The 70,894-nt window shown below is 48.3% G+C and overlaps 3 protein-coding genes across 6 annotated transcripts; 2 read left to right on the top strand and 1 right to left on the bottom strand.

Annotated features, from left to right (window-relative positions):
- Window positions 1-13,803: 13,803 nt before the first annotated feature.
- On the top strand, window positions 13,804-18,430 carry LOC100217065 (4Fe-4S ferredoxin, iron-sulfur binding protein). The gene is made up of 11 exons (NM_001143436.1): window positions 13,804-14,059; window positions 14,493-14,541; window positions 15,732-15,884; window positions 16,042-16,178; window positions 16,272-16,341; window positions 16,545-16,635; window positions 16,735-16,804; window positions 16,932-17,027; window positions 17,367-17,466; window positions 17,565-17,731; window positions 18,009-18,430. Exons 1-11 carry the CDS (start codon window positions 13,886-13,888, stop codon window positions 18,180-18,182), a joined length of 1,281 nt encoding a protein of 426 aa, NP_001136908.1. The 5' UTR covers window positions 13,804-13,885; the 3' UTR covers window positions 18,183-18,430.
- Window positions 18,431-20,063: 1,633 nt separating this feature from the next.
- Window positions 20,064-22,723, top strand: LOC100282352 (uncharacterized). Its single transcript, NM_001155264.3, has 4 exons — window positions 20,064-20,383; window positions 22,033-22,142; window positions 22,241-22,359; window positions 22,440-22,723. Exons 1-4 carry the CDS (start codon window positions 20,197-20,199, stop codon window positions 22,525-22,527), a joined length of 504 nt encoding a protein of 167 aa, NP_001148736.1. The 5' UTR covers window positions 20,064-20,196; the 3' UTR covers window positions 22,528-22,723.
- Window positions 22,533-24,646, bottom strand: LOC100276326 (uncharacterized). 4 transcript variants are annotated; one of them, XM_020541997.3, is made up of 3 exons: window positions 24,018-24,582; window positions 23,301-23,686; window positions 22,533-22,850 (listed from the first exon to the last, which is right to left on the bottom strand). In XM_020541997.3, the coding sequence occupies exons 1-2, from the start codon at window positions 24,058-24,060 to the stop codon at window positions 23,340-23,342; spliced, it is 390 nt and encodes a 129-aa protein (XP_020397586.1). In that variant the 5' UTR covers window positions 24,061-24,582; the 3' UTR covers window positions 22,533-22,850; window positions 23,301-23,339. The 4 variants fall into 4 exon arrangements, with proteins under 4 accessions (XP_020397586.1, XP_035817269.1, XP_008654708.1 ...); XM_035961376.1 differs by having other exon boundaries at window positions 22,535-22,850; window positions 23,301-23,671; window positions 24,018-24,646; XM_008656486.4 differs by lacking the exon at window positions 22,533-22,850 and having other exon boundaries at window positions 23,054-23,671; window positions 24,018-24,640.
- Between the last annotated feature and the right edge of the window lie 46,248 nt (window positions 24,647-70,894).

Consider the following 70,894-nt stretch of genomic DNA (forward strand, 5'->3'; position numbering starts at 1 on the left):
TGCAGTTTCATCACCTACAACAACATGGGTTCGAAAACCCTAACTACGGAGTGTGCTTTCACAAGTCTTACCCGACTAAAAGAAAACACTCTCGAGGATATGTTGGCCTTTAGGAGTCAAGGTAAGGTTTAGCCCAATGACTCAATTTGCACAAAGCTTACTAAAGTTGGTCCTTATGGATTCATTTTACTTGTCAGGTTAAGTAGTTACCTGAACCTAGATTTCTTTCCTAATCTAGATCAAGCACTTGGCCTACACTAGCCATCTTTTAACACATCCCGAGTTTACTTGTCACTACGGTGTAGGTCAGTGACCAAGTCTTCATATCCGAGAATTAACAACGATCTGAATCGATTAATACCCAACTAGGGATCTCCAAGCACACGACATATGTAGCACTTAAACCTTGCATATGTCAACATGCACCCGGGTTTCTCAAGACCAGAACGGGTTCTCGCTACCTGAGAGCACAATTACTCCACCATCCAGCCTCTTGCCACGTAGGGTACATGCTACTGTCACCATCTCCCACGCCCAGTGCGGGCGAGCTGTTCTGGTATTGGTCCGTCCGAGGGAAAGCTACCCATGATGAGGCATGTGGCCAGTTAAAAGGTCCTCGATCATCAAGCCTACATTGGCTCGGTCCTTAAACGACTCTGACAGAGACACTACACTGAGACTTTCTTCTCGTGCAAGTCACCCGTCCGGTCTCATCTTTATCGTTTACAACCCAAAGTTTGGTACCTGATAGAGGTACTCTTTTTAGACGTTGAATCCATCACAGCCGTGATGGATTTACCAGCATAGGTCTTTCCTTTGTAAAATATCCCATCCAGTGTGAAGCATCACCTTTTTAAAAAAACAAAACATTCTGTTTTCTAAAGCAAGGCTAAGCATCATTTAACTTGTTTGAATAAATCAGGTAACAAGGAATTGTATTCAATTTCTCAAGGAAGGAAATGCATCAATAGTTTAGCACACAATTCCTATCACCTAATGCAACATTCTAGGTTGGTAAAACTTTAAAACATAAGGAAAGGTAAATGCACCGGGGCTTGCCTTGTGTTGTAGGAGTTTTTGCTTCCTCACCACAAATGTCGAAGTAAAAGTTGTTCTCCACGAGAGGATTCTCAGTCGGAGGAACAACCTCTTCTTCTACTATATATTCTTCTTCGTGTTCTATACACAATAATATATGTATATGAATGCTTATGCTATGTCATAGATATGCAAATGTATAACAAGAAGATAGTAAGTTGTGTCTTGAATACAACTTTCCTACATGGTGCTTATCAGCCATTAAGACTTCCTAGTTAGATACCCTTTTAAGATTAACTTACTAACCTTCCTAGGCTAACAAGTGAAGGTAACTTTACTAAGTTCAATTTTATTTACAAAACTACCTCTAATTCACTTGGTATTAAAATGGTTAATCCATTGGACTATTTACTGGTTTTCTGGTCAAACAGTGTCCAAACAAATTCAAACTTTACTCAATGTCTATAGCCAACATTTAAGTCTACCCAAAAAGTTTTATGATTTTTGGGATTACTAAACTATTTCTAAAATTCTGAAAGGCCTTACTTAAGTACCTAATGCTACATAATTCAAAGTTTGAAATAAAAACCATTGAATTATTTTAATTAAATACTACCTGATTTTAGGAGTCTATTGAAATTGGTCCCATATTTTTTTTATCATTTTCAATCATTTTCTACTAATTTTGCAAGCTACTAGGAAAAAGAAAAGAAGAAATGTTGAATAAGGTTGGGTTGAATGTGGCCCGAACCGGCCGATGGACAGAGAAAACGAGCACGTGTCCGCGTCCTCACATGCGACTTTGTGCAAGCCCCGGTGTTCTAAACATCCAGTAAAGAGCCCATGGCACTGTTTACTCATCTCACTGACAATTTCACATAGGTCCTCCTATTTATATTTCTTCACACCTTCAAGCCGCCAACCGCGCGTCGGTCAAACACCTGGCCGGAATTGCGTGTACGCGTTGCCGGTGACCCTCTCCAGCGGAAGCAAGTACACGAGGTCCATCCCCAAGGCTACCCGAGTAATTCTCTCAAGTTAACTCGGATGGCTCGACTCTAATGGCTAGTTGCTCACGACCGTGGCGAAATCCGAGCTCCGGCGAGCTTGTTCTAGGCTACACAAGCCGGTAGAGTTCAATCAAGTGACCTAGAAGGGATCAGTGACTCTCAAGGACTACGGTGCTCACGTGAATTTGGACAGAGACAACCCGAAAGAGCCAATCGATGTGAGGGGTGTCCATGGCGATGTTCTAGGGCGACAACACGGTGTTCCCAGGGCTATAGCGCGGTAGCATTCAATTGGTCGAGACCGCAAGCACCTAGAGGTCAGAGAGGTACTAAAACAGGGACCAGAGGGACATGAACTAACCTGAGAAGGGCTAGCCATGGTGAGGTGTTTCACGGCGGTGTTCCGGTCGATTCTGGGGAAATTCGGAATTCTCGGACTATGGTCGATGATCTAAAGTGAGGGGTGGTGTATAGGGTGCGTAACAAGAGGGTGGAGAAGGGAGGGCACTCAATTTAAAGGAACTGGCATCACATGCCATAACACAACCCAATTCTTGACGAAAATAGCCATGAACGATCATTTTCAATATTACCAAAGGCTAACACCTATAGATTTTTGACAAAGATCTGGTCTCCACCAGAAATCCAATAATGTCACCTATTGCAAGGAAACATATGTGGGGTGAGGTGTACGATCCTCTGGTCCAAGATGAATGGTCATTCAACCCCCATTTTTGTCAAAAATAGCCATGAATGACCATTTTCAACAATACCGAAGGCTAACACCTACAAATTTTTGACCAAGAAATGGTCTCCAGACAAAATCCAAGAATGTAACCTATTGCAAGGAAACATATGTCGGGTGATGTGAACGAGCCTCTAATCAATGATTAATAGCCACACAATCCCCATTTTTGTCGAAAAAGCCATGAACGACCATTTTGAATAATACCGAAGGCTAACACCTATGGATTTTTTTACCAAGAAATGGTCTCCAACCAAAATCCAAGAATGTGACCTATGATAAGGAAATATATGTGGGGTGAAGTGTACGAGCCTTTGGTTATTGATCAATGGCAACACAACGCCATTTTTGTCAAAAATAGCCATGAGCGATCATTTTCAATAATACCGAAGGCTAACACCTACATATTTTTGACAAAGAAATGGTCTCCGCTAGAAATCCAAAAATGTGACCTATGGTAAAGAAACATATGTGGTGTGAGGTGTATGAGCCTCTGGTCCATGATGAATGGTCATTCAACCCCCATTTTTGTCGAAAATAGCCATGAATGACCATTTTCAACAATACCAAAGGCTAACACCTACGAATTTTTGACCAAAAAATGGTATCCACCAAAAATCCAAGAATGTGACCTATGTCAAGGACACATATGTGGGGTGACAGGTACAAGTCTCTGGTCCATGATCAATGGCCACACAACCTCCATTCTTGTCAAAAATACCCATGAATGATAGTTTTTAATAATACTGAAGGCTAACCCCTACGGATTTTGACCAATAAATGGTCTCTGCCAGAAATCTAAGAATGTGACCTATGGCAATGAAACATATGTGGGGTGAGTTGTACGAGCTCTGGTCCAAGAAAAATGGTCATTCATCCCCCATTTTTGTCAAAAATAGACATGAACGACGTTATTCGTAGGTCACATTCTTGGATTTTGGCTGGAGACCATTTCTTGGACAAAAATTCGTAGGTGTTAGTCTTCTGTATTTTTGAAAATGGCCACTCATGGCTATTTTCGACAAAAATGGGGGTTGAATGGCCATTTATCATGGACCAGAGAATCGTACACCTCACCCACACATGTTTCCTTACCATATGTCACATTATTGGATTTCTGGTGGAGACCAGTTCTTTGTCAAAAACTCTATAGTTGTTAGCCTTCGGTAATATTGAAAACGACGTTCATGGCTATTTTTAACAAAAATTGGGTTGTGTTGCCATTGATCATCGACAAGAGGCTCGTACACCTCACCCCACATATGTTTCCTTGCCATAGGTCACTTTCTTGGATCTTTGGTGGAGACCATTTTTTGGTCAAAAATCTATAGATGTTAGCCTTCATTATTATTGAAAATGGTCATTCATGGAAATTTTCGTTAAAAATGGGGGTTGTGTGGCCATTGATCATCGACCAGAGGCACGTACATCTCACCCCAGATATGTTTCCTTGCCATAAGTCATATTATTGGATTTCTAGTGGAGATCGATTCTTCATAAAAAAAATCCATAGATATTTGTCTTCAGTATTATTGAAAATAGTCATTCATGGCTATTACTGACAAAAATGTGGTTGTCTGGCCATTGATCATCGACCAGAGGCTCGTACACCTCACCCCTACATATATTTCTTTACCATATGTCACATTCTTGGATTTTGTTTGGAGACCAAATCTTGGCCAAATTCCGTAGGTGTTTGCCTTCGATAATATTGAAAATGGTTGTTCATGGCTATTTTCGACAAAAATGGGGGTTGAATGGCCATTCATCATGGACCAGAGGCTCGTACACCTCACCCCACATATGTTTCCTTGCCATAGGTCACATTATTGGATTTCTGGTGGAGACCATTTCTTGGTAAAAAATCTGTATGTGTTAGCCTTCGATATTATTGAAGATTGTCGTTCATGGCTATTTTCGACAAGAATGGGGTTGTGTGGCCAATGATCATCGACCAGAGACTCGTACACGTCACCCACATATGTTTCCTTGCAATAGGTCACATTCTTAGATTTCTTGTGGAGACCATTTTTTGGTCAAAAATCTGTAGGTGTTAGCATTTGGTATTATGGAAATAGTCATTCATGGCTATTTTAGACAAAAATGGGGGTTAAATGGCCATTCATCATGGACTAGAGGCTCGCACTAATCAAAATAGTCAGACAGCCCCAGTGCAAGGGGGAGGCCAAGGATGTTTCCATTATGGAGAGAAGGGCCACTGGACGATGCAGAGCCCGAAGAAGATGGCTTAGCAGTAGTCAGCTCCTAATGCCCCAACAAGACAAAATGCACCTCATTAAGGAGCAAGCAATTGTGGTCAACTGTGTACTCAGTATGGAAAGGTGAACCACCTGGAGGACGACACAGTTTAGGAGACCCGAGGAGTGGCAGTAGGTACGTTCTCAGTCGAATTTGATTCTGCAAATGTGTTGTTTGATACTGGAGCCACACATTCTTTTGTGACTGCATCATGGGTAGAAACACACAACATAGTAGTAGCACCCATGTTCTCGCCTATGAGGGTTAGTTCAGTTGGTGGGAGGACCCAAACATATATTTTTTCCCAAATGCAAAAGTCAAAATAAGGGGGATAGAGTTCCCCGCTGATCTGGTAGTTATTGGTACTCGGGATGTAGACATAGATGTCATCCTTGGGATGAATTGGTTGACCAAGTACCAAGAAGGCCTTAGCTGTGATAAGAGGACCGAGGTTGGTGTCCTTGTCAGGAGAAGAAGTGTTGTTGGAGTTGATGTCGTCTGAACCAAGGAAAGGACGCTGTCACCAAATATCTATCCATAGTGAGGAAGTTAATCCGCTCAAAGTCATCAAAGTGGTATCAGAATTTCCAGATGTGTTCCTCGAGGAGTTATCAGGCATGCCACCTAAGAGAAAAGTTGAATTTGCCATAGAGCTTATCCCAGGCACCACCCCCATTTCTAAAAGAGCCTATAGAGTGTCTGGACCGGAGTTGGTGGAACTAAAGAAGTAGATAGACGAGTTGTTGGAGAAGGGCTACAACAGACCCAGCACCTCGACTTGGGGCGCTCCAGTGTTGTTTGTAGAAAATAAGGATGGTACGAAGAGGATGCGCATAGACTACAAGGCTCTGAATGAAGTCACCATCAAGAATAAGTACCCCTGCCTAGGATAGAAGATCTGTTCGACCAGCTGAGATGAGCCAGTGTGTTCTTAAAGATAGATCTGAGGTTAGGTTACAATCAGCTCAGAATCCAACCTTCCAATGTACTAAAGACAACATTTACCATCAAGTATGGTTGTATGAGTTCACAGTGATGTCGTTTGGTCTGACCAAGGCGCCAGCTTTCTTTATGTATCTGATGAACAGTGTGTTCATGGATCATCTAGACAAGTTTGTTGTGGTGTTCGTTGATGATATTATCGTATATTTTCAGAGTGGGGAGGAGCATGCAGATCACTTGAGAAAGGTGTTGCGAAGGCTATGAGAGCACTAGTTGTATGCCAAGCTGAGTAAACATGAGTTCTAGATTCATGAAGTCCTGTTCTTGGGTCACGTCATAAAAGGAGATGGATTAGTTGTGGATCCAAAGAAGGTAGCGGACATTCTGAACTGGAAAACAACGAAAGATGTTCGTGGAATTAAGAGTTTCATTGCTATGACTGGATACTATCGGCGTTTCATTGAAGGTTTTTCAAAGATTGCGAGACCCATGACAACCTTGCTAACAAACAAAGTTGAATTTAAGTTGACCTAGAAGTGCTAAGAGGCCTTCGAAGCGCTGAAGGAGAAGTCAACTACAACGCCTGTCTTGGTTCTGCTTGATGTTCACAAGCCATTATCAGTGTATTGTGATGCTTCCTACATCGGGTTGGGATGTGTGCTAATGCAAGAAGGTAAAGTCATTATGTATTCATCCTGACAATTGAAGGTTCATGAGAGGAATTATCCCACACATGACCTGGAATTAATAGAAGTGGTTCATGCATTGAAAACATGGAGGCACTACCTGTATGGGCAGAAGTGTGATGTTTACATAGACCACAAGAGTCTAAAGTATATATTCACCCAGACAGAGCTAAATATGAGGCAACAAAGATGGCTATAGTTGATAAAAGACTATGAATTGGAGATACATTATCATCTGGGCAAAGCGAATGTGGTTGTAGATGCACTAAGCAGAAAGAGTCAAGTCAATATGATGGATGCTCACCTGATGCCGTATGAGTTAGTCAAAGAGTTTGACAGACTGAGCCTCGGATTTATGAACAACACTCAGGCAATGACAGTTGAGCTGGAACCCACCCTAGAGTGGGATATCAGAGAACGACAGAAAGATGATGAGAAGATCAGCAAGATCTGTCGGCTAATCTCAGAAGGGAAAGGGAAAGACTTTCAGGAAGATGTAGAAGGTGTGATATGGTTCAAAGACCAGCTATGTGTTCCCGATATCAAGTCCATTTGGGAGCTAATTCTCAAAGAAGCTCATGAGACAACATATTCCATACACCCCGGAAGCAAGAAGATGTATCAGGATCTGAAAAGGAGGTTTTGGTGGTATGGGATGAAATGGGAGATTGCAGAGCATGTTGCCATTTGTGATAGTTGCTAGAGAACCTAAGCAGAGCATCAAAAACTAGCTGGACTTGTGTAGCCGTTGCAGGTTCCTCAGTGGAAATGGGATGAGATCGGAATGGATTTCATAGTTGGCCTACCTCGAACCCGGGTCGGCTACGATTCCATTTGGGTGATTGTGGACCGCTTAACAAAGGTGATCCATTTTATACCAGTGAAGACAACATATAATGGAGCAACGCTAGCTGAGTTATACATGTCTCAGATTATTTGTTTGCATGGTGTTCCGAAGAAGATAGTGTCAGATCGAGAAACACAGTTCGCCTCTCATTTTTTGCAGCAACTACATGAAGCTTTGGGCACGCATTTGAAGTTCAATTCATCTTACCACCTGCAGATCTAGGGCCAGACTGAAAGAACTAATCAGATTCTGGAAGACATGTTGAGACCCTGTGCATTGCAAGATAAGTCAGGCTGGCATAAGAAGTTGCCTTATGCAGATTTCTCTTATAACAACAGCCATCAGGCCAGTTTGAAGATGTCACCGTTTCAGGCATTGTATGGTAGGAGTTGTAGAACTCCACTGCTCTGGGATCAACCTAGAGAAAGGCAGGTGTTCGGCCTAGACGTTTTGCTCGAAGCCAAAGAGAACATCAAGAAGGTTCGAGAGAATCTAAAGATAGAACAGTCAAGACAACGCAGTTATGCTGACACAAGGAGGGAATTGAGTTTCTAAGTTGGAGATCAAGATGGTTTTGAAGTTGGAGATCACCTATCAGAGGAGTTAGAAGGTTCGAAGTCAAGGGCAAGTTAGCACTGCGATATATCGGACCGTACTAGATTCTGGCAAGGCATAGAGAAGTGGCATATCGGCTCAGCTTACCAGAAGACCTGTCAGCGGTGCATGATGTGTTCCATATGTCTCAGCTGAAGAAGTGCTTGCGAGTACCAGAGGAGCAGTTGCAGTGGAAGGACTTGAAGTCGAAGAAGACCTGACATATCAAGAGAAACCAACGCAGATTCGGGATACAACATACAGAGTCACCTGGAGAAATACTATCAGAATGTGCAAAGTCAGATGGGGTCACCACTCGGAAGAAGAAGCAACCTAGGAACGCGAAGATGATCTAAAAGCCAAGTATCCTAAACTCTTTGCTAGCTAGCCTTGAATTTCGGGGCGAGATTCTTTTAAGGGGGATAGGTCTGTAACACCATGAATTTTGGGGTATAAAAATTTCTTTGCTATGTACTCAAAATTCAGGTGTTACTCTTTCCTTTCTTCGCTTTTCTTTTCCCTTTATCAAAACAATAGACAATTATTTTGTTCTATGTTGGCATGAGCCCTAGAAGTGTCATGATTGTTGCATTCATGCCGCCTCATAGTGCTTCTAAGTGCAAGAAGTGTTTGAAACATGTTAATATGTCTTGTAGAAGTCTCCCGTAAAATTTCATTTTTTCTGAATATTTTTCTATTTTCTAAAATTCAAAATCTATTTATTTGAGGTACTTAAAAAGATTTTCAAAATTTCTAAATATGTTTTTAAGTTCATTGGATGCCAAATCATGTATAGGAGTTTTTCTAGAATTTTTGGAGTCTTTGAGATATTTTTCGGATATTAAAAACGATTTCAGCCTTTTCTGAAATTAATTTTAATTTTAAAAATTAGATAATTATGGAAAATAAAATATCATAAAACCCTAGCAATATATATATGACTGGAATCCTCTCGTCAAGCCCTTTCCGAAATTCGAAACCCCATCCCCAGGCTAGTCCGAAACTCCCGGAATTGCTCGCCGAAGTTCGGGACGGTTCCAACTCCGCGTGAGCAATTGCTTTTGATCCGTGCGTCGTCGTCGGAATCCGAGGGCACCGTTGCGTGTGTCTCGCCAAGAGCTTCGTCCTGGTGCCTTCGATTCATCGATCCGATCGACGGTTCATCCTCAATCGACGAATTTGTGCTCGGCTCTGGCGAGGTCGTCTTCTCCAGTGAGCCTCCACCATTGTTGCACCTAGGGTTTCTTCGTGTTTTCTATTTTCCCGTCCGTGCAGGGCCCCATCTCCCTTCTCTCACTACTCCCTAGCGGCGGCGCCCCTCCCCTCTCTTTCCCCTTGCCCGGCGCGGCCCCTCCCCCTCCCCGGCGGTGGCGGTCGACACGCTCGCCTGAGCCGCACGCGTGCCCGGCCACCCCCCCCCCCCCCCCCGCACGCGTCGGCCTCTCCTTTCTAAGGTGAGAGGAAGGAGACAAAGGGAGGAAGCAGACAATATTTTTGTGAATACCCCCCGGGAATTTTAAATATGTGCGCAGAAATTTGTTCCATTTTAAAATCGCAATAACTTTTGCGTTTTAAATCCGATTCACTCCGTTCAAGTTGCGTTAGATTCGTATTAAAATTGTCTATATGTTAGAAGTATTATTATATGTTGTTGCAAATTTCATTTAATTAATTTAAATGTTTGTTTGACCGATGGTTACTAGAACGATGTTTCAATTTAAATCTGATCTAGGATTTTGATTTGTACATTTATAAATCAACATTAGTGTGGTTAAACTTAACTGAACTATTCTTTATTAAATAATTGTTTAGTTTAATCATGTTATCTATTAATTAACTCTCGCGTGTTATGTCAGCCGCGCGCTGTATGCGTGCTGTGCGCGTGCTGCCGTGCTGTTTTGTGCGTTGCGTTTTTCGTCTCACGCCGTTATTTTGTCTCGCTTATAGTCGCTAACGTTATTTGAATTATTTGTCTAACTGAAAGATGTTAGCGTAGCAAATTAATTAAAACTAGACGATAGCTCTAGTTGCATTTAATAAATGTTGATTAACACGGGTATGTCGAATTAAATGTTCTATTTCATTTTTGCATAACGTATACGCGATAACTTCTCAATCGTAGCTTCGATTTCGATGTTTCTTTTTCTCGTGTGACCGTAGAAGTGAGCGTTATTTTGTATTGCACATGTTTTCCTTCTATGGTGTGCTTTTCCTTTCTGTTCCAAGAATATTGAATTTGTGTTCACACTCGCTTAGATAACGTTCCGTCCGTGGAGACCGAGGAAGTTGTAGAAGAAGCCCATGAGCAGCAACAGTTTGGTGAAGGCAAGTGTCCTCTGACCTATTATATCTTATTTACTTTATAATTCACTGTCCCGCATACTATGATTAACCTAAAAATTGACTAGCTTTCTATTTATCATGTCCTTGATTACCTTTTTGGGTTGGGTTATTATAATCAGCTACTTGGTAGTGCTTTACCCTAATCAAAGAACATGATGAGAATTACTTTTATGATACGATGATTCAGTATGATTATGATTATGAACTTGTGGCATTTTAGGGGGTCGAACGGTTTTTCAAGTGCCTCTCCGTAAGAACTTGTTCATTGAGAGACTACCCAGGACAACAGTACAAACATGAGGGTGGAATGAGACACCCTTAGCTGATTATTTGGAGGAACTTAGGGTGTAGTTTGCTTCGCTGCTGTGTCGTCAATGGGGGCTGGGGCATAGTGCTTGCTCTGCTAAGTGTGGGTGCCGAGGTTCATTCGATTTGGTTTTGTTAGTCACTCACCATAGGGAGGAGTACCATGTGTTGTACGAATGGCAAAACCTAACGGGTAGCTACACACCAGGAGAATCTTTGTAAAGGCTACGTAGTAATACCCTACAAGATCACCTATGTAGTGATCAATGGGGAGTAGCGCTCCTCGGGCAGAAAGGGAATCACGACTCGTGGGTAAATTGTGCAACTTCTGTAAAGTGTTAGAAACTGATATATCAGTCATGCTCACGGTTAAGAGCAGCTATGGGATCCTCTTTGATTAGAGATACTCTGGATTCATTTATGTTGATGGTTTAATGATGATGGCTATAATTATGACATTTGGTACTTTCCTCTTTGAGGAAGTGCTCTCTTTTGGGAATATCAACTTGGGTTTTATGATAAAACTTGGCTTCTATTAATGATAATGACCAAATAAAAGCAACTACTTTGAGCTTAACCCCACATACAGCTAGTCCATTTCAACCAAACAGGACATTTGTTGAGTACGTTGATGTGTACTCACCCTTGCTTAAACACCGAACACCAGATTGTCCCTATTGCAACCATTGCTCATGAGAATATGAAGGAAATGCAGAGGATTTCTAGGAGTTTCAGGACTTTGGAATTCTAATCTAGACTAGCGGCGAACCCCCAGTTGGTTGCCTGTGAAGGCCTTATCTTACTACGTTTCGTTCAGCACTTTAATTTATGTTTAAGTTAATGACTATGTGGATGTCTTGGACATCATGATGTAATAAAGTTATACTTATTTTCGCTATTATTTGAGCATTGTGTGATGATGTCCATGATGGATTATGGGGAGGCTACACTAGCGCAAAACAAAATTTTCGACCAGAAATTACTGCGGTTATAGATCATGAAATTACCACTAGACGCACAGGGCAGCGGAAGACGTCTCGATGTAGATGAACGCGTCGAGCAGTGTTCTGCAGTCGCCGGCAACCTTCACGTCCTCGCGCAGTTCGTCCTAGTGCTCCAGATGCAGTACCTCCGAGGTATCCACACGTACAGGGAGCAAGCACTACGTTCCAAACTGCTAGGTTCGTGACGGCGCCTAGGCAAGGGCGAGGGGCGGGCGACTACTCAATTACGGGTGGCGAGTTAGGGTTGCCTTAACCGTGCCCCTACCCCTCGTTATATAGGCATTCTGGTGGGCTTCTAACTTCGAGGCCCATCGATAACCCTAAAGTCCTGTCTAATTCGGATCTAATCCGAGTTAGGCTTCCTTCCCCTTAAGTGTGTGACCCTATAGGTTCACGTACATATAGACATGACCCAAGTACTCTTACTTGGCCCAATAATTGAGAGCGGCCTCTAGCAAAACATATCAACTCCTATGCGCATGTAAAGATCATATCAAACGAACCATTACAACATTACGTACATGTTGTTCCCTTTGTCTCACGATATTTGGTCTGGCTCTAAGCTGATCTTTCTTTCTCGATACTGTGAATTGGAATCCTTTCATTGGTAACACTTAACCTTAGCATGACCATGCATTTCTTGATCCAATCACTCGAGGGGCCTAGAGATATCTCTCTCAAGAAGAGAGGGACAAATTTCATCTTTGACCGACCATGCCTCACAGCATTCTTTCTAACAAACCCAAAACTACCTTTATAACTACCCAGTTACAGAGTAGCATTTGATAGTCCCTAAGTAAGTCAATTCACATCTTGAGAACATGCAACAATCTCAGGTTCGAAGGATACAGTATACATGTTGCAAAAAGAGAACTATATTACAATATCTCACGTTGGGTCGGTCCAGCCTCATGTCATACATGTGCCCACATTATTAGTTTAACATGTCCATGACTTGTGAAATGTAGTTATCAACTAATACATGTGCTAGTCATCGACTCTGACTAGGGACATCATTTAGAATAACCATACAAGTAAAGAATCTCACAAACAATTCACATAATTGCTAATCAATACAAGGTGCCTGTCATGGGTATTCAATTAAGCAATATATATATATATATATATATATATATATATATATATATATATATATATATATCATGGATACAAAGAAATATGCTTAACTCTATGATTATCTCTAGGGTATATTTCTAACAATCTCCCACTTGCACTAGAGTTAATCTAGAAGATATCTAATACTTAAAGATCTCATGTGTGCCTCATGCTTGGGTTATGGAAGAGGTTTTATCAAAGGATCAGCAACATTCAAATCTGTATGTATTTTGCATATCTTTATCTCACCCCGCATAACGAATTCCCGTATGAGGTGAAACTTCTGCAGTACGTGTTTGTTTTCTGGTGGTTCCCTTGCTCATTAGCTTGCGCAATAGCCCCATTGTTGTCACAGTAGAGGTTCAATGGACTAGAAGCATTAGGAAACACACCAAGCTCGATGAGGAACTTCCTTATCCAAACACCTTCCTTCGTAGATTCAGAAGCTGCAATGTACTCGGCTTCTGTTGTAGAATCAGTCAAAGTCTCCTGCTTGGAACTCTTCCAACGAACAACACCCCCATTTATTGTGAACACAAAACCTGATTGTGTTTTTAACTCGTCTGTGTCAGTTTAGAAGCTAGCATCGGTGTAACCAGTTACAACGAGCTTCTACTTAGCCCCATATACCAGGAATATATCTTTAGTCTTTCTCAAATACTTAAGAATGTCTTTTACAGCCTGATGCCTACTCATAGCATTTATAGCGTATGAAACATCTGGACATGTTCATGTTAACATTTTTACCGAATACGAATATAGATAAATCGAATGTGTCTGAATCATCTCTGGTGACGGCCACAGCGGTGAAACATGACCGGATAAGCCAACAGTATCATAATCTGCTAGCCTCAATATCAACCGTCCATCTCGTAATCGAGGGATTTGAGATCCTCTAACCACGGGCCGAATTGTTTCTTCGCCCAACAGATATTTTCCAGTGCCGCTCTGAACAGTGTGATGTGGCCGCGCGAGCCGCGAGGAGCCAGCTAGCCATGGTCGTCCCAGTCCCGCCGCCGCCTCTCCTCGCTTCCCACGTGGCCGTCCGGGCCGCGGCCTCCGCCATATCCCACGGCCGCCGGGTCCTCCTTAACGGCGACCACCCGCCGCAGGTCGCGGCCCTCGGGCGCGGCGACTGGGTCAAGCTCATCTGCGGCGCCAGCTTTGAGGTATCATGCCCCTTCCACCTTGCTGCTTCACTCGTCACTACATTGGGCTCCAGCTCCAGGGACTGTTGGCTGTTCATAGTAGGGTCAAATCAAATGGGGCTCCAGGGACTATTGGCTGTGCATAGTAGGGTCAAATGGACAGGAACTCATGAAACCAGCGGGTGCTTCCTCTCCATCTGATGTTGAAAGCTGAAAAACAGAGGGGGGGGGGGGGGGGGGGGGGTGGCTAGCACTTTATGCTGGTGTTAGCTTAGAAGGAAAAGTGAATCGGGTTTAATCTGTGGAGGTGAAATGATGGTGTGGTTGGTGTTTGATGTGCTACCACAGTAAGAGTACCAGTGACCACGATGCAATATGCACAACGAGTGAAGAACTATTACTGACTGACCGTGCTATAATCCTCACATCGTTTACATGTTCATTGTCCTTGCAGGATGCAGCTGATGTCAGGAATCTCTCCCTTGTCTACACTCTTGCTGGAGGTACACATGTTGACTCAACTGGAAGACATTTATTTGGATTGGATATTTATAGCATTTTAGATTGACATTGTAACAGTCCACGTTGCAGCCCACATGCTTTCTTTATATCTTCAGTCAGTAAAGAATTGAGGTTTTAATCACTTATATCTTGACCTTTTGTTTACTGACCCGAATTGCAGAAAAATCTTAAAACACTGACATTAATGGAACACAAGGACTTGCAGAGTTTGAAAAGCACGGCAAGATAGGTCTACAGTATATATTACACAGTAAATGTGATAATGATAAGCTAAGGGCATGTTTGGATATAAGAGCTAATTGTTACTTAGCTAAAATTAGCCCAAGTGCTCCAAACAGGGCTAATAGGTGATCTATTTTTTTAGCCAAGCCTTCAACTAGTCGTTACTCAACTAGAAGCCAACCTCAGCTGATTTAGGACCTGTTTGGATACAGGAACTTATTACTAGTTAGCTAAAAATTAGCCATAGTGCATCCATACTAGAGGGCTTATAGATGAACTAATTCTTTAGCCAAGTCTCCAACTAATCGTTAGTGAACTAGGTAGCCGAACTCAGCTAATTTGAGCTATTTTTTAGCCCAACTAGTAACTAGCCCTAGCTTATCCAAACAGTCTCTAAACATATGTGTCTTACAACTTTTGTTATGAAACCCTTATTTCAGTATCTCCCAATGAAGTGATTGGGGAATTATAGGGCCTGATTGGTTCAGGTTTTTTTTTTGAGGAACTTTTCTGGGAATCTGGTTGTGTAGAGAATCTGAGTATCATGAAGATTACATGTGGAGAAAGATAAACGAGTCTATAAGGTTTAAAATGTAGAAAGTGATGGTGTCCTACTATCGCCAGTGTTTTTAAGGTGGCGCCTAGGCGTCCAGGCGCTTGAAGAATTATGTGCGCCTTGCTCGCCTAGGCGTCCAGGCGGTGGTCCAACGTCTCGCTTCGCCTTACCGCCTTAAGAACACTACCTATCGCAACGACTTGGCCAATGTTCACGTTAATTTTTGGCAGTTTTTACTAAAGTGATTCTCATAAAAGCGGGCTGAATAGTTGGGTGTTTGGCAGTCTGCAGCAGCTTTTGGTGGCCAAAAGCTGAAACAAACAGGGCCATACACTTATGAATTGCAACTTGATGTTATACACTTACGAATTATGGGCAATTCTGTACATGCAGTGGATTGCATTGATTGTGCAGCAGATGCATCTGTGGTGGGAGCAGTGAATGAAGGTATTGAAGTAGCAGCATCAATTGTACCAACAGTTCAAAGGCCTTGGCTGATGATTAGTGTTAATGATGATTGCAGAGATCTTCATTTCCGTAAAGCTGGTAAGAACATGCTGCTTAGGAAATTATCTGTTATACTTGTTAGTTTAACTTAGTGCATTATCATTTGATATCAAAATTAGTTTCCTGCTTAGAAGTACTTGCCAACCTGTTAACTTTTGAACTCTGTCGAGTCTGAAAAACTTTGTTTATTCTCTAGAGTTTGATCCTGATGATTGCCCACTGGATTGCTCAAAGCCATGTGAGAAAGTTTGCCCAGCTGATGCAATATCACTAAAGCATTCCATGGTTGATGGAGAGCGCACACTATCTGATCCCTTACGTGGTAAATATGAGGTATCAGTTGCTTTGGCTCTTTAGTTCTTTAATTCTGCTCCTGTTATCTTCATGAGCCTCATTTTCTTTATAAGATGATTCTGCTTTTTGTAGGGTGGTGTAATTACTGAGCGGTGCTATGGATGTGGTCGGTGCTTGCCAGTTTGCCCGTATGACAGAATAAGTGAGTGCTGTACTTCTTTTTTGTTCCGTTCTTGTCTTTTTGTCATCATCTGAATAGTTCACTCGGAGTTAGTAAGACAAGTAATACCTTTGATTGCACATAGCTTTCATTGGATGGAAATGTAAAATCACCTTCTGTCAATTCTGATCCCTCACCCTTGTGTATCTTATAGAAGCTGCAAGCTTTGCTTGAAACCATTTCAGGAGCTGTGTCCTATGTTCGAGACCCTACTATGACTGCTGAATTATTGAAAAGAGATGATGTTGATGCAATAGAGATACATACCACTGGAAAGTATGTTTCACTTGTCTCAGTTATTTTGTTGGTTGAGTTATTTTTTACTTTTCCCCCATTTCATTTTTCACTTGATCTGATATATTCTGACCACTGTAGAGGAACTGATATGTTCAATACCCTCTGGGACAACTTGAGTGGGTCCATCAATAATGTGAAGCTGGTTGCAGTAGGTTCCACAATTGGTTTGTTGCTGTATCCACATATTTGTATTGCTGGAAATGTAGCCAGTGACTTTTTATTGAAAAAAAAACTTCCATTCCATCATTATTAACGTGAAAGTTCACTCTTTTCAGGTTAGTCTTCCTGATATAGGTGAATCAACTGTTGACCTCATGAACACAATATACACAATAATGGAGCCCCATTTTAAAGGGTATAATCTTTGGCAGGTTAGTTCTCAAGAGAATAATTACTCAATTGCTGCTTTTCAATATTGTGTGTATACTTCAGTGTTAGATGCATCCTTATTCATGACCTTGTTAACAACTTTAAAAAAAATCATGTTAAAGCTTCAAACTAGATATTTGAGATTGTTTTGATTATTTAGTTTTTAATCCATTGAGTTTGCTGTTATGTTTTCTTTAAATGCTAGCATCACTTTGCTAGTCATCTTGATGTGGTGGGAACCTGGCATGCATATCATTTATGTACTACTTTTGAATTTTAATCTTGTAAACGTAATGCGCTTTTTTGCTGGGACTTTATAAATTGTTTTTCTTTTGGAACAGTTAGATGGCCGACCTATGAGTGGTGACATTGGCCGAGGTGCAACAAGGGAGACAGTTTCTTTTGCCGCTCATGTGGCTTCAATGTCAGAAAGACCTCCTGGTAAATGAAGCCAGCAATTGAAATATTTTTGGCCTCATGTGGCTGTGGCTCTCTCGTCCTTATATTTTCATATTTTGCTGTGCCTGTGGTTTTTGAAGGGTTCTATCAGTTGGCTGGTGGCACCAACTCATACACTGTTGATTACTTAAAGAAAGCTGGTCTTTTCCAATCATCAAATTGGAATTCAGGGACCGCAACCTCTGAAATGGCCAGTTCTCACCAAGCTTTAATAGGAGGGATTGCTTATGGTGGCTATGCTCGCAAGGTTTGAACTAGTGACATGTCTTCAAATCTTGATCGCTTTCCTAGAGAAATGATCTTTTGAATCTTCATCAAATAGGCTGGTCATTAGCTGCACCAAAGCTAGTAACTTCCCCTATACCTGTTGATGGTGTGGCATCTGCTTTCGTATTTGTGGATTTTGTTTCTTTTATTTACTATTAATTCAGCTCTTACTGAAAACATGGTGCTCACATGTGCTTGTACATCAGTGCATCTATGCAATGTTTTAAGAATAATTCTTTTCCCTGTGCACATCGCAGATCGTTGGACGGGTTTTGCGCAAAATACCAGAACAGTTTGGCCGTGTGCACATCGAGGATCATCCTGATCATCTACTGGAGGCTCTACAAGAAGCCATGTCATTAGTAGGACCTGTGAAGGGTTATATACCCAGTCATTCCAAGCCTTTCATGAAACAAGTAGATAGACAATAGGAAGTAGGAAAAGCGCAGGATATACCCTTCAACCCAGTTTTGGGCGAAGATAAGGCGCATCGTACTTTAGCTGTGACAGTGAGGAGTTCAATGTGGTCATTGGGCCAGGAATCTAGTGGTTGCTGTCGGTCGCTCGTTCTAGATGGATTATGGGCTATGGAACCTGGAGTGCCGTGGTGCTGCAAACATCTCATGTTTCATTCTGAAATCTTTTTAGATGTATAATACGTAGTAGTTGAATTTTCTGTAAAAAAACATGTTGCTTGGTGTTTGCCTTTCCAATTGGCTGATAAGCCTGGCCATATCGTTATGCAGACACGGTCATCTGCAGCAGACGACCTTTGAGGCTTTGACAAATTTGAGCAGCAGCCGTCGGTTTCGGACGACGTGTTCTGTAGCGTCGCGTAATGCGTCTTTCCATTACGCCTATCTAACTGTTATTATTATATTACTCCCTCCTAAAATAAAATTTGTTTTACATACAAGAATTAATATATTTATTTTACATATGTGTTTAGATTTATTATCATCTATTTAAATATTAAAATAAAAATTAAGAGCTAAAACGACTAATATTTAGAAACGGGAGTAAAGACTCTCTCCGTTCTAAAGTATTAGTTGTTTTAGCTCTAGGTTTTTATGTCCATATTCATATGGATGATTATGAATCTAGATATTTATATAATACATACAATAATTATTCTATTAATTATTGTTTGAATCAACAAATTTAATTTGTGATAGATGGAGTATATTAACAAATTTAATTTGTGATAGATGGAGTATATTAGAGCATCTCCAACAATGCCTCAAACTAGTGCCTCAAATTAAAATATGGGGCTCTACACAGGAAAAACTACTCCAACAGTGCCCTATTTCATAAATTTTTGTCAAAAAACTATAGGGCACCCTCTCAAGTGCCTCAAATATACTACACCGTAGTGGGCTGCCCTATAATCTAGATTTGAGGCTTTACTGTTGGAGCGGGGTGTTTTGTTGGTGCCCTAAATTCTATAAAATTTACTTATTTTCAAATTATAGGACATTTTTATAGGTCACGTTGTTGGAGATGCTCTTAGGGCATGTTTGGTTTCTTTAAGTCTAAGGACTAAAATTTAGTTAGGAGACTAAAGTTTAGTCTATACCCTGTTTTGTTATAAAGACTAAAAATATTCAAAAAAACATTAAATGAATCATAAGATGACCAAAACACCCCTTAGTATTCTACTGCCATTAATGTAACTGAAATAAAGGAAGAGCAAAAGATAAAATTAATATGGTTTAGTCCCTTTAGTCACCCCTTGAGGGACTAAAGACTAAAAGAGTTTAGTCACTATTTTAGTCTCACTTTTTGACAATTTAGAGACTAAATGACACTAAAATGGGGAGACTAATTTTTAGTCTCTCCAACCAAACAGCCCTTCGAACCGTATGTCACATTTAACACTTAAACCCTTCCACCACCAGCTCAATAATCTTTATAAAAAAAACCCCTAAGAAACCATGAATGTATTTGTGGTTGGATCACGATCTAATGGATCAGATGATTTGCTTGCACGTTTACACAGAAGGACTATTTGCATAACAGTTGTTGCCGTTGTTTTTAGGGATTAATTTTTAGTCACTCTATTTTATTCTATTTCAATCCTCTAAATTGTTAAATATGGAGACCATAACTCTATTTTAATTTTCGTATTTAACAATTTAAAAAACTAAAATAAAATAAAATAGATCAAACAACACCTTACTATGGCAGCATGAGAAAGAGATAAAAAAGATGACGAAAAACGTCTGCACAGAAAAAGAGATGGGGCAAGGTCAAGGAAGCAAATATGCAGGGATCATTGTCACTGCCACATGCACCTCCGTGGCAAGTGTCCTTTGGCTTTGGCATCAATCAAATAGACAAGAGGCCACCTCTACCACCGCCATCCGCAGTCCATACAGTGACCCCCACGAGGTCAAGAACCTGTACGAGGAGAGGAAAGAACCTGGAAGAGAGGAGCTTGAGGAGATGGCGAGCGCCGAGGGCGAGAGGTGGGTGGGACTGGCGACGGACTTCTCGCAGGGGAGCCGAGAGGCGCTGCAGTGGGCGGCGACCAACCTGCTCCGCGCCGGCGACCACCTGCTGCTGCTGCACGTCATCAAGGAGCCCGACTACGAGCAGAGCGAGGCCATCCTCTGGGAATCCACCGGCTCCCGTACGCACCCTTTCTCCAATCTCCACCACCGCCTCCTCCTACCCTTTGCTATGCTTGGTTCTTGCAATTGAAATTCCTAGGGTGCTAGTGCTACTGCTACTCCTAGGTGGCTAGGTCCTAGCTAGGAGCTAGCCGTTCCTCAACTTTGTGGCTAACCTGTTTTCCCTCCCACAAACACTAGCGCTAGCATTTGCGGCCATTAAAGATCCGCAAACCCTAGGATACTTGGCACTTGCTGCTCCATGATCCATGCCGTGCATAGGTGTATGACATGTACAAGGCGATTGATTGGAACGACTGATCTTGCCCATCAATCTGCGCGCACTGGTTATGATTCCTGGCTACTTGCCTTAAGGCATGTACAACCTGAGAGTCAGTATAAGTACAAAAGACAGTTAAAAGACTGTACGATATAACCTTAAACTCTGGATCATAAATACAATTAAAAGACAACATACATATATAGTCGTGAAGAGACCGACTTCAACCATTTCTCCCATATTTGTCCTATATAAAAGATACTATCTATATATATTTGTTTTATTTTTTTGAAGTCATATACTATTTGTATTATTATAATACACATTGTTGTCAGATTATATAGCTTAAATAGAATTAATATCACAAAAAATGATGTAATTAAAGTATAGGCAAAGAATAATGCTCACCTCATATGTAGAGAAGTTTTATCTCTTCCCTATATTGGGAGCCTTGAGGAGCTGTTGAAGGGTAATTTCCCTCTAAAGCCCCTTACGTGGCTACGTATGGTGGGGTGAGAGATGGAGTGGATCGTTGGAGACAGTCTGAGTAGACCCAAATTCAGAGGGGTAGAGATAGTTGGATCTATGAAAGAGATAAACTGAGGCAAGCGTTTTTTTCCGCAAACGTGAGGCAAGCTTTCCCCGCAAATGCAGAGAGGCTGGTTTTGCTGGGAGGCTGGTTGGAATGCCTAGAACTAACCATGCCTTAAATTAAATATGTGCCAGCTTCAACATCAGTTTACTCGGTTTTCTAATGGCCGGCAACCAGTGTATGCTATTGCTACTTCAGTACCATTTACTAAGGAAGACTTGCTAACTATATGTTGCCTTGATGCAGTCACTCTTTAGAGATGATGCTAGAGTAAGGAACAGGACATGGTATTCTTACTTCTTAGGCTATCTCCAACAGATCGTGTATCCAGCCATGGATGCGCATTTTGCACAACCGTATTCAATTATTTATGTTTTCAGCAGATCGCGGATTAGGACGCGCAAAATGAGTGCTCGGTCGTTTGATCGCGCAAATCTGCATGTTTTTCTCTCCTATATGGTGATGGTGCACGCGCACTGCTGGACGGGTTACATTTTTGCGTGCTCGCACGCAGCCACATCCGAATGCCTATGCTACTGGAGTTAGCCATACACAGACATAGTATATATTTTGGATACATAAAATGAAATTCAGATTTTCTTATCTGTTTCATTCATCGTGTCCTGCCGCTTTGAGGATCAATTCCAGTTATCCATATGGCTCAGCTTGCTATTCATGTTTTCACTATTAAATAGCATTGTAGGGCAAGATATTTTCAATGTTGGTGTTACTTTCATCCTAACATGATTTAACATCATGAACATCTATGTCCTTTTTTTCTGTGTTAAATATAATAGCGTTGATTCCCCTCTCGGAGTTCTCTGACCCTATTATCGCGAAGAAATATGGAGCAAAACCCGACATGGAAACCTTGGACCTCCTGAACACTACAGCTACCCAGAAGGAAGTGAGCACACCAAGCCTCTGGTCGTGTTATCTGCCATTTCCTTCTTCTCAGTGTTGCTTTTTTTTCTTTTAGGTTTTTGAATTTCTTTTGACAAACAGATTATGGTGGTTGTGAAAGTCCTGTGGGGAGATCCGCGTGAGAAGCTCTGTCAAGTTATCCATGACACCCCGTTGAGCTGCTTGGTTATAGGAAGCAGGGGCCTTGGCAAACTCAAGAGGTTGTACCTTCTTGTGACCTGTGGGCAATACTGTCTTCGCTAATAGCAGCGCTGATCTTCTGATGTCATCCTTCCTGCAGGGTGCTCTTAGGAAGTGTCAGCGATTACGTCGTGAACAACGCAACCTGCCCTGTCACCGTTGTCAAGTCATCAAGCACCGAAGGTTGATCTCATCACCGAAATGCCTGAATATTGCTGTTGTTATAATAAAAGATGGTTGGCCTCATGAAGAACATGCACTAGTTTCTAGCTACCTGAAACATGTTGAACCGGGCAATCCTATTGTAATAATAGACAAAGTGCCTTATGAAGGGCATGGTTATGTAATAGGTCTGTTCTCCAGAGTAGATGTGCCATGCTTTTGTGTCATCACCGAAAGTGCCTTACGATGATAGCCTCGCGGAGCAGGAGGCCCTTGCGGTCCAGCTGGCTAGGTGAGATCAACACATTCCATGACATCTCTGCCTCAAGAAAAACCATGGCTGCGTACCCTGCCAAAAAGATACAAGATATCACCAACCTTTTAGGGGCTTGGTAAAACTCAGCAGGAAGAAAGGACAGGCTTATTAGATCATTTCAAGTAAAATTGGGGCAAACCGTTCTTTCGTAGAAGACATACGATTCTGAATGCAGTAGATTAGAATAATATAAAACAAAACTATGTTGGGAGGTAACGTTAACTAAAACTTGAATGTCAAGACATAGTTATGTAGCGTGACTTATGTTATGGATTATAAGAAATATCAAAAGGTTGGAGGATGCTTGCACAGCCACACATGTACTGTTGGTTGGGGAATCATCTCCCATCATCATCGCAAGAATTCAGTTGCAGAGATAGGAAAAGGACAGCTTTTAGTCTGATACTAGGGTATGAGACGATAGTTCGTAGACAGTTATGTCATTTAGGGGGTTATTTCAAACATAAACTTGTTTTACTAAACTGACTGGACGCTTGTGCCCCTGGCCATAATCGTCGTCGCTCATGGATCGGTCCGGTTCCAGCTGCCAGGTTCCAGGATATCACGGGACACTGGGATCGCCACCGAGCGCCAGCTCCTCGCCGCCATGGTGGCCGTCGGGTTCTTCAAGACGTCGTTCATTGCGCTGGCCATCGTGCTGATCGACCGCGTCGGCCGGAAGCCGCTGCTGTACGTCAGCATGGTCGGCAGGACCGGCTGCCTGGCGGCGCTGTCCGCCGCTCTCTTCCTGCAGGCGCGCGGGTCGGTGTCCCGTGGCGCCGGCGTTGGCGTCGCCATCCTGACGGTGTGCAACGACGTGGCCTTCTTCTCGGTGGGGATCGGTCCGGTTCCAGCTGCCAGGTTCCATGCTGTCAAAACCACGACTGCTGCTAAGGATGGGAAGAAACACTTCTCTTCTTTTCTATGTACACGTCTCTTGTCATTGCTAGCTACTCTACTCGGATCTAAACTAGCCTCTTATAATTTCGCTACAAGAACATTATTTTTCGCAGCAAAAAAAAATCGGATTTTTATCCATAAAACATGTTGTCTCCAGCAGCGGTCGGTTTTGCAGGAGCAATTTCTAGCGGCATAGTAGAAGAAACAACACCAAGCAGCAGCAGCAGCAGCAGTTACTAATACTAGCGGTAGATCAGATCAGGAAGGGAAGGAGGATTAGCAGAGAAGCAAGCGGCTTACTTGATGGGCAGGGCATCGTCCAAGGACTGGAGCAGGGCATCATGCCGAGGCCTTGCGCCTTGCCTTCCACCACCTCCTCCTCCCGTCGCTGCCCTCCTTGTCGGACGCGGAGTTCTCGCCGATGGAGGAGCTGTCGGACGACGCCGCGCCGATCGACGAGGCCTCCGACAGCGCCTCCTCCTCCCTCCCCGTCGTCGCCGCCTCACCGCCACGCTCTTCCTCTTTTTTATAGCTATTTTTTATAGCTTGCTCAGTCACACGTTCTCTTTTAGCTAGCGGGGTACTACTGTGTAGGAGTGGGGTAACGGTCTATTGTTTAGCGAGAAGCGGGGGAGAGGAACAAACCTACGCCCTATCGTGTTAGGCTTGGGTTGGCTTCTCATGGTTCATCCACGGGTTAACGACCTACTGGTACGGTAGGGGTGAAGCGGGGAGAGGGAAACAAATATGGACTTCGCGCATGACGTAGGACGACCCTCAAAGTTGGTGCTTTAAAGGAGTAGAGGCTAGCAAAGTTGTCGTACTTGCTACAGTTTTCAATTATGTTTGATATATAGTATAAAATACAAAGATATGAGACACAGCAGCGAGTTGCTCAAGTTGTGTCGGGGAGGCGCGACGACGGGTTGCTTGAGGTCAAGGGATCTGGTGCCACGGTCGTGGTCGGGGACGCGGGACCGATGCCGATGGCGGGTTGCTTGAGATTAAACATATATCTCATTTTATTTTATTTATTTTTGTAAACTCTGAATAATGTATGTATCCTAAAGCTACCAAAATATTACCGTGCTACTAAACTTGTGGGAGATGTAAAGTGGGCAAGGATTCCAAAACCGCCGAAAACCGGCGGTAAACCGCTCGGTAAACCGAAACCGCCAGGGGGCGGTAACGGTTTTCCAGTGGTTTTTTTTGAATTCAGTCCAAATTTTAAAAATTTGAAAAAAATTATAAAAAAATATATGATAAAAAAACTACATGCTTTTCTGAGTAATTTGGTATAGAAGATATTTAAATTCAAATCAGTTTAGCCGACAAAAAAATAGAAACGTATATGGACCCGTTAACCAGCTAACAAAAAAATCTAAAAACTCCTCTCCTCCACGTCCTCCCCAGCTCCCCTCACTTTCCCCATTCACTTACGCTCTCAGCCACAGACCCGACGCCGCCGCACACGCAAAAATCGCCGCCGCTGCGGCTTTTACCGGCGGCTAAGCGCGGTTAACCGCCGGCCACGAGCGGTTTACCAACGGTTTACCGCCCGCTTCGCCGCTGCCCCCCATCGTCACCGCAGATCCCCTCGCCGACGGGTTCCATCGCAAAACCGGCGGTAAACCGCCCACGGGGAGAGGTAAATCATGTTTTACCACCGGTAAACCGGTTATGGTACCAAGATTTAGCTCTGCTTTAGATATTTAGTGCCTAGATTTGGATTTTTAATGTTTAGGTTTTCAGATTTCATTCATATTTGCGTTAATAACTTAATACATAGTTATTGTTAGATTCCGTTCATGGATTTTTAATATTTAGTGCCTAGCTCTGTTTTAGTTATAGTATATGTAACTCATAATATTATTTACTACTAATGTAAATATGATTTGGTATTGTTATTATAGATGTGTTGGCTTATGGTTTATGTATTAGTTATGGTTTAGTTATTGTTTCAAGTTATATGGTATTTTTGCCACATCTGTAGGAGACATGTCGGATGAAGATAGAGATAGAGAAAGAGATAGAGATAGAGTCTGGTTGCACGGAGAGAAGGTTGGCGCAGGTTTCAAATACAAGTATTGTAGAGAAACAAAGAGCGGAGGGGGTGGTACCCGATTGAAGGAGCATCTCGCGCATAGAGGAAAGAATGTCAAGAAATGTCCCTCTGTTCCTCCAGACATAAAGGCATACTTCCAGCTTGACATAGATAAGACAAAGGAAAAAAAGAGTTCTAGGTTCAGGTAGCAGCTGAGGGCAGATGAGGCAGCACGAACCCATTTTGGGGACGATGAGTATGAGGATGAACTTAAAGCGGCTCTACATCAGTCACGTGTGGAGCACGAATTTAGTCAGAGGGCTGGTGCAAGGTATGATAGGGGTGCTGGATTATATGGTGTAGGAGGGAGTGGTGCAGGAGGGAGTGGTACGGGAGGGAGTGGTGCAGGAGATTGGAGGTCCACTGGAGGAAGTCGGTTCACCCATTCCACACAAGATTCTTACCATGATGCACCTCATTCACAACGGGAGACAATAAGTGGTCGACGTCGTTCGGTTTCATTTCCTGTCCAAGATGGAATCCGTAGCTCAAGTACCTCTGGTTCTTCTAACTATCCGACTGGACAAGACCCAGTCTATAACCCTTATGCATGGCAATGGCAACCGAGTCAAGGAACCTATGGACCCCCTCCACCATCAGGCGAAGCACCACCATCGATCATGTATGGGTATGGAAACTATGGACCTCCTCCACCACCATATTCAAATTTATCAAATATGTATCCACCAGGACCACAATATGGGTATAGACAAGTTCCCGCTGCACCAATATGTTCTTTTGCTTTGTGGATAAGTATTTATTTGTCGTTCTTGTTTCCTCACTAATGTATCTCATATCTTTTGTATAGGCCTATCACTATCAGTATGACGGATTGGATCAATATCACGACCCTTCCAACATGCCTGAGTACTATCACTATGACTCGAGCTGAACATGTGAGTATTGTGAAATAAGTCGACCTATGTGTTGTTGCCTCGTTGGAGAGGTGTAAAAGAACTTGTATTTGAGTATTGCGAAGTTCGCTGGATGTTTATTGCATGAGAACTGGAGTATGTGGTTGCATATGTATGTTGTATGTTATTTTGATGAACTCATGTTGTGTGGATCAATTAATATTTACTGTACAATGTGAATTGAGCAAACTACAAATAAACCCTGCCAAAATTTTCATTTTTTCTGCTAAAAACGGTAAAAACCAGTTTATTTCACGGTTAACCGCCGGTTTCTACCGGTTTTTCACCGGTTTTTCGCCGGTAAACCAATTCGAATTCAAACTGATTTGGTTTGGCCAAACCGGTCGGTTTTTACCGGTTTCTACCGGTTTACCGGCGGTAAACCGTTACCGGTGGGGGGCGGTTTTTACCTCCCCACCGGTTTTGTAAACCCTGAAAGTGGGTCGTTAGCCCAAAAAATGCACCACAAAATTTAATTCCATGTGATAGCAATTGACTGGGTATAAGGGTTTTTTTGTGGAGAGAGGTGGACAGAGTATAAGGTTTTTTTTTGCAAAACATCGATGGTGGAACTGTGGAAACATGATGTTGAACACTAAATGTGGCACCTGGACATGAACGGACGATTCAGCCATGTGCACCGGATGGTCCACATCTCGGACGGTCTGCAGATGTAGCTTGAATGATCCACGATCAGATCAACTCAGGCGCGAGTCCTTATCTCGTCCGTGGTTATCCTAACCTATCCGCGGAATTTATTGGATCTCGTCTAGAAACAGGTCCAGACCTCCCCACTATATATATGTCAAACTGAATGTGAACTATGTATGTGCTAGGATCAGAAATTCACGTACACAACGATTACATAACTGAACATCATCGCACAGTGCTCGAATAATAACATAAAGAAGTATTACTTTATTACATCATGATATCAAAGACATCCATATAGTCATTAACTTAAACAGTAATCAAAGTGCTAAAGTGAAATGCAGTAATAACAAGGCCTTCACAGGTAGCTGACTGGGGGTTTGCCACTAATCTAATCTAGAGCTCCTCGAAGTCATGGAACTCCTAAAAGTTATCCACATGGCCATCATCTTCTCCTGAGCAGTGATTGCAATGTGGACAACCTGGTGTTTGTTATTTAAGCAAGGGTGAGTACACATCAATGTACTCAACAAATGTCTTGTTTGGCTGAAGTGGACTAGCTTTATGTGGGGTTAAGCTCAAAATAGTTGCTTCTAGCTTTATGTGGGCTCAACAATGTCTTAGTATAATGACGAAGGTGGAAGATGAAACCGACTTAAAGGGGAAAAGACAACTTAGTCCTTGATAGCTCGCCTTATGATTAACAGTAAATGTCAGGGACATGAATGTAATTTTGTCTGGGCTGCGTCCCGAGCCTATAAATAGATGAACAGTAACACCGTATTGTTCACGCTGAATTGTAATCACTCTCGCTTCACTCTCGTATTTTCACCTTCTGACAAGCTGAAGGTATTGATGTAATACTAATATCATTGATGTTTATCCATGTTTATAAAATAAGAATATAAATAGTCTAATGATTTGTAATGATTATTCATATACTTTTGTGTTTCATGTGTCTTTATTTACATTCGTTCACTGAGATGATGAAGGTATGCCCTTCATGACCTTCGTTTGAAGATCATTAAATCCAAAAAGAGATAATGTTTCGAAGGACGAAGGTCTCTAATTGTTAACAATTGTGTTGCTTTGTTCTTGATATATAGCATTCGAGAACAAGGACCAACAGGTGGCCACTGCCCAATGGTTCTTGGTTGCGCCTGCTAGCTAGTACACACAGACTGCTAAAGTGTTGGGTTCTAGGATGCTAGCTGTGGCATGCTGGCGCGTGTTGTTGATCTGTTGCTGCCGCAGAGCATAGACGGGGCTGACAAAGCAGAAGGTGAAATGGAAACAAGCGCATGTCAATAGTTTCCGTGACCGGGGCTGCAGCCCTGGGGTCTGAATCCGCCGCTGACTATTAGTTCTAAAGGTTCTAAACAAGGCTTAGACATGATTTGATTGTATTTATCCTTTGCCCGTTCTCCATGGTCCACATCAGTTCCATGATGTCGGGTTACTTTGGCATTTATTCTGACCGCCAGAGCTATTGTGGATTGTCAACTGTCTAGCTTGTCAGCCTGTTTTTGTGATAATCGCTTTGGTGAAAACTGTCCAAAGTCAACGTAAACAAGGAATTGGTCGATTCATCACTATAGTAGTCACTTTCAAGATTCTAAACCATATGGATCTCTTCATCTTTCTCTGTATATAATCTCTGTGATACTTAGATTTAGATTCTTTTCATAGTAAGAAAAGTTTGTAAGGAAAAATTGAAACAAACACGCCCCTCGTCTCTCCATTCGCCCTTCTGCTCCCCACAACAAACGCATCGATTGGCTATTTGGCTATGGCTTAGGCTATATGCAATGGTTCCCTCTAAACTTTGCCCCCCTATATCTCACTTTTGTGTCACGTCATACAAATTTCACCCTCTACTTTTCTCCCTTCCGCAACTCTAAACTTCGCCCCTATATCTCACTTTTGCGTCTCGTCATACAAATTTCACCCTCTACTTTTCTCCCTTCCGCAACGTCCGCTACGGTTACCCTTAAATTCTCCCCATATACCCCACTAAAACCATAAAATATTATTTTCCATACATTTTCATCATCTAATATCATTTATTTCTCAACTAATAAATAATGGTGTGCACATAATTTGATAAAGGGGGCTGTTGGGGACTTGTTCTCAAATACTATGAATTAAGAACAAGGCAACACAAGATATTAAATGTTAATGCCCTTTGTCCTTCGAAGCATTATTCCTCTCAGGACATAATGATCTTCAGACGAAGGTCATGAAGGACATACCTTCATGATTGCAATATATGTTAATAAAAGAAGAAGCATATGAAATATAAGAGTCAACATGAACAATCATATAACATTGTTAACTCATTCTTATTATATTATCATGGAAAGACAAACAATATTGAATTACAAAGGTTCCTTCGACTTGACAGAAGGTAAAAAGTACAAGCGTGACGCAAAAGCAAGTACCAGTCCGCGTGAACAGTATGGGGGTACTATTCATCTATTTATAGGCACAGGACACAACCTATGAGAAATTACAATTATGCCCTTTACATTTACTATTGGCTTATAGAAAAATCTATGAGGACTGAACAACCTTTTCCCTTTTAAGTCGGTTCCCTTTTCTGCGATTTAGCCGAAGCTCCCTTTCGCATAGCTTCGGAGCGACGACAACCTTCGTCATGATCAAGCTCCTCATCGTGTATGCTTCTATCATGAATCCGAAGATACCTGTTCATAAACCATACTTGGAAGACATTGTTAAATTATGTTTTTGAGGACCTTCGGAGGACGAAGGCCCCCAACAGTAGCCCCTCGCAATATTAATTTGTTTAAGGTAACGAATTCAGACTGCGACATGGACGAAGGCCTTAAGCCGAAGGTCCAAAAAACACCTTCCCTTTGCTAGAATAGCAACAGTCACTGACAAACGGGACCCTCCAATTTGGAGCGCGTCGATCGTATAAATAAGAACTCACCCTGATTGCTCAATTTTTTAGCTCTTGCTTACCAACGCTTGCTTAGTTTCTCAGACTTCCTAAACTTCGGTTTTAAGGACGCATTTTTGCCATTTCCGAAGAAAAGATGTCTCAAGACAAAAAAGTTGCTGCTGAAACGAAGCTGAGCGAAGAGGAGAAGCTCCTTGAGGAGAAGACTACTGGATTTGTTGAGTCAATAGCAAAAACAAATATAGAGAAGATTACTAAAGAGATACTAGAAGGCTTGTCTAAAGATACTAATGATAGCGACAGCTATGATGTGGAAAGTGGAGGCGAAGACTCTGAAGATCGGCCCTGGCGACCAAGTCAAGCAGTCTTCGGGAAATCAACTATCAAACAAAGTCATCTTGATAATATGAGAGGAAGGTATTTTTGAGATATGTCTATTGTGAGGGCTGACGTAGACAGAGCCGTTCCTGCTCCTGAAGAAAACGAAGTTGTGATCTTCCGAAGCTTCTTCAAAGCTGGACTTCGGTTCCCGTTGAGCAGATTTGTGGTTGAAGTTTTAAAGACATACCAGATTTTACTTCACCAGATCACTCCCGAAGCAGTTATTAGAATGAGGATCTTCATCTGGGCTGTGAGGAGTCAAGGTCTAGAGCCGAGTGCAAGATGTTTTTGCAGTATGCACGAACTTTCATATGAGACGAAGGCCTGTGGTAAAGAACAATATCATAACAATTTTAGTTGCTATAGCTTCGTTGCTCGCTCTGGCGCAAGCTACCCAGTGCCAATGTTTCGGAAGAGATGGCCCGGGGCCTGGATGGAAGAGTGGTTTTACGTGAAAAATGATTTGAATGCGAGAGAAGACATTAAAGAAATCATCATGCGCCCCATCTGGTCCCGCTTCGGCCTCCAAAAGTCGAAGGTAGAAATTGATGAGGCAGCCGAAGCATGCCAAAAGGCCTTCAGCACAGTTTGCTCTTTTATTGGGACAAGAGACTTAGTTCAAGAACATGTAGCCTACAGGATATGGCCACTGATAGACAGCTGGGAAATGCCGAAAGAAACCATCACTAACCCTAGCGAAGGCGGCCTGGTTCGATTGAAATACACCTTCAGGTTTGGAGACCAGTTTGTCGAACCAGATGATGACTGGCTGAAGTGTGTTGAAAATACTAGCAATGAGTTACTTGGAGCATATTCCAAGTCCAAAGATAATGCACTATCTGCGGCCTTCAGGAGCCAAAAAAGAAAAGATTAAATAGAGTTTTTGATGCTATTGGATTTGTGTACCCTGACTATCGCTACCCGCCACGGGGGCAGAAAAGAAAGGGTTCAACCTCTGGAAAGGTTGCTGCTTCGGCTGCTCCAAGCGAGCCTGCACCGAAGAGTAAAAAGTTGAAAGTCCTCACCCACTGGCCCTGTTATATTGAGCCAGTCGTGGTGCCCGAGTTTGGCGGGAAAACTTCTTCAGTTGTTGCTCCAAAGGAGCCAATTCCTTCTACGCAGAAGGCTGAAGAACCGGCCACCATGCTGAAGGTACCCTCAGCCGAGCAAGCTGTGGCAAAGACTGGTAAAGATAAGGCCGAAGAGCCAAAGACTGAAGGAACAAAAATGTTAGAAGTTTTAAGCCCTTCGGCGGAAGTAACAGTGCCGAAGATACAAAAAGGTCTTGTAGCCACTCCTAAAAGAAAAAAGGATGTCAAGTGTACTAGATGTGCTAGAGTCAGTAAAGGCTTCAAGTTCTATTCCTTCAGGGAAAATTGTCGAGGCTTCCAAAATGCAAATCGAAGCTAAAACAAGACCGGCCGAAGTTGAAGCTGCAGTGAGCCAGGCTAGTGCCGAAGCTGGGCCTTCAGAGCCTGTTGATAAACAACCCTCAGAAATTGAAGATAAAGTGAGAGCACCTAGAGGGGGGTGAATAGGTGATCCTGTAAAATTCAACAACTAATAGCCACAAAACTTGGTTAAGTGTTAGAATGGCTAAGTAGCGAGCTCTTGCGAACACACAAGTATCACAGAAAAACAATCACAAAAGACACGCGAGTTTATCCCGTGGTTCGGCAAGTATAACACTTGCGTACCTCCACGTTGTGGCGTCCCGATGGACGAGGGTTACACTCAACCCCTTTGAAGTGATCCAATGATCAACTTGAATGCCACAGTGTTCTTCTTTGCTTATCTCTTTTCCCGTTTGTGAGGAATCTCCACAAGTTGGAGTCTCTCGCCCTTACAACAAATATCAAAGTGAAAGCACAAGAGTAAGGGTGGGAAGCAAAATACACAAATCCGCAGCAAAACACACACACAAGCCAAGACTTGAGCTCGAATGAAGCACAACTAGTTCACTACTAGAACAGAGCTCAAATCACTAACAAAGTCAATCAAGTGCGCGAAGACGGAGTGTGAAAGACTTAGAATGCTCAAAGTATGCTTGGGTGACTCCTCCATGCGCCTAGGGGTCCCTTTTATAGCCCCAAGGCAGCTAGGAGCCGTTGGAGGCATTCTTGGAAGGCTAATCTTGCCTTCTGTCGGGTGGCGCACCGGACAGCCACTGTTCATGTCCGGTGCGCGATTTCCTTCCATTCCTGGCGCAGCCGACCGTTGCAACTTCGGGCTGATTGGCGCACCGGACACTGTCCGGTGCACACCAGACAGTCTGGTGCCCCCAGCCGACCGTTGGCACGGGCCACGCGTCGCCCGCGGATTGCGCGGCCGACCGTTGCGCTGGCGACCGTTGGCTCATCGGACAGTCTGGTGCACCACCGGACAGTCCGGTGAATTATAGTCGTACGCCGCCAAAGTTTCCCGAGAGTGGCCAGTTCGCTGGAGACCAGCCTCGCGCACCGGACACTGTCCGGTGCACCACCGGACAGTCCGGTGTGCTAGACAGTCTGGTGGGTTTTTGCTCTATTAGGGTATGGGTTTGGGTCAATTTCTTTATCCATGGGTTTGTTAATGGGTTCAAATGGAAACCCAATGGGTACGTGGGCATGGGTTTGTCCTTCCACTGCCCATACCCACAAACCCATGGGGTTTTAAAACCCGCCTTAAAATCAACATTCCTTATAAATATGTCTCATAATATTATTAATTGAATATGTTCTAATTGAAATAAACTTCATGTAACAAATTTTAGGCTAAAATTAGTTATCACTTGTTCCTTTTATGCTAGCTTATTAATGTATTGATTGTTATTTACATGATGAATTATTTTTTATGTTGATGTTAGTGGGTATGGGAAACCCGTTGGGTACCCGAAACCCGCGTGGGTATGGGTTTGGGCAAAATTTTATACCCGTCATGGGTCTGGGTTTTTAGCGGGCGTATTTTTTCTTCGCGGGTACAGGTTTGGGCAAGTAATACCAGCGGGTTTTTACCCATTGCCATCTCTAGCCAGACTGTGCTGAGTCTTGGCTGCACATAGGCACTCTCTTCCAATCTTTTTCTTTTCCTGTTTCTAGCACTTAGGTAACTTCATTAGTACCAAAAACTAATGTACTAAGTCTAGAAACATACCTTCTTGTTGATTTGCACTTTATTCATCATTTGGCATATTATAACCCACTTAATATGTGTTGGACACTTAATCACCAAAATATACTAGAAATGGCCCAAGGGCACATTTCCCTTTCAATCTCCCCTTTTTTGGTGATTTATGCCAACACATCAAAAAGCAACAAATAGAAGTGCAACATCAATGCAATTGAGAACAAAAATAGTCTTTGACAAGATTTGACATATTTGGATCGTTCTTTGCCACCACTTGGTTTGTTTTTGCAAATCAAATTCTATTTCCTATCTCTAAGTCAAACACACTTGTTTGGGCACAAAGAGAGATAATCCAAGAGTAAAAATGATTAAGAGCCAAAAACTCCCCCTTTTCCCATAATCAAACATTCTCCCCACAAGAGACCAAATTTTGACAATAAGAGTATTTTGACAAATCAAAAGTTCTAACTCTACTATTTTCAAAATTCTCAAGTGGTAGCTGATCCATTTGCTTTGGCCTTAATTTCTCCCCCTTTAGCATTAAGCACCAAAACAGGATCATTATTGGCCCCTTTAACCCCATTGCCTCACCAAAATTGTCAATTAAGAGCAAAAAGGCAATAAGAGCATAGATATGAACTTGGAGTTAATACCGGAGTACAGTGGAAGTCTTTGCATGGTCCAAGTTCACCATTCCCGTTCAATTCACCTTTGAGGCTACATTAAGTAAACTCAACACAAATGTTAGTCTCAAAGGATCAAGTTGTAGCACTTTTCCCCCTAAATATGTGCATTACTCACACATGGACTTGTGAGGTTCGGGGATCCCTTGCACAACTTGAGCACCAGAAGTAAACAACAAATCTCATAAGTGCATAAAGTAACTTGATCAAGGGCATAAAACACATGTATGCTATAAATCAATCCAAGTTACGTGAATCTAAGACATTTAGCTCACTATGCAGCCTGCAAAAGGTTTTCTCATCTAGAGGATTGGTAAAGATATCGGCTAGCTGGTTCTCGGTGCTAATATAGAACACTTCGATATCTCCCTTTTACTGGTGGTCTCTCAGGAAGTGATGCCGGATGTCTATGTGCTTAGTGCGGCTGTGTTCAACAGGATTATCCGCCATGCGGATTGCACTCTCATTGTCACATAAGAGTGGGACTTTGCTCATATTGTAGCCAAAGTTTTAGAGAGTTTGCCTCATCCAAAGTAGTTGTGCGCAACACTGTCCTACGACAACATACTCGACCTCTGCGGTGGATAGGGCAACAGAGGTTTGTTTCTTAGAACTCCAAGACATCAGGGACCTTTCTAGGAATTGGCACGTCCCTGATGTACTCTTCCTATCAACCTTGCATCCAGCATAATCGGAGTCTAAATATCCAATCAAGTCAAAGGTAGACCCCTTTGGATACCAGATCCCGAAGCAAGGCGTAGCAACTAAATATCTAAGAATTCGCTTAACGGCCACAAGGTGACATTCCCTTGGATCGGATTGAAATCTAGCACACATGCATACGCTAAGCATAATATCCGGACTACTAGCACATAAATAAAGCAATGAACCTTTCATGGATCGGTATGCCTTTTGATCAACGGACTTACCTCCTTTGTTGAGGTCGATGTGTCCGTCGGTTCCCATCGGCGTCTTTGCGGGCTTGGCGTCCTTCATCCCAAACCGCTTGAGAAGGTCTTGTGTGTACTTCATTTGTGAGATGAAGGTGCCATCCTTGAGTTGCTTCACTTGGAACCCAAGGAAGTAGTTCAACTCGCCCATCATCGACATCTCAAATTTATGTGTCATCACCCTGCTAAACTCCTCACAAGACTTTTGGTTAGTAGAACCAAATATTATGTCATCGACATAAATTTGGCACACAAATAGGTCACCATCACAAGTCTTAGTGAAAAGAGTTGGAATGGCTTTCCCAACCTTGAAAGCATTAGCAATTAGAAAATCTCTAAAGCATTCATACCATGCTCTTGGGGCTTGCTTAAGTCCATAGAGCGCCTTAGAGAGCTTACACACATGGTCGGGGTACCGTTCATCCTCAAAGCCAGGGCGTTGCTCCACATACACCTCCTCCTTGATTGGCCTGTTGAGGAAAGCGCTCTTCACATCCATTTGGAACAACCTGAAAGAGTGGTGAGCGGCATAGGCTAACAAAATACGAATAAACTCTAGCCTAGCCACAGGGGCAAAAGTCTCCTCAAAATCCAAACCTGCGACTTGGGCATAACCTTTTGCCACAAGTCGAGCCTTGTTCCTTGTCACCACTTCGTGCTCGTCTTGCTTGTTGCGGAACACCCACTTGGTTCCCACAACGTTTTGCTTGGGATGTGGCACCAAGCTCCAAACTTCATTCCTCTTGAAGTTGTTGAGCTCTTCCTGCATGGCCAACACCCAGTGCGGATCTTGCAAGGCCTCTTTTACCCTGAAAGGCTTAATAGAAGAGACAAACGAGTAATGCTCACAAAAGTTAGCTAGTCTTGAGCGAGTAGTTACTCCCTTTCTTATATCCCCCAGAATCTGGTCGACGGGATGATTCCTTTGAATCGTCGCTCGGACTTGAGTTGGAGGGGCCCGTGGTGCTTCTTCCTCCATAACTTGATCTTCTTCTGCTCCCCCTTAATCACACGCCTCCTCTTGAAGAACCTGTTCATCATCTTGAGTTGGGGCGTGCACCATTGTTGAGGAAGAAGGTTGATCCTACACTTGGTGTTCCTGTGGTCGCACATCTCCAATCGCCATAGTGCGAATTGCGTCCGTTGGAACATCATCTTCATCTACATCATCAAGATCAACTTGCTCTCTTGGAGAGCCATTAGTCTCATCAAATACAACGTCGCTAGAGACTTCAACCAAACCCGATGATTTGTTGAAGACTCTATACGCCTTTGTATTTGAGCCATAACCTAGTAAAAACCCTTCTACAGCTTTGGGAGCAAATTTGGAATTTCTACCTTTCTTCACCAAAATGTAACATTTGCTCCCAAATACACGAAAGTATGAGATGTTGGGTTTGTTACCTGTCGGCGTTTCGGACCCGCGAGGTCCGTCAGCCAACCAGTGAATTTGTTGCTGCGTGCCCCTGCCCAGATGGGTTGATGCAAGATGGAACACAAGAGGGAAAATGAGGCTTATGTTATCCTGCACCGGGGTGCTCGTAGTAGGGGTTACAAGCGTCGAGAGAGGGCGAGGGCAAGAGCGAGAGAGAGAGGCCCTGTTGTCAACGTGTCTGTGTCTCCACGTGCCTTTGCGCCCACCTCAACGTGAACCTCTCTTAGGAAGGCCCTGGACATCCCCTTTTATAGATGCAAGGAGATGTCCAGTTGTACAACGGGGTGTAGCTATGCGCTATGTGGCTATCGGGGAAGTGCCTTGAACCCTTTACACAAGCTAACGTGGTCGTCAAAGAAGTGCCTTGAGCCCTGTAGAAGCTCAGCTGTCGGGCGGCATGGATCCTGCTGACGTTTGCTTGCTTCCGTAGGGGTTTGAGAGCAACCGACGTCATGGGCGCATGCGGGGAACCATCATTACCTGTTGCTGGAGTAACCTTATATGGGACACCTGTCTTGTTCCTTCATAGCCTGAGGTAGCTAGCTAGGAGTAGGGTAATGATGTATCCCCTGTAGCGTAGTCGGTCCGAGGCTGAGGTCGGGTGAGGCGGAGACCTTCTCCCGAGGCTGAGGCTGAGGCCAAGGCTTGGGGTTGGGCGAGGCGGAGACCTTCTCCTGAGGCTGAGGTTGAGGTCGAGGCCTGAGGTCAGGCGAGGTGGAGACCTTCTCCCGAGGCCGAGGCTGAGGCCGAGGCCTGAGGTCGGGCGAGGCGGAGACCCCTGTTGCGCCCGAGGCCGAACTCGTGGAAGATCGTGACTCAGTTTTACCCTGGTGGTTGGCACAACAGTCGGAACGGGGTGAATAGCGCTGTTTTCCCGTTAGATCAGTTAGTAAAGGGGCGAAGTGACTGCGGTCACTTCGACCTTGCCGACTGAGGCACGCGTGTCAGGATAAGGTGTCAGGTGATCCCCGCATTAAATGCGCATGCGATACGGTCGGTTGGTAGGGCGATTTGGCCGAGGCCGCTGCACGACAAAGTCTACCCAAGCTGGGCTTCAGGCGAGCCGAGGGTGCGCTCACTGCCTGAGGAGGCCCTCGGGCGAGGCGTGAATCCGCCCTGGACTACTGTTCTCGCCCGAGGCCGAGGCTGGGCTCGGATGAGGTCGCGTCCCTTGGTAGACGAGGCCCTGACTTGAACCGCGCTTTATCAACTGTTTATTGTTTGCTCTGAAGATGTTTTCCAGCCGCGTTTAGGAGTGTTGGGGGTACCCCTATTTACGGTACCCGACAGTAGCCCCCGAGCCTCAAAGGGAGTGCGGGCACTCGCTTGGAGGTTCTACCAGATTTTTGCAAGGGGACCGGTCCTTCTCGGTTATATTTTGTTCCGGTGGGTGCGTGCGAGCGCACCCACCGGGTGTAGCCCCCGAGGCCTCGGAGGAGTGGTTTGACTCCTCTGAGGTCTTAACTCTTTTTGCGATGCCTCGGTCGACCTTGTTGTTCCCACATGCGGCCTGGCCGTAGTCCGGGTGCACGGTCAGGCTCCGAGTTTTCACGCTGGTTTGTTGACGTGGTCAACGGTTCGGCCATAGCCTGGTGCGAGAGCAGCCCCTGAGCCTCTGCACGGAGCGAGAGGACGATCAAGGACCGTCTCGACTTCTATTGTATGCTCCTTCGTCGCCTTTCCGCAAGGAGGAAGGGGGGGGGGGAAAGCGCCATGTTGCCCTCGGAGGGCGCTGAACATGGTGTTTCCAGTGAGTTGCTAGCGAGTGATCCGAGTGGACGCCCGAGCCCCATTCGATAAGGGTTGGCTAGTGGCCCAGAGGCGCGCTCCAAAAGTACCTGCAGGTGATTTGCCGGACCTGGACCCATTCGATAGGGTCCGAGGGCTCGATGCCTCCCTCCGGTTGGATTCCGTTACAAAATCGTTCCCGCTGGTCTCGGAAATATCCTAGGGTACCTCGGGAGCGTAGCCCGAGCCTCGGCCATGTAACTGATGTACCCAGGGTCTTCCCTGACTCTGCGTGCTCTGGGGCGACTGTCGAACCCTTCCGAGGGGCCAACCTTCGAACCCCTGATCAGTAATGGGCTCGGAGCCTGAGTGCTCTGGGGCGGTTGCCGAACCCCGGAGGGCGCAACCTTCGAACCGCTGATCAGTAGGAGGGCTCGGGGCCTGTTTCCTTCGCTGGGAAGGATCCTTTTTCGAAATACCGCCTTTCCCGGTCCCTGTGGCAAGAGAGAGAGAGGGAAAGAAAAAGGACATGAATTTAAATAAGGCGGCGCACCTTTTTGACGCAGTCATCATGACGGAGGTGAAACAGCGCCCGCTTCTCCTGCTGGAGGTGTCGCTTGCCCTGCCAAGGAGTTAATGCGACAGGACGGGTGATTCGCGGGGCGTCTGTTGCGCGTGCGCGAGCCGTTCGAGGAACGGAACACGGGCGCGTCGTCTTTACTCCGCGGGAGGGGGCTCCCCTTCCGTTTCGGGAGAGGATGCGAGCTTGTAGGTGATGGGACCGCTGCTTCTGCTCGTCTGTTGTTGCAATTACTGGTGGTCCACTTTTGGCCATATCGACCATCGCGCCTATCCCCGTGGCTGACTGACCCGTGATCGTTGCACTCAATTGGCGCTGTTGGGTCACACGCAGGGCTACCTCGAGTCGCGGCACTGGTTCTGCAGTCGAGAAGATGCGGCATTGGCGTGAGTGGCGGTGCGGTTTCCTTGCACGTAGTAACCGTTGCGCTGGTTACATGACATGTGGGCCTGGGCCTCCATGCTGGACCGCTGGATGCAACAAAGCCGAAAGGGTGCACAACCGTGGTGCGGTTGCGTGCTTCCTGCATGGCGGTTCGCCCTTTCGACCGCTGGTTTCGGTGAGGATGGGGGAATGCTTATAGCCGCAGGGCGGTTACATGCTTCGCATGCGGCGGTTTGCCTTCTTTGCGTTTCGGGTCAGCTCGCATGACGTGTGGGACCCAGCCCCGTGTCGTAGGGTGGGAACCCTGGAGCACGTCAGTGGAGACTTTGCCCATGATGCTTGGAGGTGCGAGTGAGGAGATCTGCCTTTAAAAAGGGATCGATCCCCCGGGCAGTAGCCATGCCTTCACACTTCTCGCATTCATCGCGCCTTTCCACCTTTTGAGTCCCCGGATGGGGTGCACCTGCATTGCCTTCTTTTTGCTGCTGTTTGAGGAGCGTGACCCCGTGGGGGTTGGCGCTCTTCAATCATCGCTCGGCTTTAAGGATTTTCATCAAGAAGCCCGGCTGCAGTCCCCCACCGGCGGTCACCCAGGATGATGACCGTAGGCCTTGTGGTGGGGAAGAGCGAGCCGGGTCGTGGCCTCCCCCTACCCTCAGCTTCAAGGATGTTCATCATCCGTGCTGGGGAGGAGGGTGCACCGAGCTAGGGTCCGCCTTGGCGTGGGCAGCGGCCCGCTCCTTCCCTCAGTGATCGGGGGAGAAGGGCGCTCGCCGTATGTGGCGCTGGCAGCTGCCGCGTGTCTGGCTCCCTGGCCTGAGCGGCTCTAGCGCTGCTTCCGGTGCCACCTCCTACCACCGGGGCGGAGCGTGGCTGCCCGTTTGCCGCACGGGTGTCGGTTGCGCCGTGCGCGGGCCAGCCACGTCTAGGTCCTCCTGGCACCGTCGGCTGCACCGGGGGGTCGCACAACACGTCGTACGCCGCGAGGGCGGTACTCGTGTTCTGGGACAGCCTCAGCGAGGACGAGAGTGAGGACCTGCCGGTGCGCTTTGGGGCGGGCGCCGCTCGTCGGTGCAGTGTTGGTGGGCAGGTGGCCGCTGTAGTCGGTGCTGAGGGGGTGGTCGCCATAGGTGAGGCTCCCCCTTGCCGAAGCGGTTGCCTTCACCGACGAGACCGTCAGTGCCACCTGCGCCCCAGACCTCCGGCTCTTTGGCTTTAATGGCTGGTTCTCGTCCCCCGTGAGGGGACATGAATGAGGGCCTTTCAGCAGTAGCGTTTGCCCTAACGCCATCGCTACTGCTGTCTAGCCGCCCGAGACGGAGGTCACTGTTGCGCTGTTGGTGCAATGGCCGCCGGCGAGCCACCTGGAGTTTGTTATCCCGCAGGCCTTCTGGTGCGGAGGTTGTTCATTCCTGCGGGAATGGACCCGGAGTCCCGTTTGTAATGGTACCCTCTTGAGAGCGAGATGTAATAGCTTTAAGTACTAAGACATCTGCTGTAGGTCGGGACAACCGCCGAGGGCATTGCCGACGTCTAAGTCTAGGTACCATTGTTACCCCAAGTATGTGTGTTTGTTCATTGTGGCAGTCGAGGCCTGAATATTTGGGTATAAAGTCGTGTTTCTTTCCTCTTGTTTCAAGCATTAGGACTTGTTCGTTAGTAGCAGAATCACTTATCCGAGCGTGAGCTACCTTTCGCGCAAGGTGACAAGTGAGGTATCCGTATCCCGGAGGCGTAGGAGTCCCTTGGCTCGGTCGGCCTTGCCGTTCAAGGTCTCTCTCGCTCGTCATTAGGATTCCCCCATCGACGCAGTCGAAAGGCACGGGAGTCGTTTCAGCAGAAAACTTTTCCGAGGAAAGATTTGACACAGAGGGGGCTTCCTCCTTTCTAGACCCGAGACGACCGCTTGGGTCGGGACCCTTGTGGAGGGTCTGGTTGTGGTCGTCGGGTCTGCCCGGTCTGCCCGAGGCATGGCCTCACAGCAGCGTGACCGAGCCGAAGGTATGTTTTGCCCGCTTTGCGACTTTGTTTTTGTCTCCATTCTTCTCCTTTCGTATGAAGAAAGTTGTCCTGCTGGCTGCAGGGTTCGAGACGGCTCTTAACAAGGCCGTCAAGAACTGCAAGGCGCTTGTCGAGGCGGCTGAGCAGAAGGAGGCCGACCGTGTGGCCATGTCTAAGGCTATCTCGGCCTTTTGCCAGGCCTTCGGCCTCGACGGCGTCTCCTCGGGTAGCTCCCCCCAGAGTCATCTGCGGGCCTTGGGCGGCCATGTGCGCGACAGACTCCACAGGGCGCTGCACCACGACGTTAGGCGGGCCTTCGCCGTGCTCGCTTCCCACTACGATGTGGAAGGTGATGAGTGAGGTATCCATATCCCGGAGGCGTAGGAGTCCCTCGGCTCGGTCGACCTTGCCGTTCAAGGTCTCTCTCACTCGTCGTTAGGATTCTGTTATCGACGCAGTCGAAAAGCACGAAAGACGTTCTAGTAAAAGACTTTCCCGAGGAAAATTTTGACGCAGAGGGGGTTCCCCCCTTCTAGCCCCCGAGGGAGGGTCGGGCTTTGCCGAGGCAAGGCTGATCCTTCCTTGACGGTTAGACTTTATTTGTGCATGTAAAGAAAAGCGAGATACATGAACGACTTGAAACATTTTTAAGGGTAAAAGCGACATAGCTGTTGGATGTTCCAAGCGTTGTTGTAGACTTTGCCTTGGTCGTTGGCCAGCTTGTATGTCCCGGGCTTCAAAATCTTGGCGATGATGAAAGGCCCTTCCCAGGGAGGAGTAAGCTTGTGGTGACCTCGGGCGTCTTGTCGCAGCCGAAGTACCAAGTCTCCCAATTGGAAGCCTCGGGGCCGAACCCTTCGGGCGTGGTAGCGTCGCAGAGACTGCTGATACCGTGCCGAGTGTAGTAAGGCCATGTCCCGAGCCTCTTCCAGCTAGTCTAACGAATCTTCTCGGCTGGTCTGGTTGCTTTGGTCGTCGTAAGCCTTTGTCCTCGGGGAACCGTATTCCAAGTCCGTGGGTAAGATGGCCTCGGCCCCATAGACTAGGAAAAACGGCAAGAAACCCGTGGCTCGACTCGGCGTCGTCCTCAGACTCCAAACCATCGAGGGTAGTTCTTTTATCCACCGCTTGCTGAACTTGTTGAGGTCGTTGTAGATCCTCGACTTTAGTCCCTGCAAGATCATACCGTTGGCGCGCTCCACCTGCTCATTTGTCATTGGGTGAGCCATGGCGGCCTAGTCCACACGGATGTGGTGGCCTTCGCAGAAGTCCAAGAACTTCTTCCCAGTGAACTGCGTGCCATTGTCGGTGATGATGGAGTTTGGGACCCCAAAGCGATGGATGATATTTGTGAAGAACGCCACCGCCTGCTCGGATCCGATGCTGGTTAGGGGTCGGACCTCGATCGACTTGGAGAATTTGTCAACGGCGATCAACAGGTGCTTGAAGCCCCCGGGTGCCTTCTGCAAGGGACCGATGAGGTCCAGACCCCATACGGCAAACGGCCAAGTGATGGGTATTGTTTGTAGGGTCTGAGCGGGCAGGTGCGTCTATCTCGCGTAGAATTGACACCCTCGGCAGGAGCGTACAATCCTAGTGGCGTCGACCACCGTGGTCGGCCAGTAGAAACCTTGTCGTAAAGCGTTTCCGACGAGGGTCCGAGGTGCTGCATGGTGACCGCAAGCCCCAGAGTGTATTTCTTGTGACAACTCTTGTCCCTGGGCGACGGATATGCATCGTTGGAGAATGACTGAGGGGCTGCGGTGGTATAACTCTTTTTTGTCACCTAGCAAAACGAACGACTTGGCGCGCCGAGCCAGTCGCCGAGCTTCGGCCTTGTCGAGGGGCAGCTCTCCCCGGAGGAGATATTGCAGGTACGGGGTCTGCCAGCTTTGGTTTGGCGCAACCCCATTCCACTCTCCCTCGATGCGCAAGGCCTCACCCTCGGCGGCCGAGGGTACCTCGGGTTGAGCCGAGGTCTCGTCAGGTTCGGGCGCGTCGTCGAGTTTGACGGATGGTTGATATATATCCCTGGAGAAGACGTTCGGGGGAACCGTCATCCTCCCCGAGGCTATTTTCGCCAGCTCATCCGCGGTCTCGTTGTACCGTCGAGCAACATGGTTGAGTTCTAGCCCATGGAACTTATCTTCCAAGCGCCGAACTTCATCGCAATAGGCCTCCATTTTCCGATCGCGGCAGTGGGAGTTTTTCATGACTTGGTCAATGACAAGTTGCGAGTCGCCATGAGCGTCGAGGCGCCGAACCCCTAGCTCGACGGCGATGTGCAACCCATTAACCAAAGCCTCATACTCAGCCACGTTGTTTGACGCCGGAAAATGGAGGCGCAACACGTAGCGCACCTGTTTCCCGAGGGGTGAGATGAAGAGCAAGCCAGCACCTGCTCCTGTTTTCATGAGCGACCCATCGAAATACATGGTCCAAAGCTCGGGCTGGATAGGAGTTGTCGGCAATTGGGTGTCGACCCATTCAGCCAGGAAGTCTGCCAAGACTTGAGAGTTTATGGCCTTCCGAGGGGCAAATGAAATTGTTTCGCCCATGAGTTCCACCACCCATTTTGCTATCCTACCCGAGGCCTCTCGGCACTTGATGATCTCTCCCAGGGGGAAGGATGACACCACAGTCACCGGATGAGACTCGAAGTAGTGTCGCAATTTTCGCCGTGTCAGAATTACTACGTACAGTAGCTTCTGGATTTGCGGGTAGCGGATCTTGGTCTCGGATAGTACCTCACTGATGAAGTAGACTGGCCTTTGGACGGGCAGTGCATGCCCTTCTTCTCGTCTCTCGACTACGATCGCGGCGCTGACCACCTGAGTGGTTGCGGCTACGTAGACCAAGAGGGCTTATCCCGCAGCGGGGGGCACCAAGATGGGAACGTTAGTAAGGAGTGCCTTTAAGTTTCCGAGGGCTTCCTCGGCCTCGGGGGTCCAAGTGAAGCGCTCGGCCTTCCTTAAGAGGCGGTACAAGGGCAATCCTCTCTCGCCAAGGCGCGAGATGAAGCGGCTTAGAGCCGCAAGGCATCCCATGACCCTTTGTACTCCTTTTAAATCCCTGATGGGTCCCACATTGGTGATGGCTGCGATTTTCTCTGGGTTGGCCTCGATGCCTCTTTCGGAAACGATGAACCCTAGGAGCATGCCTCAGGGGATTCTGTTGGGGCGAAGGCGAAGACGCCACCCTTCGCTCGATGCCTTCGCCGTAATCGCTGGACCAACGGAGACAAGACAACGGGCAGGCTCACCCTTCGTCCCATACGTCACCGGACGAAGACCTGTGACGAGGTCGTCCCATCTTGCGACCTCGTCCAGCATGGAGGCCCACGTGTGATCCGGCCCATTGTAACAGGCCCTGCGTGGCCGCTGCGCATTACGGGCCTAATTTGTAAAGGCATCCCTGTAATTACGATCTATAACCCCGCTTTATGGGAATATTCCGGGGATAATATAGGTGTCTGAGGGCACATGCGTCCTTAACACAGGACGCTGGGCACTCAGATACCTATAAATACCCCCGCACAGTGCCCTTGAGAGGCCAGATTAACAGAGCTATTGCCATCTCGTGCGAGAACCCTGTTTACGTCACTACACACCCCCGTTGGATCCCCTTGCACTAGAGAGCAAGTTCCAACATTTGGCGCCCACCGTTCGTGCTACGAGAAAACCACCCGTGATGGCACCCAAGAAAGCTAGCTCGAAGGCTGACGAGGCTGCGAAGGCAGCACTGCTGGCCGCAAAAAAGGGCAAGGCCCTCGCCCTCACCCACTCCACCCACCAAGAGGCTACTGAAGACGACGTTCTCCGCACCTGCGAAGACGATGTTCTCCGCACCTGCGAAGACGACGCTGTCCGCACCTGCGGCCCTGAAGGACAACCGCAACCTCCCCCAGGCTTCGCCCCACCGGAGGGCGCGGACCTCACCGAGGACGGTGAAGTCCTCGGCGTCTCAGCGGAAGAACAGCTACAGCTGCGCGCCTTGCGCATCAAGAACCGCAATCTCCAGAGGCAAAAAGAGATACTGGAGGCCAAGCGCCAGCGTGTGTCTGCACTAGCCAAGGTGCGGCAAATGATACGCGACGAAGAGCAGAAGGCCCAGGACCTCGAGCGGGAGATCGCGCTGATGCAGCGCGAAGGCCACCTCGGTCTGCAGCACGGGCCACCCCTGCAACAGCGCGCGCAAATGGAAGACCTACACTTCCCCCAGCGCGACCACGCCTTCCCACACGCCGCGCCAATCCAAGGGGTCAACTACCTCGACGAGCGAAGTCCCCTGGCACCACACCTGCAAGTGACACCCTGGCCTGCCAACTTTCGGGCAGGGAGCTATCCCAAGTACAACGGCAACACGGACCCAGCACAGTACATCATGAGTTGTCAAGTCGCCGTTGCATCTTCCGGAGGGGACGACGCCACGATGGCCAAGTCTTTCATCATCGCCCTCGAAGGCCCAGCTCTCACCTGGTTCACCAGGTTGCCCCCGCTGTCCATTGACTCCTGGAGAAGCCTCCGGGACAAATTCCTGCTCAACTTCCAAGGGTACCGCCCAGACACCGACGCCTTGGCCGAACTCTCACTCTGCAAGCAGCTGGAAAAAGAGACTCTGCGGGAGTATTACCGCAAGTTTCTAACACTCAAGTCACAGCTCCCCTCAGTTGATGACCAGATCGCCATCCACTACGCCATCAGTGGCCTTCGCGCCGGCGTCCTTTACAGCCACTGCATCAGGGACCCGCCCAAGAACCTCCAGGAATTATATCAGCTATTTGAAAAATATGCAAAATCCGAAGAGCTCCACTAGCGCAAGGTTGAGTCTCAGAGGAAACCCAAAGATGCTCCACAGTCCAGCCGCACGTGGACGAGGACTCCGCAGCCAGACTCCGGTCGAGACGGCCGCAATCAGCAGCAAGTGCACAACATCGCCAACCAGCACCCCGCTGCTGACGCCCCTCGCCGCCAAGAGTATCCAGCCAGGGCCGCGGAAACGGAACTCGCGGTAGGGGTCGGGGGCGTGCGCAGCCGCCGCGCCGATTCTACTATCTTTTTCATGGCGAAGACTGCGCACACCAAACCAGAGACTGCACAGAGACGAAGGCCACCAAAGACAGGATGGCACGGGCGCAGCCAGCCGACAACCCCAGAGTTGTCGCGCACACTTATCAGCAACCCCCTCCACCATACATCCACGCCCCCGCCCAGCATCCACCGCACCACGCATACCAACACCACCAGGAAGTACAAATCGTACCTCCCCCACCCCCACCTCCACACCAGCAACATCAGAACAACCCCACGCCCCAAAACAAGAAGACTTCGCCGATCAGCCATATCGCGGAGTCATTCACATGATCACTGGGGGGTCCAGCACCGACTTCGACACAAAGTGGCAAAAGCGGGACCACTACCGCAGCATCAACCACGTCGCCATCACCGGCCCAGTCGTGCAGACAAAGTGGTCCCACGTACCGCTAACCTTCGACGCACGAGACGTCGACCTGCGCAGCACCCCCCACATCGACGCCATGGTTATCAACTGCAGCGTGGCAGGCTGGGACCTGCACAAAGTCCTAGTCGACAATGGCAGTCAAGCAGACATCATTTTCCTCCATGCCTTCGACCGCATGGGCATAAGCCACAGCCTGCTCAAGCCTTCGGACAACCCGTTGTATGGTTTCGGCGGCAAGGGCACTTTTCCTGTCGGCAAAATAGAATTGCCTCTCTCCTTCGGTGTAGCACCCAATGCCCGAAGTGAACAAATAACCTTTGATATCGTCGATATGGTGTATCCGTACAATGCCATCATGGGCCGGGGCTCTATCAACAAGTTTGAGGCAGCCATTCACTGTACCTGTGCATGAAGATACCAGGTCCGCTAGGCGCCATTGCGGTCTACGGCAATCAGCAGACTGTGCGCAACATAGAGCGGGACTTCGTCCCCGGGCAAAGAAATGTGCACTGCCTCACGGCCCAGCGTGAGGTCCCTGCGTCCGTCGGCCTAACCGACAAAGAACACGACAAGGCACAGCTACAGAGCAACGACGGGACCAAGACTGTTCCCCTAGACTAGGCCACGCCCAAGCAGACAGTCACCATCAGCGAAGACCTCACTTCGCAGGAAGAGGAGAAACTCCTCTGCTGCCTGTCCAAGAACAAAGACGTCTTCGCCTGGTCAGCCCTCGACCTGGTCGGGGTCAGCCGATCCATAATTGAGCACAGCTTGGGAATCGACCCTTCGGTGAGACCGAAAAAGCAGCGGCTCCGCAAAATGTCCGACGAGAAGACAGAGGCCGCCAAGGCCGAGGTACACCGCCTCCTCGAAGCCAAATTTATCGAGCCAGTGGCTTACCCCACGTGGCTCTCCAACATCGTGATGGTGCAAAAAAAGGGCGGCAAGTGGCGAATGTGCATCGACTTCACCAGTCTCAACAAGGCCTGCCCAAAGGACAACTTCTCGTTGCCGCGGATCAACAAAATAGTCGATAGCGCGACCGAATGCGAAGTCATGTCACTCCTCGACTGCTTCTCCGGTTATCACCAAATATATATGAAGGAGGAAGACAAGGCTAGCACCAGCTTTATAACACCCTTCGGCACATATTGCTTCATCAGAATGCCGGAGGGACTCAAGAACGCCGGGTCCACCTTCTCCCGGCTTACCAAAACAGTGCTCGAGGGGCAAGTCGGCAGAAATATATTCACATATGTGGACGACATCGTCGTTGCCAGCAGGAGCAAGGAGGACCATCTTGCTGACCTCGCCGAGACATTCGCGAACATGCGGGACGCACGACTTCGCCTGAACCCCGAAAAGTGCATCTTCGGCGTTCGCCAGGGAAAAATATTAGGCTACCTGGTATCACACCGCGGCATCCAGGCCAACCCAACCAAAATTCAGGCCATCATCAACATGACGCCTCTGCAGTCCGCCAGAGATGTCCAGCGCCGGACGGGCAGGTTGGCCGCCCTCAACAGATTCATCTCCAAATTCGCTGAGCGAAGTCTCCCCTTCCTCAAAACTCTCCATGGCGCAAAAGACTTCGCTTGGGGTCCAGAGCAGGCAGCGGCCTTCGCCTCATTAAAACAGTACCTGTCGGAGTTGGCAGTCCTTACAAGCCCTGACTCTTCGCTACCCCTGTTGCTCTATGTTGCGGCTTCGCCGCATGCGGTCAGCGCGACACTGGTGCAGGAGCAGACAGTTGAGGGCGTGATCAGGCAGTGCCCAGTTTATTACGTCTCCGAAGTGCTAACACCATCCAAATGTAACATGACGGAACTGGAGAAGATTGCCTATGCAGTTGTTATGTCTTCGCGCAAATTGTGTCATTATTTTGAAGCATTCAAGGTCCGGGTCACCTCAGATAGGGGACTAGGTGAATTGTTCAGAAACCTGGAGGCGTCGGTTAGGATTGCCAAGTGGGCGGCCGAACTCTCCGGCTACCACATCAATTTCGAGCCCAGGACAGCCATCAAGTCACAAGTCCTGGCAGACTTCATCGTCGACTGGACTGGGCCAATAACACAGCTGGACCCGTCCGCAGAGAAGGTTTGGACGATCCACTGCGACGGTGCATGGTGCCATGCGGGGGCAGGCGCCGCTGCAGTCATCACCTCACCCGCCGAGGTCAAGCACCGATACGCGGCATGCCTCAGCTTCGCTCTGGAATCTGACAGATGCACAAACAACATAGCAGAATACAAAGCAGTCATCCTCGGCCTCCACAAGCTGCGGGCCCTTGGTGTCACCACCTGCATTATCAGAACAGACTCCAAGGTAGTTGCCGGCCAAGTCGAGAAAGACTATGCAGCAAAGGACCCCGCACTTATGCAATACCTCGCGGCCATCCAAAGTCTCGAGAGACAATTCAAGGGATTCACCTTGCAGCATGTGGACCGGGCCAAGAATGAAGAGGCCGACGCATTGGCCAAGGCTGCCGCCAGAGGCGAGTCCCTGCCCTCCGACGTGTTCTACCATGTTATCGGCACGCCAGCCGTCCGGAGCCCCGAAGGGCTCCAAATAACCAATGACAGCGAGGGCCACCGCATAGTCAACCTTACTATGACCGAAGACTGGCGGGCACCAATAATTGACATCAACGAGGCCAAGCGCCTCAAACATCGAAGCCGGGACTTCGCACTGATTGAGGGCCAACTCTACAAGAAAGGGGTCAGTCAGCTAATGCATTAATGTGTCACCGAGACCGAAGGCGTCCAAATCCTACGCGAAGTCCACAGTGGTACTTGCGGCTCTCATGCAGGGCCAAGGGCCCTAGCCGCAAAGGTGATCCGCCAAGGTTTCTACTGGCCCGCAATGATCTGCGCCGCAAATCGGGTCACAAGGTCCTGCGAAGCCTGCTAGAAGTTTTCTCCCCGATCAGGCAGCCCCTCGCAATTCACAAAACTGATCGCCCACACATGGCCTCTCCAGTGCTGGGGCCTGGACATCGTCGGGCCCCTGCCCACGGCTCAGGGGAACCTCAAGTTCACCTTCGTCGCTATCGAGTACTTTACCAAATGGATCGAGGCGAGGGCTGTTTCCACAATAACATCAAAGACTGCACAGAAATTCTTTTGGCAAAACATTGTTTGCTGCTTCGGAGTACCGTCCGAACTAACAGTTGACAACGGCAAGCAGTTTGACAGCCAAGACTTCAAGGATTTTTGCTTCTCCATTGGCACCAAGCTTGCCTTCGCCTCAGTATATCACCCGCAGTCCAACGGAGTTGTGGAACGCGCCAATGGAAAAATTTTCACAGCTGTCAAAAAGATGCTCCTCGACGAAAAAAGGGCAGGTGGGCCGATTTGTTACCCGAGGCGGTCTGGGCGCTAAACACGACTGAGTGCAGGGCGACCGGGTTCACCCCTTTCCGCCTTCTATATGGATCGGAGGCCATGACCCCACAAGAAATAAAACATGGGTCCCCGTGAACAGTTTCATCAGCTGTCCCCGACGTGGACGAACCCACTTCGAAGGATCTAATCGATGGAGACCGAGTCTTCGCTCTACAGGCTCTAAATAAATACCAAGCCCAGACAAAAGCATGGCGCGACCACGCAGTCATCCCGAGGGAATTCAGCGAAGGGGACCTCGTACTCGTCCGAACAGCTCGGACAGAGTCCAGGGGCAAGCTAGAGCCCAAGTGGGAGGGCCCTTTCATTGTCAAGACGAAGGCCTCCCCCAGCGCATACAGGCTCGCAATGCCAAACGGCGAAGACCTGGAGAACTCCTGGAACATCGATAATCTCCGCAAATTTTTTGTTTGACTCATCAGGGCCGGTTCGCCCTTGTAATTCGCAAAAACAATTTTATTCTGGCCCGCACTCTTTTCGTCCCGGGGGGTGAGGTTTTTAACGAGGCGGAGTCACGTAATATACAAGTGAAAAATCCCCCGCAAAAACCTACGTCAAAAAAAGACCGCGCCGACGGTCTTCGACATTCGACCAATACAAAGTCACCGCGAGGTCTAGCGCTAGCCACCCTCGCGTGCGACAACTCCGTGCAAAAGTCGCCTAAGGGTGCAGCCGGACTAGCACAACAAGTGCGAAAAATCGAAGTCTTCCGCGAAGACTATCCGCGCAAAAGTCACCTAAGGGTGCAGCCGGACTAGCACAACAAGTGCGAAAAATCGAAGTCTTCCGCGAAGACTATCCGCGCAAAAGTCGCCTAAGGGTGCAGCCGGACTAGCACAACAAGTGCGAAAAATCGAAGTCTTCCGCGAAGACTATCCGTGCAGAAGTCGCCTAAGGGTGCAGCCGGACTAGCACAACAAGTGCGAAAAATCGAAGTCTTCCGCGAAGACTATCCGTGCAGAAGTCGCCTAAGGGTGCAGCCGGACTAGCACAACAAGTGCGAAAAATCAAAGTCTTCCGCGAAGACTATCCGTGCAGAAGTCGCCTAAGGGTGCAGCCGGACTAGCACAACAAGTGCGAAAAATCGAAGTCTTCCGCGAAGACTACCCGTGCAACAGACGCCTAAGGGTGCAGCCGGACGAAGCTTAACAAGTGCGAAAACGACTACACCAAACTGTCTGCACAAAGACCGACTACATGCGCACCAGACCAACATAACAAATACACCAGACCAAGTACGTAACGCCTTCGTGAGCATAGCCGAATGAGCGAAGGCACACAACCTCATCATACAAGCCATTACTATGTACAAGCGAGGGCATCACACTTTACATCGGCTCAACCTTCGGAATAATTCCCATCTCCCTATAATTAAATAGCATTATCCTCAGCTCCTCACCCGCAAAAAGACTTCGCAGCTCCCCCTCACCTGAACTAACAGCGGCCAGCAAGGACAACAGTTCATGCCTGCCAGCCCTACTCACACGAAGCCGACCGCTGTCCGCCTCACTCACTCTACGCTTCGCAACCGCCATTTGCCGCCTACGCCCAGCACTCGGACCAGGCACAACTTCAGCATCCGCAGCATGCGGCGAAGCCTCCGCCGCTGCCACATCCAAGGCCGCAAAGTAGTCCAAGTCCTCATCCGATGACTCTTCGGTCCAATCAACCGAGCTCCCAGAGTCACCAAAATCAGAAAACTTAGATGCAGACTCATCCGATTTATTCCCATCATCCACGGTCGAAGCCGCCAAAAAATTAGCAGTAGCAGTTGCGTGCACAGGCCCAAAATCTTGAACCTGCGCAACAACCAAGGTTCAGCAACATATCCAAAATTCCCTAACTACCCACACCCACTACGCCACCTGCGAAGACCTAGCCGTCGCGGGATCCTCCGCTGCCGGCTCTGCCGCCATCTTCACAGGATCCTCAGCCCTCGGCACGGCAGTTGGCGATGGGCCTCCACCGGCCGCAGTGGCTGCGGGGGCATCGGGAACGCCTTCGACGGTTTCCGGGGGCAGCTCCGGGGCGGTCTCAGACGCAGCCACCACCGGGTTCGACTCCGAGTCAGGTTGCGCGCTGTTCAAAGCCCCGAAATCCTCCACCTTCTCACCACGCGCCGCCTGAGACACAGCACACAGATTCAGCAAACCCACATATAACCCACATTCAACAAACACCAAACAAAAGCCAAACATTACCTGACCCCTCGCCGTCTCGGCCCGCTCCCTGACCACCTCCCGACCGTGGGGGCCCCACATCCGGTCGTAGAGGGCCCCCACGGATTCCATCACCACAGGGTCCTCAACCTTGTAAATATCACGCTCGAAATCCTCATCAGCTTGGTCGAAGACCTCATAGTGCCGGCACCCTTCGCGAGAGAGCATGTTCATCGCCCCCTCACAGGTGACCAGGGAGGCATAGGACATAAACCCCTCCACGATGGCGGGGAGCGCCAGCAGCTCCTCCTGCAGCCACTCGAGGCAGCGAAGTCCGGGCTCTCAGTCCGGCACTTCGAAGTCAGCGGTCCACGCGCCCAGCTCATGGTATGAATCCATAAGCTGTTTGCGTGTCCGCTCAACCTCCAAGCGCGTCGAAGCCTCGGCCCTCTCCACATGGGTCCGCAGAGCGTTGAGCCGCTCCTCCAATTCCTCGGCGCGCTGCCTAGCTAGACTGCCCTCCGCCCGCGCCAAATTGGCCTCCGCCTGCGCAGACTGCGCCTTGGCGAGGGCCTCATTAGCCTCCTTCCTCTCCTCCGCCAGCTGGCGCCGGAGGTCAGTCCTCTCACCCTCCAGCGCGGCCACCTTATCCGCCAGCTTGCGGCACTTGCTGTCGGCGGCCGACTTTTCCCGGACGGCGTCAGCATGTTGCGCCCGAAGTCTCTCGACTTCGGCAGACACAACTGTCGTAAGGGCCCCCAACGCCGCGCGGTCTGCAAAGTCAGCCGCCTACAAGACACACATAAGACCATAGCCCCAACGAAGCCGGTAAAAAACTGAAGTCTAGCTCAACGTACCTGACTTAATGCCTCCTTCAGCCGGCGGGACACAGCGCCTGCCTCGTCCCTGATGGCAGTGAGTGCCGGAATCTCGCCACCGGCACTAAGAGCACTACCCTTCGCCCTGGGCACCACGGCAGCCGCCGCGGTCGCCACAGAAGGCGGAACAACAACAAGTTGGCCTTCGTCCGACCCTGCGACGTATCAATAGATTAAAAAAACTCGAGCCAACGACTTACCAACAAGATAATCTTCCATACTAATATCTGTGGCAAAGTCGGCAACGCGCTTGCCCGACGGCGGCAACTCTCGGGCCGCCTTCACAGCCTCCGGCGCCCTGCTGGACATAGGGGCGGCCTTCACAGACTTGGTACCGTCGGCGACAGCCGCCTTCGCAGCCTCCGGCGCCCTACTGAACCCAGGGGCGGCCGACTTCGCCGCCAGCGGCGGCTGGCTTCCGCCGGGGGCAGCAGCCTTCGCAGTCCCCCGCGGCCTCTTCGGCCTGGCCTCATGAAGCCTGACGACCGCCTGGCGCTTCTGCGCAGCTCCCTGACGGTCCTTGTCCATCACTGCCGACACAACAGCAGCAATATTCCGCCCATAAGGAAACACTCTCCAATCACGAACCATGTGAGATGTAAAAAAGTCTTCGTCGGCCGCGCGGGGGATAGGAACATTCTTAGGCCACCAACCCCCGGTAACCCTCAGCATCCACGCCGAAGACTCCCGGAGCTCGGGCGAAGACATCCTTCCCCCAGGGGCCGCACATGTCCTCATCAATTCCCTAGCAAAACCATCAGAAACCCCCAGTCCTCCCATAGCAATACCTAGCTTCCTTTTCTTAGAGGATGGGGCGGCCGCCGGCGCGGGGTCGTCTGCAGTCTCTACCACCGGCTTCTTCCCACGATGATCCACATCGTCTTGGCCGGGATAACCGCCATACGGCAGACGGTTCAACTCGAAAACCCTGTTCAAGCGGTCATTAGACCCGCGTATATCCCAGCTACGCTGGCCCTCTGTCTTCGGCACGTACCGACCGACAATCCGCACCGCCCCATCCTCCGCCTCACGCACAAAGGCGGTCGGATCGTGGCTACGCAGATCCAGTGCGAAGGCGGGACTTCGCACCACCATCCCACCACGGGAAGGCATCTGGCGAGGGCATACTTCGCCCAGCGCCCAGCCATGCGCCAAAGGCCACACCCCATACGCCACAAACTCCTCAACCAAATCGCGCCCACTGCTCAGGCCGGCGGCGCACCGAAGGACCCCTTCATCGGCATCCTCCTCCGCCACTTCAAACGGCGGGTATGCTGAGTAATAATGCGAGCACATCTCGGCCACGGGGAGCCCTGGATGGTCTTCGACTGTGCCCTCCGCAACGTAGAACCAAAACTCATGCCAGTTGCCCCACTTATTGCGGGCGCAAGGAACCAACTCAACTACCTCCATCGAGGTCTTGCCGGTCTTCAGCGTAAATGTACAGGACCCAAACTGGGCAACCTTATTTCCGATCATCCTTTTCTGCCAGTGCAGACAATAGTACTTCGCGAAGACTTCGACTGATGGCTGTCCGCCGTACGAAGTCGTCGCCCAGACATACTTCGACAGAGCCACCACGGCATTCGGAGTCAGCTGATGGATCTGGACGTTAAATCTGCGCAGGACTTCTCCCACAAATCGGTGCGCAGGCAGGCGAAGACCAGCGGCAAAGAACGCCTCAAACACAACCAACTCGCCTTCCGGCTCGGGGACCTCCTCCGTCCCTGGGACACGAGCGACTCCGCCGCCAAAGTAACCAAGCTGCTGCATATCTTGCACGTGGACCGAGGACATCCGCGACATACCGAAATCCACCGTATCGCTGGCGCGTAACTCCTCCGCCGCCACAGTGCTAAGCGTCTCCTCAGATGACGCGTCGGCCGGCGGCGTAGCGGCAGCAGAAGAAGAAGAGGTCGGCATCGCTACGTACCGTCGGCGGCGGCGGGCGGTCTGCTTCACACGGGCCAGATCTCCGGCGAACAAGAGCAAGGAGGGTAGACGAGCAGCAAGAAGTTGGAAAAGGCGGCTAGGGTTTCGCGGAGCGCGGAAAGATAAAGTTCAAAACGCGCCGCCCCCCCGTCCCCTTTTATACACAGGGCGCGGCGCTTTGGGAAACCCGCAGTTCAACAGTACGGTGTCAATCAACGGTCATGTCAAAAACCCCCGCGGAACCACTTCGAGCGAGGGCAGCGTCTCCGCCATCTAGCGACGTCTTCAGCACCAGATGACTTAGTCGAACTGGTCCCTCGGAGGGCAAATGTTGGGGCGAAGGCGAAGATGCCACCCTTCGCTCGATGCCTTCGCCGTAATCGCTGGACCAATGGAGACAAGACAACGGGCAGGCTCACCCTTCGTCCCATACGTCACCGGACGAAGACCTGTGACGAGGTTGACCCATCTTGCGACCTCGTCCAGCATGGAGGCCCACGTGTGATCCGGCCCATTGTAACAGGCCCTGCGTGGTCGCTGCGCATTACGGGCCTAATTTGTAAAGGCATCCCTGTAATTACGGTCCGTAACCCCGCTTTATGGGAATATTCCGGGGATAATCTAGGTGTCTGAGGGCACATGCGTCCTTAACACAGGACGCTGGGCACTCAGATACCTATAAATACCCCCGCAAAGTGCCCTTGAGAGGCCAGATTAACAGAGCTATTGCCATCTCGTGCGAGAACCCTGTTTACGTCACTACACACCCCCGTTGGATCCCCTTGCACCAGAGAGCAAGTTCCAACAGACTCCGAAGACACACTTCTCGGGATTGAGCTTCATGCCTTTTGCACGCAGGTACCCAAAAGTTACTTCGAGGTCGGAGAGGAGATCAGAGGCTTTTCTTGTCTTGACAACGATGTCATCGACGTAAGCCTCGACTGTTCTGCCGATGTGTTCTCCGAACACATGGTTCATGCACCTTTGGTAGGTTGCACCTTCATTCCTCAAGCCAAATGGCATAGTAGTATAACAATACATGCCAAAAGGTGTGATGAAAGAAGTCGCGAGCTGGTCGGACTCTTTCATCTTGATTTGGTAATAACCTAAATAGGCGTCGAGGAATGACAGGGTTTCGCACCCAGCAGTGGAGTCCACGATTTGGTTGATGCAAGGTAGAGGGTAGGGAACCTTTGGACATGCTTTGTTTAAACCATTGTAGTCTATGCACATCCTCCATTTCCCACCTTTTTTCTTTACAAGCACAGGGTTAGCTAGCCATTCTGGATGGAATACCTCTTTGATGAACCCTGCAGCCATTAGCTTGTGGACCTCCTCGCCTATGGCCCTGCGCTTCTCTTCATCAAAACGGTGCAGGTGCTGCTTCACGGGTTGGGCACCAGCTCGGATATCCAGCGAGTACTCGGCGACATCCCTCGGTATGCCTGGCATGTCCGAGGGATTCCACGCAAAAATTTCGGCATTTGCGCAGAGAAAGTCGACGAGCACTGCTTTCTATTTGGGGTTGAGCTCGGAGCTGACCCTGACGTGCTTGCAGGCGTCGTTGCTGGGGTCGAGGGCAACGGCCTTAACCACCTCGGTCGGTTCGAAGTTGCCGGCGTGGCGCTTCGTATCAGGTGCCTCCTTGGCGAGGCAATCCAGGTCGGCGATGAGGGCCTCAGACTCGGCGATGGCCTCAACGTACTCCACGCATTCCACGTCGTACTCGTAAGCATGGCGGTACGTGGATCCGACGGTGATGATTCCCTTGGGGCCCAACATCTTGAGTTTGAGGTACGTGTAGTTGGGGACGGCCATGAACTTGGCGTAGCACGGTCTTCCCAACACCGCGTGATAGGTCCCTCGAAACTCGACCACCTCGAAGGTGAGGGTTTCCTTTCGGAAGTTGGAGGGAGTTCCAAAGCACACGGGCAAGTCAAGTTGCCCAAGGGGCAGGACGCGCTTTCCGGGGACGATCCTGTGGAAAGGCGCTGCACCGGCCCAGATCATGGACAAATCGATCCCCAAGAGCCCTAGGGTCTCGGCGTAGATGATGTTGAGGCTGCTGCCTCCGTCCATGAGGACCTTGGTGAGCCTAGCGTTGCCGATGACAGGGTCGACAACGAGCGGGTACCTTCCTGGGCTCGGCATGCAGTCGGGGTGGTCGCCTTGGTCGAAGGTGATGGGCTTGTCGGACCAGTCTAGGTAGACCGGCGCCGCTACCTTCACTGAACAGACCTCCCGGCGCTCTTGCTTGCGGTGCCGAGCCGAGGCGTTCGCCACCTGTCCGCCGTAGATCATGAAGCAGTCGCGGACCTCTGGGAACTCCTCTTCCTTGTCGCCCCCCTTCTTGTTGTTGCCTTGGTCCTTGCCACCTTCTGCCGAGGGTCCCGCCTTGATGAAGTAGCGCCGAAGCATGTCGCACTCCTCAAGGGTGTGCTTGACGGGACCCCTGTGATAGGGGCACGACTCCTTGAGCATCTTGTCAAACGTGTTGACTCCTCCAGGAGGCTTCCAGGGGTTCCTGTGCTCGACGGCAGTGACAAGATCCGCGTCAGCGGCGTCGCGCTTTGCTTGCGCCTTCTTCTTGGCCTTCTTTTTCATGTCGCGCTGGGCGGACGCCTCGGGGGCGTCTTCCTTCGATCTTCCCTAAGGCTGCTTGTCCTTCCGGAAGATGGCAACTTGGTGGCGATGTCCATCAATTCGCTCGCCTTGGTGGGAGTCTTGCGCCCCAGTTTGCTCACCAGGTCCCGGCACGTGGTGCCAGCGAGGAATGCCCCGATGACGTCCGAGTCGGTGATGTTGGGTAGCTCGGTGCGCTGCTTAGAAAACCACTGGATGTACTCTCGTAGGGATTCCCCTGGCTGCTGGCGACAGCTTCGGAGATACCATGAGTTCCCAGGGCGCACGTACGTACCTTGGAAGTTTCCCGCGAAGGCCTTGACCAGGTCGTCCTAGTCGGAGATCTGCGGAGGAGGCAGATGCTCCAGCCATGCCCAGGCAGTGTCGGAGAGGAAGAGGGGGAGGTTGCGGATGATGAGGTTGTCGTCGTCCGTCCCTCCCAACTGGCATGCCAGTCGGTAATCCGCAAGCCACAACTCCGGCCTTGTCCCCCCTGAGTACTTGGTGATGGTAGTCGGGGGTCGGAACCGGGCCGGGAACGGCGCCCGTCGTATGGCCCGGCTGAAGACTCGTGGACCTGGCGGTTCGGGTGAGGGACTCTGATCCTCCTCACTGTCGTAGCGTCCTTCGCGCCTGGGGTGGTAGCCTTGGCGCACCCTTTCCTCGAGGCGGGCTTGACGGTCGTGGCGGTGTGGCTCATTGTTGAGGCGATCTGGGGCCACGGGCGTCTCGTCTCGTGTGCGCTCGGTGCGGACCGAGGCCTCCCGTACGCGTCGGGAGGGCATTGCGCGATGCTCCGAGGGGCATCCTTGCCTTTGGGAGGCAGAGCTCTCAGCTCGTCGGACTGCGACATCTTCCAGGAGATCCTTGAGCTCGCCCTGGATACGCCGCCCCTCGGTAGTGGATGGCTCCGGCATCATTCGAAGCAGCATCGCTGCTGCAGCTAGATTCTGGCCGACCCCGCTAGAGGCTAGGAGCAGCCCTGCCCTCGCACCGTCAATGATACGGCGCTGGACGTCCCGGGCCCGATGACGTGCTCCTCCGGCGAGAGCTCGGCCTGCCCATTCCTGCTCGATGTTTTGTCGGAGCTGCACAAGCCACCCTGCTTCTTCGTCGAGCCTGGCCTGCATCTCGCGGAATTGCTCGAGCTGTGTGTCCTGACCCCCCGCAGGGACTGGGACCACAGCTAGCTCCCGTAGGATGTCAACACGAGACGCAGGCACAGGGGCGTTGTCATCTTCCGGCATGCCGAGGTGGTTGTCTCCTCCGTGATCCCCCTGATCGACGTGGAAACACTCGCGACTCGGGTCGCAACCCTCGTCGCCGAGGCTGTGGTCATCGTCAGAGCAGCCGGAGAGGCAGTAGTCACATGCGGACATGAAGTCTCGCATGGCACTGGGATCACGGAGTCCGGAGAAATCCCAACCGAAGTCGGAGTCGTTGTCTTCCTCGAAACCCGCGAGTCCGGAGGTTGAGACGACCGTCAGTCGGTCCCAAGATGACCACATATGGTACCCCAGAAGGTTAGGATATGCCTTTACGAAAGCGCTTACCGAAGCAGGGTCGCTTGGTGGATCGAAGCTGAATCTAAAAGGGACAGGGTGGAAAATGGACGGTACCTCTTGGTCGATGGATGGTGGGGAAGTCGCGTCGAGGACGGACTGCACCGCTATCTCAGGTACGAGGCTAACGCCCAGCAAGTCCTTCACGAGGGTGCTGGCGTCATCAGTCCGCTTGGGGTTGGCACATTGCGGGGAAGCGACACCCGTCGTTGTCTCAGGTGCGAGGACAACACCCGACATGGCCCCCGCAGGGGTGCCGATGTTGTCGACTCGCTCTGGCCCGACAGCCGACGAGGTGCCGCCTCCTGCATGGCCACAGTCGCCCCATCTCCTCCTCCTCCGGCGAGGAGGGTGGCGGGGCAAACCCGGGTGTTCCTCTTCTGCCACGGTGGGAAACCGTCGTCGAGCTCGCCGCCGCCTGGCGAGCCGACGACCGTCGTTGTTGTCGCGCTGCGTGGGGAGGAGTACCGTGTCGTAGCTGCCGTCGCGGGACATGAACTCGAGACTCCCGAAGTGGAGCACCGTCCCCGGCTGAAGAGGCTGCTGAAGGCTACCCATCTGGAACTCAACGGGAAAGTATTCGTAAACACGCAGCGAGCCCCTACCTGGCGTGCCAACTGTCGGCGTTCCGGACCCGCGAGGTCCGTCAGCCAACCAGTGAATTTGTTGCTGCGTGCCCCTGCCCAGATGGGTTGATGCAAGATGGAACACAAGAGGGAAAATGAGTCTTATGTTATCCTGCACCGGGGTGCTCGTAGTAGGGGTTACAAGCGTCGCGAGAGGGCGAGGGCGAGAGCGAGAGAGAGAGGCCCCGTTGTCAACGTGTCTGTGTCTCCACGTGCCCCTGCGCCCACCTCAACGTGAACCTCTCTTAGGAAGGCCCTGGACATCCCCTTTTATAGATGCAAGGAGATGTCCAGTTGTACAACGGGGTGTAGCTATGCGCTACGTGGCTGGCGGGGAAGTGCCTTGAGCCCTGTACACAAGCTAACGTGGCCATCGAAGAAGTGCCTTGAGCCCTGTAGAAGCACAGCTGTCAGACGGCATGGATCCTGCTGACGTTTGCTTGCTTCCGTAGAGGTTTGAGACAACCGACGTCATGGGCGCACACGGGGAACCATCATTACCTGTTGCCGGAGTAACCTTAGATGGGACACCGGTCTTGTTCTTTCATAGCCTGAGGCAGCTAGCTAGGAGTAGGGTAATGATGTATCCCCTGTAGCGTAGTCGGTCCGAGGCTAAGGTCGAGCGAGGCAGAGACCTTCTCCCAAGGCTGAGGCTGAGGCTGAGGCCTAGGGTCGGGCGAGGCGGAGACCTTCTCCCGAGGCTGAGGCTGAGGCCGAGGCCTGAGGTCGGGCAAGGCGGAGACCTTCTCCCTAGGCCGAGGCTGAGGCCGAGACCTGAGGTCGGGCGAGGCAGAGACCCCTATTGCGCCCGAGGCCGAACTCGTGGAAGATCGTGACTCAGTTTTACCCTGGTGGTTGGCACAGCAGTCGGAACGGGGTGAATAGCGTTGTTTTCCCGTCAGATCGGTCAGTAAAGGGGCGAAGTGACTGCGGTCACTTCGACCTTGCCGACTGAGGCACGCATGTCAGGATAAGGTGTCAGGCGATCCCCGCATTAAATGCGCATGCGATACGGTCGGTTGGTAGGGCGATTCGGCCGAGGTCGTTGCACGACAAAGTCTACCCAAGCTAGGCTTCACGCGAGCCGAGGGTGCGCTCACTGCCTGAGGAGGCCCTCGGGCGAGGCATGAATCCGCCCGGGGCTACTGTTCTCGCCCGAGGCCGAGGCTGGGCTCGGATGAGGTCGTGTCCCTTGGTAGACGAGGCCCTGACTTGAACCGCGCTTTATCAGCTGTTTATGGTTTGCTCTGAAGATGTTTTCTAGCCGCGTTTAGGAGTGTTGGGGGTACCCCTAATTATGGTACCCGACATTACCAGTCAGAAGTTCATACGAGGTCTTCTTGAGGAGGCGATGAAGGTAGAGCCGGTTTATAGCGTGGCATGCTGTGTTCACAGTGTTGGGTCCATGCTTCGTTGCGCCGAAGGTCTTGCGTGAAGAAGCAGCTTCGGCTGAAATCGTCCCCAGGAAATGGCCGAAGGTTCCTTTTTATAGAGCTTCGGCGTTGCAAACCGACATAAAGATAGAATGACCTTTTTATCCATAGAGGTCTAAGATAATGTTGTAAACTTTTGTAAAGGGCATAATTGTAATTCGTCACAGGCTGCGTCCTGTGTCTATAAATAGATGAACAGTACCCCCGTACTGTTCACACGCTGACTTGGCATTTGCTTCTGCGTCACGCTTGTACTTTTTACCTTCTCTCAGGACCGAAGGTACATTTGTAATTTGAAATCATTTCTATTTTTCCATGTTAATAAAATAGAAATGATTCTATGATGATGCTTATATTATATTTCATGCTTTATATGAATCCTTCGTCATTACTTGTTATGTTTACGAAGGTATGTCTCTTATGACCTTCGTCCGAAACTCATTATTTCCCGAAGGGACATAATGCTTCGAAGGACGAAGGACTTTAACACTTAACACTTTTTATGTTGCCTTGTTCTTAACTCTTAGCATTTGAGAACAAGTCCCCAACATTGGCGCCCACCTCCGGTGAACTCACTTCCACTTTTCTGAGCTGATGGCTTCGTTCAACAATCAAGCTGGAGTTGCTTCGGACCCGAAGCTGGTGCTCCCGATCACAGGTGGCTCGTCCTCAGAGCCAGCTAACAAGAAGCAGAAGAAGGAAGCGCAGAGAAGAGTACAGCATGTTGGGGTGCAAGGACCCTTCATCAAATCAAGATGGTCTCACATTCCTATTACCTTCTCTCAAGAGGACCTTCAGCTCAAAGATTACCCACACAACGATGCCATGGTTATCTCTTGTGTTATCAAAGGATTTCTGGTTCACAATGTCTTGGTCGATACAGGCAGTGCAGCTGACATCATATTTGCTAAAGCCTTCAGACAAATGCAAGAGCCAGAAGATAAGATTCATGATGCTACACATCCTCTTTGTGGCTTCGGAGGAAGACAGATTGTAGCACTGGGCAAGATCACCATGTCAGTAACCTTCGGATTCATCAACAACACTAGAACTGAGCAAGTTGTGTTTGACATTGTTGACATGGAATATCCTTACAATGCAATTATTGGTCGTGGTACTCTTAATGCCTTCGAAGCAATCCTTCATCCTGCCTATCTTTGCATGAAGATACCTTCGGACCAAGGGCCTATTGCTATCCATGGAAGCCAGGAAGCTGCTAGAAGGGCCGAAGGAAGCTGGACCGACTCCAAGGCAATCCATAATATAGATGGAACTGAAGCTTGTGAACAGTACAAATTCAGAAGGGAGAAGGCAGCTTCAGCAGATCAGCCGAAGCCCATGCTATTGTGTGAGGACATAGCAGAGCAGAAGGTGCTGTTGGGCTCGCAATTATCTGAAGACCAGGAGAAAACCTTGATAAGGTTTTTATTCAACAACAAAGATGTTTTTGCATGGTCGGCTAATGATCTCTGTGGAGTAAATCGGGATGTTATTGAACATTCGCTCAATGTTGACCCATCCTTCAGACCCCGAAAGCAGAGGCTTCGGAAAATGTCTGATGACAAGGCCGAAGGGGCTCGCAATGAAGTAAAAAGACTCCTCAGTGCAGGAGTTATCAGAGAAGTGAAGTATCCAGAGTGGCTAGCTAACACTGTTATGGTGAAGAAGGCCAATGGCAAGTGGAGAATGTGTATCGATTTCACAGATCTCAACAAGGCTTGTCCGAAGGACGAATTCCCGTTGCCAAGGATAGACTCTCTAGTCGATGCAGCAGCTTCTTCAGAGCTCATGAGTCTCTTGGACTGTTACTCAGGATATCATCAAATCTGGATGAAAAAGGAAGATGAGCCGAAAACTAGCTTCATAACTCCAAGTGGCACGTATTGCTATCTTCGGATGCCTGAGGGGCTCAAAAACGCTGGAGGAAGTTTCAGCAGAATGACTGCGAAGGTTCTTCAGTCTCAAATAGGCAGAAATGTGTTGACCTATGTTGATGATATTATCGTCAAAAGCACGAAGCAGGAAAATCATATTGTTGATCTGCAGGAGACCTTCGCCAGCTTCAGACAAGCTGGTTTGAAGCTGAATCCAGAGAAATGTGTCTTCGGAGTAAAGAAGGGTAAATTTCTTGGATGCTTGGTTTCAACAAAGGGAATCGAAGCTAATCCAAATAAAATCGAAGCTATACTTCGAATGGAGCCACCAACTACAAGAAAAGGGGCCCAAAGATTGACAGGAAGGCTGGCATCTCTCAACAGATTTATATCCAGATCAGCAGAAAGAAACTTACCATTTTTCGAGGTGCTGAAGTCAGCCGAAGTCTTTCAATGGGGCCCAAGTCAACAAAAAGCCTTCGAAGAGTTGAAGCAATACTTGATAGATCTCACAACATTAACTCCGCCAACGCCAGGGGCTCCTCTGTTGTTATATGTGGCAGCTTCGCACTCAGCAGTAAGTGCGGCGCTTGTCCAGGAGAAGCTTTATGGCCAGCTCAAGAAGCAAGTTCCAGTGTATTTTGTATCTGAGGTCCTTAGTGTCTCAAAGAAAAATTATACAGAGCTGGAGAAGGTATTATATGCCGTTTTAATGGCATCCAGGAAGCTTCGGCATTATTTTCAGGCATACAATATCATTGTTCCTTCTTCGCAGCCATTGAAGGATATAATGAGAAATAGAGAAGCTACTGGACGGATTGGGAAATGGGCTGCAGAGCTCAACGAATTTTACATTGATTATGTGCATAGATCTTCGATCCAGTCTCAAGCATTGGCAGATTTCATTGCCGACTGGACGCCAGGGGCTCAGGATGAAGAAGCAAATAAAGATGCCGAAGTGTGGACAGTGTTTTGTGATGGCTCTTGGGGAATCTTCGGAGCAGGTGCAGCTGCTGTGTTGGTTTCACCATCCAAGGTCAAAACTTGTTATGCAGCAAGACTTGATTTCAGCTGCACGAACAATATTGCTGAGTACGAAGCCCTGCTTCTGGGCCTTCGGAAATTAAAGGCAATGGGAATCAGAAGGGCAATTCTTAAAACTGATTCCCAGGTGGTTTCGGGTCATGTTGACAAAAGTTGCAAGGCTAAAGATCCGAAGCTTGAAAAATATCTAGATACGGTCCGAAGGATCGAAGCATCCTTCGAAGGATTCTCTGTCAAGAATATTCCTCGAGGACAAAATGAGCATGCTGATTTGCTAGCTAAGTCTGCGGCACAGGGGCTGCCGTTACCTTCGGATGTGTTCTTCGAAACAATAAAGGCACCTTCAGTGGAGCTCCTTGAAAGAGCAGTCCTCAACATATCTCCTGTTTACAGCGAAGATTGGAGAACTGAAATAATCTCTTACCTTCAGGGTAAGTTCCTTTCAGATGACGAAGCTTACAATAAAAGAATAGAGGCAAGAGCTCGTCCGTATGTCATGATAGAAGGGGAATTATACAAACATGGAGTTTGCGCTCCGCTGCTCAAGTGCTTATCTAGAGCCGAAGGTATAGAGTTGATGAAAGAGATACATGCAGGCCTGTGTGGATCCCACATCGGATCCAGGCCATTACTTGGGAAAGTCTTCCGCCAAGGGTTTTATTGGCCGAAGGCAGCTTCGGATGCGGCGGAGTTAGTGCAAAAGTGCGAAGGTTGTCAGAAATGTGCAAGAGATCAAAAACAACCTTCGTCTTTGACACAGCTGATACAACCCATCTGGCCATTGCAAAGGTGGGGCCTTGACTTGTTGGGTCCATTACCACCGGCTCAAGGGAATCTAAAATATGTTATAGTGGCTGTGGAGTATTTTTCCAAGTGGATTGAGGCGAAGCCATTGGCCACAATAACTTCGGCCACTGTCCAAAAGTTTTTCTGGCAGAATATTGTCTGTCGCTTCGGGGTACCGAAGGCAATCACTGTAGATAATGGAACGCAGTTTGACTCCGAAGCTTTCAGAAATTTCTGTGATCAAATTGGAACGAAGATCCATTTCGCATCAGTCAGGCATCCGGAGTCAAATGGGCTCGTTGAAAGGGCCAACGGCATTATAATGACAGGAATAATGAAGTTAATCTTCAATCAACCCAGGGGAAAGTGGCCAGATCAGTTAATCAAAGTGGTGTGGAGCCACAATACAACAACATCAAGGTCTACAGGCTTTACCCCATTCAAATTATTATTCGGTGACGAAGCAATAACTCCGGAGGAAGCAAAAGCTGGATCAATAAGAGTAGTAGCTTCGGCAGAATCAGGTCCCGAAGATGCTTGCCTTGTGGAAAAGGATGCTTTAGAAGGGATCAGGCTTCAGGCCGTGGAGAATATCAATAAATATCAGGCTGAAACAGTTAAATGGCGAGATAGAAAAGTCCGGCTAAAAAATATTGAGCCGGGACACTTGGTGCTTCGGAGAGTGGCTAACCCAGATACAGTGGGTAAGCTACAGTTGAAATGGGAAGGACCATTCTTAGTAGTATCTTCGTCAAGGCCTGGATCGTACAGATTGAAGGACATGGATGGCAACGAAATTCCAAGGTCTTGGAATGCGGATGAGCTTCGGCGATACTATGTATAACATGATGTAATTTTTTATGTTTTTTCTTTTCTTTTTCATGGCACCCTTTTCCTTTCCGAAGGGGGAGAAAGGTTTTTAATGGGGCCATCATGTGTAATTTCCTTTTTTAGTCTTATAAGAGCAAAATCCCCCAAAAAATGTAAATGTAACAGCTGAGAACGCACCATCGAGTGCAGAAACTGAAAAAGAAAAAAGAGAAGAAGCTCCAAAGACGTTCCTAAGGGAATGCAGAGCTTATACCGCCTAAGTAAAAGGCGAAGAAACTCCAAAGACGTTCCTAAGGGAATGCAGAGTTTATACCGTCTAAGTAAAAGACGAAGAAGCTCCAAAGACGTTCCTAAGGGAATGCAGAGCTTATACCGCCTAAGTAAAAGGCGAAGAAACTCCAAAGACGTTCCTAAGGGAATGCAGAGTTTATACCGTCTAAGTAAAAGACGAGGAAGCTCCAAAGTCGTTCCTAAGGGAATGCAGAGCTGATGTGTGGTTGATTCCAAGGAAATAATGGTTGAGTGTGGCTTCGGTTATATGCTTTGGACATTCATTCGCACATTACATCATAGCATTTGCATTCATAAGCATTCATTCATAGCATTTGTGTTCCTAAGTGGTTGCTTCGGCAAAAGGAAGAAGTGGTCTTTTATGTTCCGTTATGTACAAAAAAGAAAAAGCTTCGGCAAGAGGAAGAAGCGGTCTTTTATGTTTCGTCATGTACAAAAAAGAAAAAGCTTCGGCAAGAGGAAGAAGCGGTCTTTTATGTTTCGTCATGTACAAAAAAGAAAAGCTTTGGCAAAAAGAAGAAATGGTCTTTTATGCTTCGTTGTGTCCGAAAAGAAGGGAAGGTGTTTTTTCGCCTTCGGCTCAAAATACTGATTTCGTCCACATCAAAGCGTCTCAATAAAAGGGTAAGAATATATTACAAGGTATGAACAAAGTTCCTTGAGAATAGATTAATTGTATTTACAAAAAGTTGTTACAAATTCTCCTGAGTTTTTTCTAGTCTACTCCTAATAATCTTCGTCAGGTTTCTGCTTCGGCGGCATATCCTTTAAGTATCACCTTCAGCTTCGTCATCCTACATGAATCAAGGTATCCCGAGTAAAAATCAAGTGTGAAGGAGAAGGTAAGTACAACGTATGATTTCTTACTGGTTCAAGATGACTTCGAGCTTCGTCCCCAGCCTTCTCTCGCCCGCCTTTTGTCCATATCATTTTTATGAATCTATTTGAGATGCTCCGGGCGAGGTCAGGAATGTCGTCGAGAATTGATGGAGACAGGGCGAAGTTGGGCCTGTTGACAATCTTTCCATGCTCGCAGCCAGCCTTCAGGAATGCTGCAGCAGTACCCCGAGAAGCTACCCAGGCACAGAAGTCACCGTGCCCAGCTATAACTTCGTCAAGTTCTTCAATTTCAGCTTCGATATGATCGAAGGCTTTTGGTAAATCTTCATCCGAAGGGGTAAATTTCCCGCTGCTGGCTTCAACTGAGTAAAAGATCTTCTTTAGTTGTTGGATACAATTGTTGCTAAAATTCAAACATTTATCCTGAAGGCTTGTTAATGATTTCTTCAAATTTGAGTTGGCTTGGACTTCGGCTTCAAGTTTCGAATCAAGTTTTAGCTTCTCTTGTTCAAATTGTTTTGATTGGCAGAGAAGCTTCGAATTCAATTCTGCTACTTTGGCTTCAGTCTCTGCCAGCAAGCCTTCGGTTGATTGAAGTTCGAAGTCTTTCTTTTCAATAATAGCTGATTGTTCTTTTATCTTGCTCTCTAAATTTTCAATTATAGCTTCGTGCTTCTTATCTTCTAGATCTTGCTGCATCCTCAAAGCTTTGCTTAGAAGCATGCTCTGCAAATAAACAACCTTCGTTAAAGAATATTGCCATTATTAAAAAACAATAGAAGTTAGAGAGAAGGATGTTTACCTTGAAATTTGAATAAAATAAGCTGCCGACGATATGTTGTCGTCGGTAGCGGCTGATGTCTGTCTCTAGTTTCGGAAAACCGATACTCTTTGATAGAGTACCGATGACCTTAGCCCCAGCTGAGTCCCGGATGCAGCCCAGTTTTTCATCATCAATGCCTCCAAATAGAAGAGCTCCTGGCTTGTATCCGCAAGATTTGGCGTATTCCTTAAGCTCTTCTTTTTCGGCCTTCGACAGTTTTTGCCCGACTAAATTTTGAAATGAGTAGGCTTCGTCGTCCGAAGTGTCTTCGGCTATTTCTTTCCCTTTCCCAGGCACTGTGGCCATGGTTTCTTCAGCAGTGGTGGCAGCTTCTTCTGCAGCCATGTCTGTTAAAATTTTGTTGATGTCTTCAATAGTAGATTCTAAGTTTACATCTTCGGCTGTAGCGGCTTCGGTAGCCGCGACCTCCGAAGGTGCGACTTCGACATTTTCTGTGCCCTCAACAGCTGGTGTTTTCTGAATTGACGCCCTCGGTGGCGTCTTGTCAATAACTTCTGTTACGGCAATAATTCTTTGCCTTTTCGCTTTGGCTATCTTCATTTTTTCCGGCTCCGCCACCTTTTGAAAAAGCTTCGTCAGTCGAGGCCCTAATGGACTTAGCTTCGTGGGCATGGGTTCAGTCATTACCTTTAGAATTTCCTCCACGTCGCTAGTAGAAGGTGGTGTGGGGGTCCCCTCTTCTTCGGATAGTTTTCGCTTTGGAGTTGATATTTTTCTCTTGACAATTTTCTTCTTTTTTGGTGGTTGTTCTTCATCCTTGTTTAAAGCTTCGGCCGCTCTTTTTCTTCTCTGGCCCTCAGCACCCTTGTTCAGCTGCGCATAATCAGGATATTCGAAACCCAGTGCATCAAGCACTCGGTTCAGCCTTCGCTTCGGACGGGTGCCGAAGGCTGCTGTCATCAGTTGATCTTCTTTTTTCGAATAATTTCCAAGAATTTCATTACACATCACCTCAACTGTATCCAGCCACTCTTGGCAGGGCTTCTTAAAATATTTCTTGAATTTGAAGTGGTAAGGAAGCCGGACAAGATCCCCTTCCTTCTTCTCCCCCTTTAACTTTGGCATTTCCCATTTTTTCAGAGTAGGGAAGACTTTGAATGCTAAGAATTCTTGAACCAGATCCCTGGTACCAATATGCTCTGCAATGATTCTGAATTCATCCATTGCCCGTTGAGTTTGACCCTCTGGTGTCATGTTGCAGTGGGGTCGGGTTTCTCCGAAAGTTAGCTCGAGTGGACTTTGCACAAGCTTCTCCTTGTACTCATCAACCTTGACATAGAACCATTCTGATTTACAGCCTGCCGGCCATTTGCTTCGGTAGCTGATTACAGGAAACTTTGCGGTTTTCCGGTAGGCAAAATTGTAGCAACCGAAGTTTTCATGAAGCCCATCTTTTCTGGCCTTTGTTTGATAATGCAATTCATGAACTCGACAGAAACTGTCAGCAAAAGGCTCCACTGCTTGGCTTCGGAGGGCCCAAATATAAACGCTAAGCCTAACGATAGCGTTAGGAGTTAATTGGTGAAGGTAGATGCCAAACCTCTTCAATATCTCCGCAACAATCTCGTGAACAGGGAATCTTAGCCCAGCCTTTAAAAAGCTTTTGAAGATGACAACCTCGTCCTTCTCTGGCTTCGGGGTGGTCTCTTCTCCCCCGAAGCGAAGTAGCTTCTTCTGATCTTCACTGAAAAAACCTGCTTTCACCATCTTGGCGAGATCAACCTTTGAAACAGTCGATTTTCCGAAGTCTAGGTGGCTGGGTTTGCTGGGCATGGCAATACGGTAGTCATCTTCGGAGTCGGTTTCTTCAATGTTCCCTTCTCCTTCGGCAGCTGTCGGGTTTGCTTCGGCAGCAGGCATTTCTTCCGCAGTCACCAGTCCGGAGCGCTGCATCGCTTCGGAGATGGGCACAGTCTCCGAAGCTTCAGTTTCGTCCCCCTCACGCTCAACCCTAGCTGTAGAGCGAACTCTGGCCATTCAATTATGAACTTGTGAAACTTTGATACTTTTTTCTCCGAAGCAGGCTTCAAGATAGAGCTTCGTTCAAATCTGACAAACAAGCTTCGGTGATGGTTAAAAATTTTGGCAGCAAAACAGTGCAAATAGCAGTAAATGCTGTGGTAACTTCACACCTACTCGTCTGTTTATATAGTGCTGCAGGTAAGAAGGCGAAGCGGTAGGGTTTTTACACCAGGCGGGCAGTAACTTGTACTCGCTGCGCAGTGGACCGCAAAGACCAAACAGTGACTCTGCAAGGTGGGACCGACACGATCTCGGGAAATGGATCGTTTCTCGGCAACGAGCTCAGGGAAGGTGTTTTTTGGACCTTCGGCTTCCCGAAGCTTGAGAGGATTTTTTCACGGTTCAAGCTCGTTACGAAAAACGATCTAGCGCCGCGAAAGGGGCTACTGTTGGGTCCATGCTTCGTTGCGCCGAAGGTCTTGCGTGAAGAAGCAGCTTCGGCTGAAATCGTCCCCAGGAAATGGCCGAAGGTTCCTTTTTATAGAGCTTCGGCGTTGCAAACCGACATAAAGATAGAATGACCTTTTTATCCATAGAGGTCTAAGATAATGTTGTAAACTTTTGTAAAGGGCATAATTGTAATTCGTCACAGGCTGCGTCCTGTGTCTATAAATAGATGAACAGTACCCCCGTACTGTTCACACGCTGACTTGGCATTTGCTTCTGCGTCACGCTTGTACTTTTTACCTTCTCTCAGGACCGAAGGTACATTTGTAATTTGAAATCATTTCTA

This window comes from Zea mays, chromosome 8 (genome assembly GCF_902167145.1).
Source record: "Zea mays cultivar B73 chromosome 8, Zm-B73-REFERENCE-NAM-5.0, whole genome shotgun sequence".
NCBI classification, from domain to species: Eukaryota; Viridiplantae; Streptophyta; class Magnoliopsida; order Poales; family Poaceae; genus Zea; species Zea mays.

Coding starts and splice junctions, on each gene's coding strand:
- LOC100217065 (NM_001143436.1), top strand. CDS start 13,886: ATGGTCGTCCCAGTCCCGCCGCCGCCTCTCCTCGCTTCCCACGTGGCC. Junction 14,060..14,492: donor TCTGCGGCGCCAGCTTTGAG/GTATCATGCCCC, acceptor TTGTCCTTGCAG/GATGCAGCTGATGTCAGGAA. Junction 14,542..15,731: donor TGTCTACACTCTTGCTGGAG/GTACACATGTTG, acceptor CTGTACATGCAG/TGGATTGCATTGATTGTGCA.
- LOC100282352 (NM_001155264.3), top strand. CDS start 20,197: ATGGCGAGCGCCGAGGGCGAGAGGTGGGTGGGACTGGCGACGGACTTC. Junction 20,384..22,032: donor CTGGGAATCCACCGGCTCCC/GTACGCACCCTT, acceptor TAAATATAATAG/CGTTGATTCCCCTCTCGGAG. Junction 22,143..22,240: donor CTACAGCTACCCAGAAGGAA/GTGAGCACACCA, acceptor TTTGACAAACAG/ATTATGGTGGTTGTGAAAGT.
- LOC100276326 (XM_020541997.3), bottom strand. CDS start 24,060: ATGATGCCCTGCTCCAGTCCTTGGACGATGCCCTGCCCATCAA. Junction 23,687..24,017: donor GACGATGCCCTGCCCATCAA/GTAAGCCGCTTG, acceptor TGGTTTTGACAG/CATGGAACCTGGCAGCTGGA.